Here is a 72,089-nt window from a genome sequence, read left to right as displayed (position 1 = left end):
GATCTATGGTAAAAGAACAAGAAATGATCTAGGCAACTGAATCTGAATCAATATATCAATCTTTCCAAATCAAGTCATCACACTAGCAGTTGCATGAAAGAGAAAAATCGTGTTTTTGGTGGCAGTAGTAGTGCCTTGACCTCAAATCATAGTCCCAGAAAGGGAGAAAGGACATCAGGGCCTACTGTTGGCCTTTTTGAATCTTATTCTATCACTGCATTAACCTACTTTGAGAAATTGAAACAAAAACAACTATGCAAACCATCAAAAGCAACATAATCTAAACAAAGTAAAATGAATCTATGTAACATAAATTAACTCATGAACTAAAGCAAAAACATATAAGTACAAAGAAAGAGGTGTTGGGTAGCTTGGGTTGGGCCCTAACCCAAGAGCTTCAGCCCTCTGAAAGAGATCAGTGCTGGCTCAAAAACTGTTTCATCTCCATTATAAAAAATAATAGTCACATTACATAAACTGTTCTAAAAAAGGAACTCGAAAATAAGTTGAACAAGTGCTGCAAAAAAGTGTCAAAATTCTACTAATGACTCACTAAAATATTGAGGCTCTAAGCCCCCTTATTTATACAAATGGAGTCCTCCAACAGTCCTCCTAAAATCAAGGATCTTGGCTTCCCAGAACTGGAGATAAACAACAGTCCTTCTTTACTTGCTCGACTGCCCCTTGGAATGTCGACCTTTGTGCTTCGAGTTGCTGATCAAGGATTTGAGGAAATAGGTCATAAATGAAGGAGAAACCCCCCCTACAAATCCTCTTCCCTATTTCCCTCGAGTATTTGCTGCAATTTGCTCATAAATCCCTTGACTTTGTCCAAAATTGGTCAAAAAATCTGCATAAAGCACACATTAGACTACATGGCAAAATGACTAACCCAATTCACTCTATTAGCATAAATATATTCAAAAAAATGCAATAAACTAATGAGAATGGTGGATTAAATTGAATTAAGAGGCAAAATGAGCCCATATAATTTCCCATTTCTGGGGCTCATCACCTTCCACTTCTACTCTGCCTAGTTCTAGTCCTCTTCATATTGAGAGACCTAGTGATGACTCTGTTATCTGACCACCTCCTAAGTGTGTCATTCAGAAATCATCTTGCAATCTGAATGTCTGAGCTACCCAACATTACAATATTGTTGAATATTCAGCTCAAGTTCCTTGGACGATGTCTGCCTTGGAAGTTCTCCAGAGTTGTCCATCACAACGAAAAACATTACTATTTGCTATAGGAGGAATTGGCCCTACTGATTCGAGTCTGATTACCTTTGACCTAGAAAATCATGTTCCACTTATTCCACATCAACTTTCCTTTTTAATCCAAGTCATTGTAAAAGGGAATACGCTTCATTAGAATGTGGTTGATGAGGGTGCTTCCACATGCATTATGTCTGTGTCATACTGGAAATCTATTGGCTCTCCACCTCTCAACCAGTATCCTAATACCTTAGAAGAATTTGATGGCAGAGGATCTCATCCTTATGGTATTCTCACGAACTTTCCCATAAAGTTGGAAGGAAAAACCGTTAACGTAGAAGTAGAAGTTGTTGATGCCAATTTGAATTATAACCTTCTACTTGGTCAAAGTTGGACTCATGTAATGTTTTGCGTGGTTTCTTCTTTGTTTCGTGTGCTCTGTTTTCCTCATGAAGGGAAAATAGTCATTGTTGAGCAGTAAGCCTTTTTCTATTTTAGCTCTTTGAATGGCAATGTGCCATATGTGGGAAATACTGACATCCCTTATGAGAGTGTTGGGGTGGGTCTTTTTCAATATTCTTCTCTTATGGGAACTCTTTCCCTCCCACCTCCAAATGTCACTTTCGTCAACATGATCTCCACTTCTCACGATCCTTGGATCATTCCACATCTCGATCAAGTTGATTCTTTTGGCGATGTCATGCCGCTCAGAACAATAGAACAAGATTATCAAGTTGTTGTTTTGGCTTCAGCGACCGCTTCTGAAAGTCATGCTACTCTTAGTATTCATCTAGACACGTATTATACAATCCCCTTGGCTTGGTTCCTGAGATTCTCTAGATCCCTTGAATGAGACATTTCCTACTGACAAGAGTATCATTGAGGTTATGTCTCTTGAAGAAACTCCATGAAATTATGCCCATCATTGTTCCTTGTTTCTCCCGAGTCTCGAAGATACTTCATCGTGTTTAGATACCTTTGTTTCCCATACACTGACCCATCCACTTCAAACACCTATTTTGGTACGTGAATTTTTTCTGAGGGAAACATGGGGAAAATTACTACTACGATGCCCATCAACATTTTTGTTAAACTAGGAATTGTCAAAAACATCCATGTCCGGGTCACTTGTTCTGCAGATGAGATCAAGATTTGCACTGCCCTCTTTAAGGAATTTTATGATGTCTTTGCCTGGTCATATGAAGAGATGTCTAGCATAGATCCAGGTATAGTTGTGCATGAAATTCCTACTTATCCAAATGTGAAGCCTATTTGTCAGTGCCTTCACCTAGTGCACCCTGGAAAGGAAGCTACTATAAAGGGAGAGGTTGAAAAAATTCTAAAGGCTGGTTTCATTTACCCTATTCCATTGACAGATTGGGTTTCGAACATTATCCCTGTGACTAAAAAACAAGGGACTATTCATGTTTGTGTTGATTACCATGATATCAATTGGGCATGTTCGAAAGATAATTATCCAACTCCTTTTATAGACCAAATCATTGACGAATTTTTCAGGAGTGATATTTTTTCTTTTATGGATGGTTTTTTAGTTACAACCAGATTAACGTTCTTCCCGCCGATCAACATACAACTACTTTTATCTATCCATGGGGAACCTTTTCCTACAACAAACTCCCTTTTATCTGAAAAATGTTGGCGCTACCTTCCAATGAGTGATTTCTTATGCTTTTCATGAGATTAAACACATTAATCAACCATATCTTGACGACTTACCAACCCATTCTTCTAAGCATCATGACCATCCTGACCACGTTCGAGTGATTTTTCTTCATTGTAGACACTACAATATTCCTTTAAATCCACATAAGTGTGTATGCTGCATCGAATCTAGTCATCTCCTAGGATTTGTGGTATCTAAAGAAGGCATCTGGATTGACCCCCTCAAAGTTGAGGCAATTGTGAATTTACCCCCCCCCCCATCACCTCTACACCAATTGCAGAGCTTGCAAGGGAAAGCTAATTTCCTTCGTCGTTTTGTACCTAATTATGTTGAGCTAGCCAAGGGATTTACTCGTTTGCTGAAAAGGGGATCTCATTTATTTGGGATGAAATCTCTCAAAAACCATTCGATTCTATAAAAAACACCCTCATTAGTGCTCCTTTACTACATCCCCCCCAATTACCACCATGATTACTTCTTGTACTTGGCTGCAGCTGTTAGTATTATTTCCATGGTACTAGTGCAAGACAATGATGATGGAAATGAACATGTGATTTACTACTTAAGCTGAAATCTTATTGATACTAAGACTCGATATGCCCATGTCAAGAAACTAGATTTAGCAGTTGTTCACGTTGTTCAACACTTTCAAAACTATATTCTCTCGCGGAAAACCACTGTGATTTCTGACTACAAGCCCATGAGCTACATTCTGACTCGTTAGTTGTTGGGGGGAAAGTATTCTAAGTGGATTGTTATCCTTCAAGAGTTTGATTTGGAGTTTACTACAGCCAAGTCAAAGAAATCATTGGTTTTCTCCAAGTTAATTGTGACCTTCCCTCTGCAACGACATCTATGGATTTTTATGAGATCATTCCTTACGAAACTCTTTTTCTCATCAGCACTTTGACCCATGGTACGAGGATATTATTTTCTATCTCCAAACCTAAACTTTTCGATCAGAGTTGTCCAATTCTGAACGTCGTTTCATTCGACATCAGTCCCAACCCTATCGAATCATTGGCAATACCTTGTACCGTGTTGGTGTCGATGCTATCATCCATAGATGTTTGACACTTGAAGAAACTGAGAGAGTCATAAATGGCTTCCACTTTGGGGCTTGTGGTGGTCACATGTGAAGGTATGGTACTGCTCAAAAAATCCTTCATGCTGGTTATTTCTGGCATTTGACCTTTAAAGATTGCATTTTAGTAGTCCAAAAATGTCATGGCTTCTAGATTTACAATCGTAAACAGCGTGCCCCACCTACACCTCTACACCTAGGTGTTACCATCAGCACCTTTGCTAAATGGGGTATTGATTTAATGACATGTAACCCTTGCTTAGCCGGAGGAAATGGTTATATCATCGTCGCCCTTGATTATTTCACTAATTTTATGGCATTAGTACAAAATGGCTAATTAGTTACTAAAAAAATGACTAAAATTTGCATACAAACGACTATTTTTCAATCGGTGACCAATAGTAGCTAATTTACAGTACCTTATAAAGCGAGCAAGTTTTAGTCATTTTTAGATTAGTCATTAATTGGTTGTCTCAATTTTATCGTATAGTAGTATGTTTAGTCATTAATTTGGTCATAAATTTAGTCATTGATTTAGTTATTAATTGTGGCAATTAATGACCAAATATACAAAAAAATAGATTGTTATATGATCACCCAAGAAAACCAATTAATAACTAAAGAAATATGACCAAAATGTTGGTCGTGGTATAAAATACTATAAATTAGCTACTAATAGTCATATATATGCAAATGTTAGTCATGGTTTGAAACTAATTAATGACCAAAGAAATATGAATAAATTTTGGTCGTGTTATAAGAAACTGTAAATTAGCTATTAATAGTAGTATATATACAAAATTTAGTCGTCATTTGTAATAAAAAAATTATCATTTGCAATAGCCATTTATCTTTTTGTGGTAGTTCCATATTCATCATATAAATGACTAATTTAGTAGCTTATATTCATTTCATTTACTTTCATTAATAATCTTTATAAACGACTAATTTAGTCGTATATTCATTTTATTTATGTTCATCATTAATCAATATAAACTACTAATTTAGTAGTTTTAGATTGATTTTATGTGTTCATTATTAATCAATATAAATTAATTAATATGACTTTGCGACTAAATAAAAAAATTGTCATACAATGTGCATGTTCATCTAATATGAAAACACAAAGTTACATATGTTAATCACAATACTTAACAATATCAAGTGCAACTATAAATAATTTCAACCAAATAAATTATATTATATGAAATGTCAAATATTACAATATGAGTTTCCAACTTAATATTGGTTGGACTACAATTTACCCATGAAAATTTGTTTCATCACTTCAAAACATTATTATTGTGTTGCCAAGGCATTACAAGTGAATTCACCAACTCTAAAGATTCGACCATCAGTCTCTATATGTGTCTTATGTGAGATATTGGCTCTAAAGGTATCACTACACCAATTCTATTCTCTCTCTCTTTTTGCATTTCTCGCTCCAATGTTATTATTCTCTTCTTTCTTCAATTCCTGCTTCTTACCATCAATATTGAGTTTCCTTTTCTGAAAATAAAAGAAGATACAATGCATAGTGTAAGACATGAAAGACGATGAATACCAGAATATAAATTAAAGTAGATTATAAAGTATTTATACAACATATACCTCAACATCAACAATGTTAAAGCCATTTTTCCCCATAAAAGCAAGAAACTCGAACACATTTTCTTCAATTGGGTGACAGTGGCCACTATGTGGCTAGATGACCTGTATAAACAAAACAAATAAAACGTCACTATAGAAAAGAACACCTTAGTAAATTAGTATTTTACCTTAAGGGAAAGCTTAGGCACAATCATGTCAACTAAGTTACATGCTAAAAAACTCAAACTGTAGATAACTTGTGAAAAATAATAATATGAGGTGTGATATCTAATATTTGTCATTTTATTTCCAACAAAATTTCATTCTCTAACATCTGAACTTGTTAAAGTATATAAACAACATGTGCTCAAATAACAACATGAAAATGAACTTTTTTAATAGTCATGAAAATCTTTTAACACAAAACAACTAAAAGGATTTCAATCAATATCGTGTAATACTAATTTCATCTTTAAGCTTTGGTTGTTGTTTAAATGGACATAATACCAAGTATTTCCAATTTCATAGTTAAAAGACAAAACAAAATCAAAAGAAACATTCAAAATAAAATCAAACAATAAAGAGAGGATCTCATGGAATGACCATTACAATTATAATTTTTCTTTTACATGTCCACCAAAGTCTTGCCTGGCATTCCTAAAACATTTTCTTGCCCAAAACAATCATGAGGTGAAAGGATCACAACATTAAAAACCATAGGAATCCCTACTAGAAACATTTCCAAAGTTGATTGTGCAAGTGCTTGATGGATATCCAACAACAAATGAATCATATCCAAGACATGCTCTACATTGTCTTCCCATTATTTTTCCAATCACATTCCCTGTAACTTTCCCACACCAGAGTCAATTAACAATCAAACGAAGGCATTGACATTTGTTTTTATCTTTTATATATATAAAATTTGAATCTGATTTGTTTCGGGAACATATTAATTCATATTTAAAGTCTTCTTGTCATGAGAAGGTATCAATCAAGTAGGACATTAGAAAAATCGACCTCAATGAGGTCCTCAAACAATTTCTACAATATCAATATTTTTCTTGTTGTGATATCTTCAGTAGAAAAAAGAACACATATGAAAAAGAAAAAGCCATATATTACTTATGTTCAAACTCTATATATGGTGTATTCTTAGGAATCTTTTTAAGATGTTCCTCTGTCTTTACCAAAGTAGACTGTAACTTGGTTAAACTCTGTATCCTTTCATTCAGCATCAATTTCTACAAGATAAATGTCACACATTATTCTTTCCCATTTTTCAACATGCTACATATGATAAATTGAAAGTCACATAAAACCAAGGGCAAACCCTTTTCTAACCAAAACAAACAAACAAACAACGCCTCTAATAAAACTTCACACCTCATAAATTACTCAGCCACATGCTTAGGCTAAAGGTGAGATTCTTTAAATCATCTTTAGGTCATATTTAATGGGATATTCATATGTTACCATGATGTCAATTTGGTGTTAAAAGCAATATATAAATCCAAGTTATTATCAATTAAATTCAAGTATAATTCAGAAAAATAATGTTCCCTTAACGATTTCAATGGAATTCTTGAGCAAAAAGAGTGGAGGTGGGAAAAGATCTCTGGAATCCCTGGAGTATCTAGTGATCTAGTCATTGGGACATGCTTCTTTTGCTAAGGGGTGACAGTTGTATATTTGAGCAGTCTATCAGTGGTTGGGAAGAGATTCTAAAACCTGATCCCAATGCCCATTTTAAGTCACATTTTGTTGAATGTTTTATTAACTATCCAGGTAAGGTACAAACTGCAATGTTGTATCTTTTTAGGCATTTTGTTAATTAAAGAAACGAACTCATGAATTTCAAACTATAATAAGGTTAGGTATTGTTAGGTTAAACAATATACAGACCTCCTTGACATTGATATGGAACAAGAGGTATAAATTTGCACCACCAGGTATTAACTATTAATAAAGTGAATTGATGCCTCAAAAAGGCTTCATGTATAGTCTTTACATGATCTCCCTACCTTAAAGCTAATAATATGGTACTCATTGCCTATGAAACCTTAATGGTTCACACACCATATATTTTAATAACTATTATATGTTTTTATTATGTTGTTGTGATGTAACTTATTTCTGTGAGAGAATTGTCGTTGTGCTGGAGCATTGTCAGTCTAGCATAGTTTGTGAGCCTCTTAATTGATTGTTGGATCATCTGTTGTATTGTTGTTCTTGCACCAGAGTCGATGTATGTCCTCACTACTGCATAAACACTTGCTGGTAGTAAAAAGAGTTATGTTGGAACACAGGGTAATGGTGGTATACCAATCTCTGTGTTAAAATGGTTTCCATAGACACCTGTTGTAGTCCATTAATGTGTTACCCAACACATAATGTATTATTGCAACACGTGGAACTATTGACACACAACATAGAATAATGTATAGGACCATTATGCTAACGCATAGGCATAAAATAGTACTACAACAAATGTCTCATGCCAAAGTTGAATGCATCATCGTATTCAACAATATGTAACCACCATGGTAGTACTTACAACCATAAGAAATGTTGTACATCCCTCTATTGGCATGTAAAATTAAAGGTAGTTTGTTTCCTTTTCTTGAGTATGTGACATACATCCCTCACATATCCCCTGCCTTCATAATACTTTGCAAGATAGACGGATGTATCACATGTTAAACAGGGGAATAGAACATGGTTACAAAAAGGATAATTATGTTAACATTCCTAAATGTGCCTCAAGAAGCCTATGCATCTGCCTTCAAAGTAAAACGTTACACTAAACAAAGGTAGTTGGGAGATTGATCAAAAAAACACATGCTAGAGTAGATTTGATCAAATAGAAGCCAATTGGCTTATACATGTCATAATGAGGGCACACATAACATAGACTTGTTATCTCAGTCATAACAAGGTGAAAACCTATGGATGAAACTCTCTACAATCCCATTGCAAGAGGAATTTGATGGCAAAGATTACAGGGTTAGGTAAGACATTAATGACTAACCTTTGTGAGGTGTGAAAGTTTGACGAAAACCTTAAATGAGCAACAATAGATCATGTCAATCTAAGAACCGGCCTTATGTGGAGTTTAGGTAAGTGAGGATTATGTTAGAATCTCAAATTGCAATCAATTGGAAACATGGGATAAAGCCCAAGAAGAAACTGGATGACACTTGTCACAATGATATTTTCCATGCTTGGATTTCTTTCACCATCCAATCATGGTGGACTTATGACAATTATGGTTCTCTTGTGGGTGTTCATGGGTTTGTTTATTGGTTACTCTTTTTCTTGTGTGTATAAGATGTTCAAGGGCACAAAATGGAAAAAAAACACGCTTAAGACTGCATTCATCTTCCCTGGCATTGTTTTTTGGAATTTTCTTTGTCCTCAATGCATTGATCTAGGGTGAAGAGCCCTCTGGTGTCGTACTAATTGGGACAATGGCTACTTTGGTATTTTTATGGTTTGCGATATCCGTGTCTTTGGTATTTGTTGGTAGTTACTTTGGCTACAAGAAACCTGTAATTGAAGATCCTATTAAGACAAATAAAATTCCCAAGTACATTCCAAAGTAGGCATGGTACTTGAAGCCAATTTTCTTAGTACTCATTAGAGGCATATTACCCTTTGGTGTAGTTTTCATTGAATTATTATTCATCTTAACATCTATTTGGTTGGATCAATTTTATTACATTTTTGGGTTTCTGTTCATTGTATTTTTTATCCTTATTGTTACTTGTGCAGAGATCACTATTGTCCTCTGCTGCTTTCAGTTGTGTAGTGAGGACTACCACTAGTGGTGGAGAGATTATCTAACTTCAGGCTCATCTACACTTTTCCTATTCGTGTATGATACATTCTACTTCTTCACCAAGATGGAGATTACAAACCTTGTCTCTGGTATTATGTACTTCGGCCACATTACAATTATCTCATATGCTTTCTTTGTATTGACAAGTACAATTGGTTTCTATGCATGCTTCTGGTTTGTACAGACCATTTATGCTTCAATGAATATTGACTCAAGTTACATGTTATAGCCAAATTTTCCACAAGGCTCAAATTTGCATTTGAGCAGAATCAAGTGGTAGAATGCTAGATGTTTGTCCTTTGCACTAGTGTTTAGGAAAATAGGATAGGAATTTTGTTGTGCTAACAAGAGGAGATATCTGAGTGGATATCATGAATATCACATATTAGTTTGGTATCATGAGTTCATCATGTCATATACACATATCGAGGTTCAAAGTGTACTGTGTTGGCTAAGATGTTCAAAGTAGCAATAACTCTTGTAATCTCAGTTTGAATGTTTGCCTCTATTGCATTTGTAGCAATATTGGTTGCATTAGTAGCAACAAGCCCCACAAAGGGATAGAGTGGATGAAGTCTTAAGCCCTCTTGATCCAAACTATGTGAGCAAGTATATTCCCATTATTGCAAGCATTAGTGAACATCAACTGTCTACTTGGCCTTCATATTTTATGAATATAAATGTACCTTCATATCTAGAGCCAACAGGCATCATTGAATGTTTCTTGTAGTTGTCAGATGCAAGCTCTTTTTTGTTTCTTCACATTGTGACATCGATATAATTTTATGGTATAATGGTGTGCCTTATGCTAGTGCTAGATCCAACAACTTGTATTTAATTTGGCATTGCTATTTATGAAGCTTTTACAGCACTAACACTATCAATCAAATTCCAGCTCCCTCTCACTTGAAGACAACTTGTTCCTTCATCTGAATCATGTTCTCATTGGAAATCATTTAAGAGAATGTACTTAGAATCACTGTGCAAAATATGGAGTCCACTAATTCTCCAAAATTGTAGGAAGATTGAGTTTCATTGAGTGATGGGAAAGGAAGAGTGAATGTTGTGCAACTTTTATCTAGTAAGCGTAAACATGAAATCCCATGCTCTTTTATTTCGTCTATTTGAAGAAAGGGGAAACTTCTTAGGATTTAGCGGTGTAAGTCCTTAGGGAATAGGCATGTTTCTACACTAGATACAAAAGGAGGTTTACAATAATGGTTGGTAGAATGTCAACCAACCTCCAGTAAAGGACTTCACTCAGAATTTGAAATATGGTTGTTGGGTTTGCATCCATTTTCAAATGTTGCTACTAAATTTACATTGCTAGTAAACTAGAAACCTATGAGGGCCGTATTAACAACAATAAATAGAATAAAAAAAGGAAAAAAATTGTTTTCCATTGTTTCAAGCTTCAGTGTTGGTATATCCTACGTAGAAACAAAAACAAAGGTCAAGGGCGGCAGCTCCAAATTAAAATGACGAGATGAGTAGCAAAGGTGCATCCATATGGACAAACATGCTATGAAAAAGCATTTGTCATTTGCTTCATAAAGCATTCCATCAATCAATTTCTGAATGGATGTTGATACATTCATTGAGTGGATAGTATTTTCAGAATGACAAATGGCATTCAAAATAAATACTTAGAAATACAATAATAGCATCTTCACTTTATGACTATAGATAAGACAACTGACAAATTGTTATAAATGTAAGAATTCATGGAAAATTAATGCCAACAAAGCACACTATTTTCGAAGAAAATTGAGACCCTTCACACTTAAGGTGACTAACCTCCTCAAGACACCTCATCTACCTTTCTCTTCTTGGAAAGCAGTTACACTAAAGAAGGCTGGAACTTAGAATGCAAGAGGGGATAAAGGAAATAATTGAAGACTTTGCAAAGAGTTGGAATTTTGAAACATGTAGCTTGAATTTCTCTAATGACCAAGGGGCCACTGTATTAACAAAATATCCGAGAGTGCACTAGAATATTTACCTCCCTTTTTACAGAATTTGTATCCTAGTTTTTGTATGTTTTCTTATTTAATCAAGAACTTTTTCCCAATTGGAAAATAATTAAACTTCATAGACACAATATAGAGTTCAAGGGAACAGAATGGAAAACAAACACGCTGAAGACTGTGTTCATCTTCACTGGCATTGTTTTTTGGCATTTTCCTTGTCCTCAATGCACTGATCTAGGGTGAAGAGCCCTCTAGTGCTGTACCAATTGGGAAAATGGCTACTTTGGTATTTTTATGGTTTGTGATATCTATGTATTTTGTCTTTGTGGGTAGTTACTTTGGCTATAATAAACCTGTAATTGAAGATATTTTTAAGACAAATAAAATTCCTAGGTAGATTCCAGAGCAGGCATGGTACATGCAACCATTTTTCTTAGTACTCATTGGAGGCATATTACCCTTTGGTGTAGTTTTCATTGAATTATTATTCATCTTAACATCTATTTGGCTCCATCAATTTTATTACATTTTTGGGTTTTTGTCCATTGTCTTTGTTATCATTATTGTTTCTTGTGCAGAGACCACTATTGTCCTCTGTACTTTCAGTTGTGTAGAGAGGACTACCACTAGTGGTGGAGAACTTATATAACTTCAAGCTCATCTACACTTTACCTATTCATATAGGCTACATTCTACTTGTTCACCAAGATGGAGATTACGAACCTTGTCTTTCGTATTCTGTACTTGGGCTACATGACAATTATCTCATATGCTTTCTTTTTATTGATAAGTACAGTTGGTTTTTACGCATGTTTCTAGTTTTTACAGACCATTTATGCTTCAGTGAAGATTGAATGAAGTTACATGTTGTAGCAAAATTTTCCCCAAGGCTCAAATTTGCATTTGAGCAAAATCAGATGGTAGAATGCTAGATGTGTTTTCTTTGCTCTAGTGTTTAGGAAAATAGAATAGGAATTTTGTTGTGCTAGAAAGAGGAGATATTTGGGTGGATATCATAAATATCACCTATTAGTTGGGTATCATGAGTTCATCATGTCAGATATGCCTATCGAGGTATTTGCAAACCTATAAAGACGAACAACCAATGAAATTTGAAAAACTATGAGATTTATCAATTGAAGGCATGGAGTTATTTTGATGGAGTTTGTCAAGGTATTCCTAGAAAATATGGAGGAGGATGCAATATAATTATTGGAGACAACCATGTTGTTTCTTTAAAGGCAGTAGGTGGGGTTGATACTAATAATAGAATAGAGATATTTGCACTTTTTTGATGATAAAAATTGTTGTTGAAAGAAGTATAAACTTTTCTTGGATAAAGGATAATTCCAAGTTCATTATGGAATGGGAAAATGGTAATTACAGGGTTACTTCTAGGGCTATGAGTAGATGTATTCAAGAGCTCAAAGTGAAGGGCATACTATTTAATCTTTCTAGAGAGCCTCAGACTACCAAGAAGATGAAAAGCTCCAATGTGGAAGACCAAATTCATCCCTCTCAGATGGTTCTCTCATTTCTTCCCTCCCTTTACCTTGAAAATCACCTCAGGCTTCATACTCTACTCATGCAAGTCCATTTCCTATAGCTAGCTAGGCATTAAAATGCTCCAATAAGTACTTTCATGGCCTACTCTTTTTACAACGCATCACTGGGCATTTGTTTGTATCATAAGACACAAGAAATGAAAGTAATAAAAGATTTCTAAAACACTGTAGTGCAAAGAGTTTTGGAATTACAAAATCCCTCCGTCATGAAAACTGCAAATATAGATAACACCTAACTAGCTACCTTACAACTTCAAGATAAAAAGAATGGATTTGATTCAATATAGTAGTTCTAATCTTCAGTATTAGGCCTCCCAAATACTAGGGGAATAAATAACTTGGCATCCTAGGAAAATGAAATGGATCACTGAATTTCACTGACATGATATATAATGGTTGGCAAATGCATCCTATCAACATATACCTTCACAACCACACACTCAATCTAATTCCAGATTGATTGGATAGAATAGGAATACAGGCCTTGAAATTTTAAGGTTTGATTTATCATTCAGGAGCAACTTTTGAAGACCTCCAATTCTTTTTCTAACAAATAAGAAGTTTATCATCCCCATTCTTAACATCCTCAGTGTCCCTCTAGTGGCAATTCCATCTCATGCCTGTGGCTAGATTCTTGACACTATTGACAAAATGGGGTCATTCACACATTATGACATAGCCAGTAGGTCTTAATATACGGTCCATTTCCAGCAACACATATTTCATCTCATATATGTTTCACAAAATACACATAATCAATAATCAATCAAATGTACTTTTTCCTCATTCAAGGTTATGAGGCTTAAAAAGCCAACATTTAGCACCACTTGATAGAAAGCTATGTATCTACCTATGACTTTCTGCACTAAAAATACCATCAACATGTAGGAGATCATATGTTCTTGGATAGGTTGAAAATGCCTCACACCTGAACAACACAAGCCTCAAGTATTAACAAAGATAATGGTATTGAGCACACTAGATTTCCTAATCAAACCATCGTGAAAGCAACTTACCAGTCATTATATGTACGAATTAGTCCTCAGTCATAAACAACATACAAGGAATTTATACCATAAGAAGAAACCACATTCATGACCCACATAATATCATGTATCAATGTTGCAGCAAAACCCCCATAAAGAGTGTTCATATCCATAACATTTCTTATTTTATCTATTCCAAGATTAGGTACCAATGTCTTATAATGGTTAACGTGCGCCACCCATTGATTTGTATCATTTCTGAAAGCACCATCACTGCCCCCAGAAAATGTGTGGACCAACTTTGGGCTACCTTCAAATGTTGTGGCCGCTTTGGAGTCTATCCTACTCCTAACTGCTTGAAGTTGGGATTTGGTTTTACTACACAAGACCGCATGGGAACATACCAAGCAGCATCTGGTTCAATGTTGTCATCACATTCAGGGGGGTAAACTATTTTTTCATGGGTAGTGTAGCAACCACTGTCCAAAGATTTCTGCCATACAACAATGTCATCCTTTTCATTGTATAGTTTATAGCACATCTTGTTCAAAAGACCTTGAAGGGCATCATAGTTAGCCTTCTGCTCCTCTATAGTTGTGTTCCATCAATGCCATCTATTTTCATAGTTTACTGGTGCTCCAGATAGGACCCAGAAGCCTCCTGGTCACAGTACTCGATCTATTTCCATAAGGTAGGCTCTACCTGCATCAACAGAACTTCACTCAACAAATAGCTACCAAGCTCCCATAAAAATTAAAGAATTGAAGAGAAATCAAGGATAATTTTGATAAAATGAAACTAATTCAAACACCTTAGTTGGATCATGTTCCCTATGTCTTCCAGGGAAATTAATTTTTTCATAAAATCACTCTCTTACTAAATCAGTGAACAAAACCCACTAAACTGAATAGGAATATCAATCTAAAATGCTTCGTAGCCATAAAATTTGATTGAATTGAAATAAATACTAAAAACAAAATAAATAAATGAAATTAAAATAATTGTAAGTACTTTAATTAAATAATTAGTATGGGTTTAATGGTTAAGAACATGTGTTTTCTCATAAAAAATCACTACTTCAAATCCAAAGAAATAGAGTATGTACACCTTCCTAGAAGCTAATAATCAAACCAAAATTGAATATGAAAATTTCTATTTAATAAATAAGGAAAATGGAATGAAATATTTTTCATTTGGGAAAGTATTGAAAAATAAGAATAAGAAACTGATTGGGAGCTGGGTGGAAGTCCCCTACACTTAGTTGCAGTAGCACTTATACTCTCGCCGCTGGTTATTCATATTGATTATGCAATAAGAATGAAACTATATTTATTTTTACCAAGTAATGATTTGCAAATTGTTGTGCTCACTTTATCCATGTTAATTTGAGTACTTCTAAGCCATTACACAATCTAGAACACAATGAAAATTTAGAAGGTATCATCAAACATACCAAATTTTGTCCATGGAATGAGACATTAAGAGTAGTGAGCCATGTCAAATGCATTGGATGGATAAGGAAGTCGTTGTGTAGAGATGATACACAACATTGCAGGAATACCTTGTTTAAGTGCAAACTGCACTTGCGCTTCATGATTGTCTCTGGGCACCAATGACATTGTAATAATTCCATGATCCAGCAAATCACCACCCCAACTAGAAACCTAAACAAAAAGTATACTATTATATAAACAAGGGCATGTATACTTATATAATAGATCTCACAAGTCATATTCAAATAACATAACTATGAGCATTTACATTAAGTAAATTATTTTGATCTTTATCATGTAAGATACAAAAATATACATATCATAACAAGAAATAGCAATTATAGATAGATTAATGAATATTGGATGTAAGGCTATCTGAGAATCAACTTCTAGAAAAGACCTGTAATTCTGCAACTATTCTTTGTTAAGTAACATGTCAACATGTTCACTAAGGCTGTAATTCTGTAGCTATTCTTTGTTAAGTACCATATCAACATGTTCACTAAGGCCTAATTTTATAAATTCACCTTGTCACAGCTAATAGGAGGGAAGAGAAATGTCTCTCTAACAAAATGTTTACTATTAAACTTAGCTCAAGAGCAGGTTTAGATGTTATATAAAGTAAAATGATGCATAGAAAAATAACTTTAGATCAATTCCTATTAATCCTCTTGCTTCTGACATGAAAATTTATGTTATCTTTCTTTTGATAATCTGGATGTCTCAGACTCTCAGGTATAGTGAACATCATAAGGTGGATCAACCATGTGTGTTGATGGTGCATCCATCAGTTTAACTTGACTCTAGATTCCTTGTTGCTGTTTATGGAGTATACTTCCTTCATAACCTGACTACGTCGTGTGATCGACAATATAAACTCAGAAAGGTATCAAAGAATGGATTCGTTTTGGTAAAACTATTGACACTAGTCAGAATGTTACCCACCCCAAATCTAGTATCAAGTGCAGTTCAGACTGTTCCATCTTTCATTCCTAGGACCAACTCTTCCATATGATCCACATATTCACCAACTCCATTGGGAAACATTGTACCTCCACTCGAGAAGAGGAATTTCTCCCCTTCCTTCCTCAACCAATGTTGATTTGATTTTTCATTATTGATCCATTCATAGGGGACATTCTTGTGCCAATAACAACATTTAAGAATTAGTAAGTCCGGAAACAATGCCAACTTATTATCATAGATCCTCTACAACATTTGGGTGAAAGAATATCAAAAGGTTTACATTTGGAGTTCGAGTGGGGCAACCTATAACAAAAGTCTTATAGGCTTGGATCTAAGGAGTGGGGGCTCAAAGAGATATGAATGACAACCATTGCAAAAAATCAGATTTCTCAATAATCATCACCATCATCTTGCAGGCCAACATAATACCATATTCTAGCAGGTCCAGGACGTAATATGGTACTCTTGACTTTATCAAGACAAAAGGTGAGATATGAAATAAAGACACTAAGCTTTTGCTTCTCCAGTATCCTTGAATGAATGAGGCACATTCCTTTCACTCATAGAAATGGGGTTTCTTTAAGATCATTTTTCCATGAATACTCGAGAGTTCATAGTTAAAAAAATCTTAAATAAAGGTACTAGATAAGATGAGAAACAATCAACTACATAAAGAGTTAGGAAATTGGACATGCTTGAACCAAGGAATGTTGCAATGGCCACATAAAAAGGTACACAATTGACAATAACATATAGGAAATTTCTATCATTTGAATTATCCTTTGTCAAGATAGGGGCTAGCATAACAAAGATCCACCATGGTAGCAATACACAGTAATAGGCCAAAATATATGCCTTTTGAATCTGCATTTTTTTCCCAGCGAATTAGACAGGCACTTTGTGGGTGGCATGGTCAACATTGACCACAGGCCCCTATCCTTCCAAATAACAAATAATCAAGCATCAAAATTCACAAGTTTTCCCTTACAAAAATTAGATAAGGAGGAGTAGTCACACCTTCATTCCATAATTGATTCTCCACGAGATACTACAGAGAAATAGTATGAAATTGCAATGCATAGGTGGGGAACCCTTTACAGTTCATCATTCACAACATTCTACATGTTTTTTTAATCCTTTGTATCTCTTTTGCTTGAATTAATTGTTTGTTACCCTACTTTTGATATCATCATTTTTCTTTTATTTCTTGTATGTTTACTATACAATCCACCATGTAAATTGTTCCCCGTGGAATGAAAAACTAATGCAAACTCACTCCTGTAAAAAGTAATTGAGGCATTGGAATATTATTCTTCATATCACCAGCAAAGTCTAGGAAAAGCTTACTTTTTCCATTAACACATACACACTTTGTACCAAAGCAGGGGAACTGGACCCAAAATAAACCAATGAAATTGGCATCGGGCTTATTTCCTAATCTCTTTAATGATCCAACTATCCCCAGTGATTAAATTTCAGTGATATAAATATGCCATAACACTTAAACAATCTTCATTTCATATCAACCTAAAGGGAAGGTAGACTTAAAAACCCTAGATTTGGATTTAAAAAAAGATATTCATGTGCTGAGTGGAGACCTATATTTAACCATATAGTGCCACAAGACCTTATTCTTGTACAATGAATCAATGCAAGTAGATGGAAATATTTCCTTGACAGTGGATATATACATTGGGATTAAATAAGTGATGGGATGTGGCACGCTGCTGGACTACAACAGGTGATAATATACTTATTTTGACTCATGAAATTGCATGTTATTGTTACCATATGCTCAAATGGAAATACTACTAGGGAATGTGTATGTAGTAGCAAGGTGTACCTGAGAAAAACACTCAATTTTCATGACTGGTGCATAGAACCATGCAAACAAACAATGTTGTGTGACTATGAGAATCACCACAATGTCATACTAGATACCATGCCAATTAAAGTTTCGTAAGCAACAAAACTTGTAGATATAATTTACTAATTAGGTTAATGCAGCCAGATCATATGAGATCTTTTGAGGATGCCTATATCAAGGTGATTTGTATAATATTTGACTGAAGCATGTATGTTGTTCAAGCCTAAACATACAATAGTGAAATCTTGTTACCATGATCAGTTAGGTATGTGAGGACTAATACATTGTTGATGAAATTCTCAGTAACCTAGACTGGACATTGGGAGCCTACGAGCAACATAATACTTGTATGCTATTTTGCATGGGATGCCAATCCCAGCTTTCAATGCTTCCATTAGCGTTCAAGAACGAATTAATCCATTGCTTAGGATATGGAATGTGAGAGCAGTCTCCTAGTGCCACAGTTGAAGAGATATTCAACTTTGTTACGTATTCTGTGGTAGGAAGGAATTTTATTAATGAGGAACTCACCACTGTTAAAATTGGAAAATAGGGACAAATTCCACTTTGGGTAGCTTATTTGAAGAAGGTAATTGTGGCATTGAATTCCTCTTTTCGAGAGGACCAAATTGACCTAAAGATCACCAATTTTGGACAAGGAGAAATATGTTTTTGGATTCAAGCCCACACATGTGCAATTTAACAAGGTTGGCTTGGGTTTAATTAATCAAGTTGAACCCCTCTCCATCTCCTATAAAAGGAAGTAGCCTCCAACCTCATTTTATACATACACATATCTTGTTTTCTCCTCTTTGAAATAGTCATAGAATTTTATGAAACCAGCTCACAAAAAGATAGTAAAGATAGATCAACGCCTTAGAAATAAGCCTCTTCGAGGGGGCAACCTCCTTTACATTACACAAATGAATAATTCTTAGATGATACAAATGAAAAGATCTCCTTTCTATATATAGGAGTCTAAGGGGTCATAATATAATCAGAGCCGACATAACAATAATAATGTAGGGCCACAATAATAACAATAGTGGGCTTCTATGGGGCACAATAGTAACAATATGGGCACTACATGGGTACATCAATATAATAAGGGGGTTGTACTAATAACAATAAGGGGTTACACTAGTAGTATAGGTGCCTAACATGCCCCTCTCCTTCAAAAAGTGTTGTCCTCAACACTTGAATAGTTCTTGATGCTTCTGTACAAAATTCTTGTCCTCCCATGTGGAATATTCGGTGGGTGAGTTCTTCCACTTGAAGAGATACTCTGAAATTGATCGATTTCGTAGCTGTCAAGTTCTTGTTTCTGTGACTGCTTTAGGTTCCAATTTGATTTTTCCTTCCTCTTCAAGTTCTGGGAATATTGTTTGAATTGGAATATTCTGCAACTTTTGAATGAGTGGCCATACTTCTTCGTACTTCTTCCACTCATCCCTTGCTTCATTTATCCAATCTGGTTGGATAATAGAAATAGCACAAAACAACGCTTCCACATCCTCATCCTTTCTTGAGAGTGCATATGCAACAAAATTTTTCTTCCCTTTTCTATAGATGATGTCAAAGTCATAACCCAACATATTTGTGACCCATTAGTTTTGTTCTTCTAAAGATAATAGTTGTTCTAAAAAGTATTTAAGACTATCATGATCCATTTTTACCTTGAAGTGTCTTTCCATTCAGTAAGGTCGCCATTGCCTAAGTGCATATAGTATTGCCAACATTTCCTTCTCATAAATAGCTTGCTTGAGATGTAGCAGTAAAAATACCCAATCACCTACATCAAAACATTTTTCACTACGATGTTGATCTACCTGTTGTTTCATTCGATTTTGCACCAAAGTGGCATTATCCTTTAAAAGTTGGAGAACTTGTTGTTGATGCTCGATGTGATCTTTCACTACTTGAACCTTTTTCTTCTTGATATGTCCTTCTATATTTAGAGTTTTAGGAATGGTAATTTCTTCCAGTCCTTTACAAGATATGTTCAGATTCATTTCTTGATGCTCGATGTGATCTTTCACTTCTTGAACATTTTTCTTCTTGATATGCCCTTATGTATTGATAGTTTGAGGAGTGGTAATTCCGACCAATGAATTACAAGATATGGTTGGATTCATTTTTTCTTTTTCGATGTGATCTTCCAATTCTTGCACCTTTTTCTTCTTGATATGTCCTTCTATCTTGAGAGTTTGAGGAGTGGTAATTCTTGACAATGCTTTGCAAGATATGGTCTGATTCATTTCCTCTTTCTCTGGGGTTGGGTCCTGGCATATATCCTCTTCTTTTGATGTTTCTTGATCCTTTTCTTCCTCCTCTTCATACTCTATGTAAAATAATTTCTTCTCAGCACATTTATGACCTTTAGTGCATTGTAACAAAGCCCTTTTTCTCTTTTTTCTTCCAATTGTTGTGGTGTAACCCTTGTAGGTTGTGGAAGGATAAGAGAAACAACACTTCCATCTTTATAGTTGTGAGGGGTAGACTTCCTTGTTGCCATAATTTTACTTTCCACTATGTAACAAAGCCCTTTTACTCTTTCCAATTGTTGTGGTGTTGCTCTAAAGAAGGTGTTGCTCTTTGTATCCTCATAATGTGCTATCATTTCCTCCATGAAAATTGACCACGTAACAAGTTGTTTACGAGAACAAAGCCCTTTATACCATAAAAATTGATCTGGTTCTAAATATGAAGATGCAATACATACCTTTTGTAACAGTGGTACACCATGTAGATCAAAATATTGCTCCATCTGAAGTATCCAATTTACCATATCCTTGCCATCAAACTTCCTCATCTTGCTTTTTCTTGATTTTAGGAGCTTGATCTTGAAATGACTATAACTCTGTACTTTTAGATCTTTAAGTTCTTAAATTGCGACCTGCAGTAGCCCTATACGTCCTCTTTCCAATGCCACCAGTCTGATCCAAATTGGATTCTCCTAGGAAGAATTATGCCAAATCTCCCACAGTGACCTAATTATAGACTAGTTCAGTAGAGCGAACTTGTACAACGTACCACGTGTCACTGTTTCGACCTCTGGCTCTAAAAAATCTATACAAGAAACTAAAGTTTTTCCTCTTTCTGTACCTTCTTATGAAATTTCAATCTGATGCTCAGAGAGAAATTTATGACGATTTTCCCCAGGTCACCTGTTTGGAATGTAATTCAGGAGTCTGCAAAAAGACCAACTTCCTCAGATCATATCTCCACAAATATAGTGCGCAAAGGTTTGAAATTCGGACCTGAGGTTTAGTGCGATTTTGTCTCAAATGGGGTTTTTTTCACTTTTGAAACGTCACAGAAAAAAATTTATAGCGAAAATGCCACGATGACCTATTTGGAGTAGTGAAACCCTAGAATCCAAAGCTCTGATACCAAATGTTATGAAACCAAACTAGGGTTCATTTTTCTACAGAACTTCAAGTTCAAGAGGGACTATTTGGTTGATGCCATGACCATCATTGACCATTAGATAGGGCACAATTTGTCTGTTGTTGACAGAGTGCCAAAATTGCAGTTTTGATTGGGCCATCTATTTGTCTAAGGGAAGTGGTATTGGATCTTCAAATTGGCATGTCATTTTGACTTTGAATTATTGTACTCTCTCTCTCTACTAAACATTTGACATTAATAATAAGAAGAATTGATCAAGGGTTTTCCCCATCTTGGGGTTTTTCCCTGGCTTGAGCCATATACTTGTGTTCTCTTGTCTTGGCTTGTCTTCTACATTTATCATTTATGTTCTTTCTTTAGTTACTGTCAATGTGATAATGATTCATGTGATTGCTAATGGAAACAAAATGGATTGATAAATGGGCTAATATGGAACATTGAAGTAACTGTCCTAAGAAAAGAACATGTTAAGCTAAAATTAACATGGTTTCAGAGCTCAGGTGAAGACAAGCCCAAGAAAGAGACAAAGCAATCACTAAAGATAAAGGCTTCATCACATCAAAAGACAGAGACATACCTAGGACCAAGCTCCTTATGGAATTAAGTCAAATTTTGGGCATGATCTCAAGCCATAGTCACTATGACTAGGAAAAAAACCTAATCAAGAAGAGCGAAGACTTTTGAGGGGCATATAAACCCTAATCTAGAAGACCGAGGGGCTAATCTAATAGCCCACACACAAAGTCGAGTTATTTGTCAAAGAAATCACAGTCATGGGCACATCATATGAGGTCTGAAATCAATTTAGGAGGACTGAATTCTCTGAGTTTCTTCATAGGTCTAAAATTCAGAATAATTGTGAATATATTATCTAAATTGTTGTTTGGAAAACATTTTGAATTTGTCCTCTCACTTGAGAAAGGAAGAAACCACGTCCGAGTTTATTGAAGGCCTTTCAAGCTGAGCTGAAAGAGTGATTTATTTCTGTGATATAGCTCTGCATCCAGGGGAGTCTTGTCAATCTCAATATAGATCAAATCTCTCCCTTGAACAAGAAGTAATCTCTTGGTATTTGTTGGCTTATTTTGAAGTAGTTTGAAGGTAATCCAAGCTCTGTTTAGGCAATTTTCCATGGAAGTTTATAACCTGATCTCGAACCTCTTTCTTGAGGTCTTTCACTCATTCTCAAGGCTAGTTTTGTGACTGTTCAAAGGGTTTCTGAGGCCTGGTATAAGGGTTTTCTATGACATACCTCTTAGCATTATTTGACAAGTCATTTTGAAGCAAGCAATCAACCTCTTTAAGGTAGCATCATTGCTTTTGTTCAAGACAGATATGGAAGAGTTATATCAGCAATTTGTACAAGATACAGGCTAAAAATTCATTGACCTAGTACATCAAGGAATATTTCTGCCTCATTCTAAGGTATGTGTTGATTCTAAAAAATTCAGATACCCTAACCTCTGTATTTAGGACAGAATCAAGGCAACCCTCTCAAGGACAACTTACCATGAATAATTTGATCTGAAACTAATGGTTGTGTGATCTGAGATTTAAATCATTGTTTCACTCTAGCATCTTTATTGAAGTCTACAGTTGAAGGTCGATTTATGAGGTTGTAGATCTGTGTAGCAATTTTTGACTTTAATACAATCATATATGTTCTTCAATAAATTCTTAAAGTCTTAATCTGAATAAGAGTTACATTGAATTTAATTAAGACAAGTGTGACTTGCCTATATTTGAACTCTAAGAGGGTTTAGTCACAACAAAATCTGAAGCAAAACATTAACATTGAACTAAAGCAATAAGGTTTTAATATGGGTAGTTCTTCTTCGTCTTGTTGGGAGTCATTTTCCAAATCACACGAGAATTGATCTGTGGGATACTATAGTCTCCTCTCTGAAGGAAAATTAACAAAATATAATTAGTTCAATGACAATTGTGAGCAAAAAGTTCAGTAGCAGACATAAGGCATTCATACTTGGCACGTCTGAAGGCAGTTTCAGTGACAACACATTAGGACTAGTGGGCAATGTGAAGCTTGAATCCTCATCACAAGGAAGAAAGCTATCAAAAGAAACTTCAAGCACTCCTATTGATAGATAAATGACACATCACTCAAGGTATCACTGATTATAGGCATTAAAGTTGGTCTAGAGCATGAAGATCTATTTATTGAAAAACCTTCTTAAGGTATGTGGCATAAATGAACTAAATACTCAAGCTGAGAAAATTTGTATAATATTAAGGCTAATATTTTGTTGATTAAAGCATATCCTCACAAATAGTATGAAAATACCTTGAGGGATCTTCAAAATAATTGTGGATAATCTCAAGCTTGTATAGTTGTGCCAAAGAGGTGTACAGTGAAGTGTGGATCACCAAACTTGAGGGCACTGTTAATGATATAATTGGAAGGCATCTTAAAATACACAAGTGGCACATTTTGCAACAATAGACATCTTCAAGGATTATAGTAGCACATCGACAGACCTGAGGACTTGAAGAGCAGCTGGTTAACTTTGCATCATTTTTGATTATGAGCTTATGATGCCACTAATATTCTATATGGCTGATATCACTTCTCTTGCTCACCATACATTATATAGCAGATAACCTAAATTGGATTGAGAAATAAAGTGAATTTATATTGCAATACGTGATGAACATCGTATCTGGGCCACAACAAGTGTTCACAATTTTTCATCTTCAACAATCAATGGCAAGTATCAGAACCTTGAGGGAAGAAGTCAGTTTTTCATCAACAAGCTTAAAGTGCATTATCTATTTGCCACATTCTTCTGTAACAACACTGAATCTTTGAAGAAATCTAGTACATCAACAATTATATATATTCTAAGCATATTGATGACCTTATGAAACTATCCTATGATAACATGTTCTGAAGTTTAAAAATTTGTGGCTAAGAAGTAATTTGGCATAACTTGATTCGATCTATGATATTCATTGCTTGGGTTCTCTTTGAACTATATAAAGTATGGCAGAAGATGTTTGGAACAATGCTAATAAGGGCTAGACACCCTGGCATAATCAGAATTGAAGCAAATAGTTCAAAAGGAACAGAGCAGATCATTCCAAGGAAAAATTCAGAACAAGTCTATTGGTGTCTTCATATAGTCAGAAGTACTTGTGATATACGTAATATTGAGGTACTATTGATGTAGCATGAAAATGTCTCATCTTAAAGATGAGGAGCAGATTGATGAAGGTTAGATAACTAACTCATGTAAGACTTCAGAGGGAGCTATAGAATCCCTAGCCAAATTTCTTGATGAATCCTTTCGCCCAATGATTATTTCAAGAAGGATGAGCATGTCAAAGAACATTAGGAAAGAAATGTTGGAAATAATACTGAGAGGGGGGGTGAATCAGTATTATCAGATTAATCAAACTTTTTAAATGCTCAGAAACATATACGCTACTTCAGTTAAGTGAACCAGCGTGTACACGCTACTGTGACGAAGTAAAACAGCGTATAAGAAGAAAACTCACAATTTAGTTAACTTATTCTTCAATTAAGTGCATCAGGACATTATTCACCACATTAACAGTAAACATGTGCAGTATAACAGAACAGATAAAAAGCCACACACACATGAACACCAAGATATAAGGTGGAAACCCAATGTGGGTGAAAACCACCTGCTGCAAGTTGTCTCTATCTTTCTTTAATATGAAACTTCAGTTTACAATCTTTTGTACTGGTGCAGCCTTATACCAGTACGCAGGCTACAACCTGCAGAAGGCTACAACCTTCTCTCGTTCTCCAAACTTCCTTGGAAGGGAGCTCCAACCCCCTTTGCTCTTGTACTAGCCAAGATACTAGTACGTAGGTGCTGACCTACAATCTTCCTTCTTTCAGGTATCACTTTTCATACATTTTCAGACTTGGATATTCCTGAAGCACAACATTACAATCTGAAGACCACAATTCATTCAATTTCCACAACAGATCATTGAAGCATAAAACAACCAAACTTTGAATCACTGAACCACTGAACCCTGTCAATCACCAGTTACCAGAACACAGAGCAGACTACAGAACTCTGCAATAACAGTCAGACCCCACTGTAAACCCAAAATCAAGCTTCAAAAGATATACGCTACTTTAATGAGCAAAACCCGCGTATACACGCGCTTTTACCGAAGCCAACCTGCGTACAGATCTAAAAATAAACTTTCTCAATTTGCAGCTGTACCAGACATTAGTTAGACCCAGAACGTAACCTTGCGACAATATGCAGATCTAGACATACGCATAATCAACCATATCATGATAGTGCATTTCAAACCATTAGATCCCGATCTATCCTTAGATCTAGTCTTCCATCAACCGATGTGATCTCTCCTTGGCTTAGATCAAGCAACCCAGAACCTGCATATCAGATCTCTTTCTCTCTTAGATATTCAAGCCTTGTCGAAAAGATAATTTTGCCTAATGATCTTCTTCTCCTTATATAGTCTTAGGCCTAGCTCAATACCAAGAGCCAAAACCATAGTAACACAATACCATCAACTTCAAAACTAGGGATCGACACGCCCGTCGAGACACAATGGTCCGAAATCATAGGCACAACTTCCAAGGACTAACCACCATGGACCAAAGGAACCTTTCCACATACACGCGCTTTTTATGAATCGAACTAGCGTGTACACGCGACTTGGGCTTAACGAAACGGCGTGTATGAGCTTCCTTGGCATGCTGTACTGAGATCTGTCTTCTGATTAAGTTGCCATCACCTGTACCAACCTCTGAGCACCTGTACCATCCTCTGAGTGAGTTGCCATCAAGGACAACACTTGAATCATAATGCCAACAAGAAATGATAGGTGATAATTCTCTAATGATGATTTCATATGTTAGCACCTAAATCTGCCCTAGGCTGAAGGAAGGCAAAATTCAAAGTAACCACAAACCACGCTCAGTCTGGTAGCTAGCCCTACCAAAACAGGAGAGGGCTCTCTCCAAGTCACGCTCAGTGAATGGATAATCAAAACGGTCTGAGATGACTTACAGTGAAATATTTATCTTAGGCTAGTAAGTGAATATGGATACAAGAAACAATTTTTATGAATGACCGAGCTTCTGGGATGGTATGGGACCAACGGTCAGCAAAGAACAGAGAATTTAATACAAAGGCACAGATTACTTCGTGAGGCAAGGCAGGCGGAAAGTGTAGCAATTTAGTTTGGAATAACACGGAACGGAGAGATTTCTGAGGAGTGTGAAAAGGGCATAGGAACATGAATCCTTTTCAATAGAAGAAGAACACTGAACATGAAATTTTCCCACAGGCAGAGCAATAAAATTGAATTCTACCTAATCTCACTCAGAAAATTTCACTGGAAATGAACATGAATTGAATTATGAAACATAATGAAATACATATGAAAACATAAGAGACACATTTGCTACACTCACAACCACATGAATCTCATGAAACAGAGCCGATGCCTTTCATTAATTCTCTGTCAAAAATATATAGTGAAGAAGCAGAGTTTCTTTCCCACAGTCTCCCAGAAGTTACAAGCCAACCAACCCTTTGCAAATGGTTTACATACAATATATAGAATGTGCCATGAAGAGATAGAAGGCCCAAGGTTTGGGGAGTTACTCGAATCATTACAAAATGGAGATGAAGAGCCAACCATCAGCTACAGTTGTAGCGTTACAAACATGACAAATGGCTTGGGTGACCGTTTGCCTTCCTTCACCACTTGGATAGAAGCCAATCAGGAGAGAAAATACTTTAAATTCCGCCTTAGGTGCCAAAAAACCGAAGTGTAGATGAGCGGGCCCACTTGGAGAAGTCACGAATCGAAATTTCGCGAAACGGAAGCAAATTTGGCAATTTTTCCTCTGTGCACTGCGCCATTTTCTCTGTGCTCCGTGCTACTTTGGGGCCTATTTTGGGGCACTTGCAGGTTCCCAAAATGTCCCCAAGTGGGCTTGTTGGAAATCCTATCCTGTCTACTTTCTAACCCAACTGGAATTTCTGAATTTGGTGCTCATTTGCCCCTCCAAATATTCATTCTCCCAAGACTGCTTCCTGTGTGCCAAAAAAGGGGCAGAGAGGCCATTTTTTGGGTGTTTTTGACCTCTTGGAGAATCAGATCTTGCCCAAATTTCTTGTTCGCGCACTAGTAGTCTGAATCCAAAAATGCAAACCATTCCTCATTTGGAGCTCTAGATTTTTAGCGTCGTGCGAAAACACCTGTGTTTTGCCCAAAAATTTGTCATGTGACCAAAATTTCCCCAAATTTCTTGAAATTTGGGCTGGGGGTCCTCTATGAAGTGCTATGCTGTGCCAAGGGAGCTTCAACCAAGATTCGAAGCCGATCTTTCTCTTTTGCCTCTTTTGCCTCTTTTGTTGCTTTGCTCAATTTTGCCTTCAAGCTCTTTATCCGGGCCTTTGCACTCATACCTCACAACTGAAGTACTTCATGATCAATTTCATGAGTGGAGCATACTCATCTTTCAAATATCTGAATGGAAAGACTCTTGTGAGCTGAATCAAGAATCTGGCTTTAATGTAAGGCTCATAGTGTTGCCTATCCACCTTCTTCTTCTTATGCCACTGTTCTCCAACATTTGGTATGCCTATTGCGACTGAGATAGTTTTGGGTGTTAATGTGAAGGGGATCCCGACCAAGATAGACTAACCTCCATGTAGGTGAAGCACAAAAAGACGGGCCAACTCATGATGAACTCTAACATTAGCCACCCTTTGACAAAATTCAAAACATGCTAGGTGCTGGAAACATGACATAGCAAGAGGGCATGCCTGCAATTCAGTGAGGGTGTTTGGCTCATCCCTAACATGTTTGCCACTCTTGTGATGTCTCCTGGGAGCCTGTTCTCCTGAAGCTGTATCACTATGGGTCTCCACCTCATACTCTGATGAAACCTCGGATGCCATGACTGCTGTTTTATAAACTGAATTTAGGCTGCCCCTTTGATGATGATGAAAGCTATGTTGTTTTGATAATCTGCCACCAAGGGGACAATGAAACAAGGGAGTATTAGGGGGGGGGGAATATAATGGGAATAGGGGTTATAGAGAATTTTGTTTAGGGATATGTAGGGGGCTTTGGGGTATTTTGATAGGGTAGGGTTTGGTTTCTTGGCAAGGTAGGGTTTTAGGGTTTGTATTGAGTGATAGGAGGAGGGGTAAGGGAATAAGGAGTTTGGTAGTGTCTAGGGTAGTGATAGTAGGAAGAATACAATAGGGGAATAAGGAATAGGGGTAGGGTAGGAAAAATAACCTTGGCAGCAACAACACTGTGGCACAAACCCTAGAAGAATATTTTTTCTTTGATGTCTTCTTGTGTTTGCTTTATGAAAATTTTTTGCATTTAATTACAAGCATAAAAACCCTTATATCACCCATAAAAATTTGATGCACAAGTTATGTTTCGAGCCTACCTTGCAAATAGATGAGCTCCACAAAAGATTTGAGGTGATTTGGTAAAGTTCTGGGCATTTTGTCCCTGTGCGTCGCGCGCAAAGCCCAGTGCGCCGCGCTCTGTGATTTAACACTGCGGGCGGGCTCTGTGTGCGCCGCGCTCCTGCCTGTGTGCGCTGTGCCCCATGAAACTCCCTCCAATTGCTCTAGATCGCTCAATTGCTCACCTCACTACCTTGCAACGTTCTCCCAATGCCTTAATTGCACAATGAGTTTTTTTTGTGATGGACACTTATGTATAAGACTTGGAGGACATGATTTAAATTTACTTTTTCAAAAAACCCACTTTTCTAATGTCCTGTTTAACACCTTTTCACTGACTTTAATATAACCATGATTTTCACTTTTTCTCTGAATTTTGGGCTCAAACGATGAAATTTTCGACACTTTTTGCAGGGATTTCATGACAGAGCATTTGGCCGCAGAAACCATGATTGCACCTGAAGAAATCCATTGTCGACCCTTTTTTGAAAATTTTGTCACCAATAGCACTATTTGACTTTTATTCAAAACAGAGTTTTGAAGAACCGTCGAATTTTATCAACATGATGATGAAACTCTGCGGATCATTACTTTGCAAGAGCATCACTCTAGCCTATATGGCTTTACTGGACATATTTAAAGATCAAATTGATCAATCCCTAGACCTAATGACCAAAAATGACTTTTGTCCATTAAAGGACCAGACCTTGACTGTCATGGACTTTAGTGATTATTTACAAAAGACCCAAGCCAGCAGGAACCAGACATGATGGGAAATGACTAGCATGACCTTCTCCGTCAGATTATGGCATGCCCCTAGCGGAATGCAGCTGAGTGAATGGAGCGGGACACCTAAAAATGAAATGCATAAAGAGTTTTGATCTCTGACGGAGGACTGACCAGACCAACTCTAACATTGGCTCCAATGGGGGATGGTAGCTCCTTGGAGGTGCCAAGAACAGCATATCTCTGGAGGAGCTAGACAGTGCCTTCGTCCATTGGGCTATGGAGTCATTATTTCGACAAACAACACAAGAATTCGACTCATTTATTGACTGAAACTTGACTGAAACTGACTCAATGAAAACTAACATGACTGAAAAAACCGACTCAATGCAAAAGGAAATGACTCATGACTGAATTAACTAAAACAAGAACTGACAAAACTTATTCAATGGCAGCAATCCATCAAGATTCGAGGGTTTCAAATCATGATGACAGCCACCTGCGTACTAATGCAATATGTACAATCATGTGTAATGTGTCTTCCAATGTAGCCAATCAAGTAGATGCCTCCTTGATTGATTCTCCTAATCAGACTTGTGGTCAACAACAGATACTGGTAACTGGGCCTCCAAAAAACATAATTGACCATGATCTCCTTTGTCACTGAATACTGCAATAATGACCTTCACTATTGTCTGCAACAAATCTGTCATTGGATCATGAAGAACATAAGGTCTTTCCCTTTGCTGAAGGAACAAGGTGTCTTTTTCTTGTGATGCTGATCTTTCTTCATAAATAAGAGTATGCTCCTGGTCTTCAAAAAATTCTGAACAAATAGGTGAGCAGATTTCCTCTTCAAAGAACATTTCAAAACATGAAACATAGGAAGAAGAATCTGAAATGGAATCCTAAATGGTCTGGTCTGCTGAAGTCTAAATACATTGTAGATAATCTTCATATGATGTGACAGGCAGATTGTCTTTGCATCCATCAATCATGAGAAAAGAAACTTCAAATGATTCTTGAAACCCAACACAATCATTTATATCACCTACCATAAATTCATCCAAAGGAGATTTTTCACTTGTTTGAGCAAAGATCTCATCTTGCTGTTCATGAGCTGACTGGATTACATCTTCATGAAGACTGTGTTCTGATGACATGAGAACATTTGGATCCAAAACTCTGTCTTCTTCATCCCAGATGATTTCAGCAGCAGAGTTCTCTTTCATGGGACTTAGTACAAGGTTTTCTTGGTCATCACAATCTGAATCTACATCTGAAATGGCTGTCTTAACATTATCACATTCTGAATTTGAAACTTGATTTCTCTGCATGCTGTCTTCTTCTATGGACAGATCTGAAACGACAATTTTTCTTTCATCACTTTCAACCATATGGAACTCTTCAACCTGCTGATCTATTTCGTGTAATTCATGTTGACTGTCAAGATGCAAAACTCCTTCATTTTCCACCGTACAAAGATCTTGATTCTGCTGCAAAGTTTCCTGAGCATCTTGATGGGAATCCTCTAGTTTCTCTTCATGTTGCTGAAATGGATTCTCATACAACGCTTCCATGATTTCATCATCCATAAAATTATCATCCTCATAGTATTTTTCAAGGCTTTCAATAAAAGTAGAAGCATGTTTGCAACAGTCATGAACTAGATTTAATGATGGATAAGAGTCTTTATATCTTTCAATGAACAGGGCATGAAAATCCTTTAGACAGTAAATACAAGCAGGCGGCAAACTTTCATACCAAGATTGGGCTTCACCTTCTAGAGTGGCCATGAATATCTTCATTAAGCAATCTTCAGGAAAATCAACCTTCAACTTGCGAATATGCATGTGAAATCGAACTAGATGTAAAGCAGCGTCCTTCTTACCATCATCTTTAAACGTAGGCAAATTCCTTGACCAATCTACTTTCGGAATCTTATTTGGAAAGCCTGGAATGTGATCTCGGCTCATGGGAGCGTATCTTCTTGCAACCTGATCCATCTTGAAAATCTCAAAGCTATTGACCTCTCTGCAGTGGAGTCACCATGAAGCACCGATTGTTGGATTCTTCAGTGAAAGGAGTCACCAGGTGAATGATTTCAGCCATCTTCTTATGTCTGATCGTTGTTCACCATCAACAATCAGCTCTGAACTTGAGATATGTACTGGGGCAAAACAATCTTCAAGCAAACCATTTTCTTCCCCAGTGGAGTCGCCACTATGTTAGCACCTAAATTTGCCCTAGGCTGAAGGAAGGCAAAATTCAGGGTAACCACAAACCATGCTCAGTCTGGTAGCTAGCCCTACCAGAACAGGAGAGGGCTCTCTCCGAGTCACGCTCAGTGAATGGATAATTGAAATGGTCTGAGATGACTTACAGTGAAATATTTATCTTAGGCTAGTAAGTGAATATGGATACGAGAAACAATTTTTATGAATGATCGAGCTTCTGGGATGGTATGGGACCAACGGTCAGCAAAGAACAGAGAATTTAATACAAAGGCACAGATTACTTCGTGAGGCAAGGCAGGCAGAAAGTGTAGCAATTTAGTTTGGAATAACGCGAAATGGAGAGATTGCTGAGGAGTGTGAAAAGGGCATAGGAACATGAATCCTTTTCAACAGAAGAAGAACACTGAACATGAAATTTTCCCACAGGCAGAGCAATAAAATTGAATTCTACCTAATCTCACTCAGAAAATTTCACTGGAAATGAACATGAATTGAATTATGAAACATAACGAAATACATATGAAAACATAAGAGACACATTTGCTACACTCACAACCACATTAATCTCATGAAACAGAGCCGCTGCCTTTCATTAATTCTCTGTCAAAAATATACAATGAAGAAGCAGAGTTTCTTTCCCACAGTCTCCCAGAAGTTACAAGCCAACCAACCCTTTGCAAATGGTTTACATACAATATATAGAATGTGCCATGAAGAGATAGAAGGCCCAAGGGTTGGGGAGTTACTCGAATCATTACAAAATGGAGATGAAGAGACAACCATCAGCTACAGGTGCAGCGTTACAAACATGACAAATGGCTTGTGTGACCGTTTTCCTTCCTTCGCCACTTGGATAGAAGCCAATCAGGAGATAAAATACTTTAAATGCTGCCTTAGGTGTGAAAAAACCGAAGTGTAGATGATCGGGCCCACTTGGAGAAGTCGGGAATCGAAATTTCACGAAACGGAAGCAAATTTGGCAATTTTTCCTCTATGTGTCGTGCCATTTTCTCTGTGTGCCGCACTACTTTGGGGCCTGTTTTGGGGCACTTGCAGGTGTTCAAAATGTGCCCAAGTGGGCTTGTTGGAAATCTTGTCCTGTCTACTTTCTAACCCAACTGGAATTTCTGAATTTGGTGCTCATTTGCCCCTCCAAATCTTCATTCTCCCAAGACTGCTTCCTGTGTGCCAAAAAAGGGGCAGAGATGCCATTTTTTGGGTGTTTTTGACCTCCTGGAGACTCAGATCTTGCCAAAATTTCTTGTACGGGCACCAGTAGTCGTGATTTTCCATGCTGAATCCAAAAATGTAAACCATTCCTCATTTAGAGCTCTAGATTTTTAGCGCCGCGCCACTGGGAGAAAAAACCTGTGTTTTGCCCAAAAATTTGTCATGTGACCAAAATTTCCCCAAATTTCTTGAAATTTGGGCTGGGGGTCCTCTATGAAGTTCTATGCTGTGGCAAGGGAGCTTCAGCCAAGATTCGAAGCCGATCTTTCTCTTTTGCCTCTTTTGCCTCTTTTGTTGCTTTGCTCAATTTTGCCTTCAAGCTCTTTATCCGAGTCTTTGCACTCATACCTCACAACTGAAGTACTTCATGATCAATTTCATGAGTGGAGCATACTCATCTTTCAAATATCTGAATGGAAAGACTCTTGTGAGCTGACTCAAGAGTCTGGCCTTAATGTAAGGCTCATAGTGTTGCCTATCCACCTTCTTCTTCTCATGCCACTGTTCTCCAACATTTGGTATGCCTGTTGCCACTGAGATAGTTTTGGGTGTTAATGTGAAGGGGACCCCGGCCAAGATAGACTGACCTCCATGTAGGTGAAGCACAAAAAGACGGGCCAACTCATGATGAACTCTAACATTAGCCACCCTTTGACAAAATTCAAAACATGCTAGGTGTTGGAAACATGACATAGCAAGAGGGCATGCCTGCAATTCAGTGAGGGTGTTTGGCTCATCCCTAACATGTTTGCCACTCTTGTGATGTCTCCTAGGATCCTGTTCTCCTGAAGCTGTATCACTAAGGGTCTCCACCTCATACTCTGATGAAACCTCGGATGCCATGACTGTTGTTTTATAAACTGAATTTAGGTTGCGCCTTTGATGATGATGAAAGCTATGTTGTTTTGATAATCTGCCACCAAGGGGACAATGAAACAAGGGAGTATTAGGGGGGGGATAATATAATGGGAATAGGGGTTATAGGAGAATTTCGTTTAGGGATATGTAGGGGTCTTTGGGGTATTTTGATAGGGTAGGGTTTGGTTTTTTGGCAAGGTAGGGTTTTAGGGTTTGTATTGAGTGATAGGAGGAGGGGTAAGGGAATAAGGAGTTTGGTAGTGTCTAGGGTAGTGATAGTAGGAAGAATACAATAGGGGAATAAGGAACAGGGGTAGGGTAGGAAAAATAACCTTGGCAGCAACAACACTGTGGCACAAACCCTAGCAGAATAGTTTTTCTTTGATGTCTTCTTGTGTTTGCTTTATGAAATTTTTTTGCATTTAATTACAGGCATAAAAACCATTATATCACCCATAAAAATTTGATGCACAAGTTATGTTTCGAGCCTACCTTGCAAATAGATGAGCTCCACAAAAGATTTGAGGTGATTTGGTAAAGTTCTGGGCGTTTTGTCCCTGTGCGTCACGCGCAAATCCCAGTGCGTCGCGCTGGTTATGGTTTAACACTGCGAGCGGGCTCTGTGTGCGCCGCGCCCGGTGTGTGCGTCGCGCTCCTGCCTGTGTGTGCCGTGCACCCTGAAACTCCCTCCAATTGCTCCAAATTGCTCAATTGCTCACCTCACGACCTTGCAACATTCTCCTAATGCCTTGATTGCACAATGAGTTTGTTTTGTGATGGACGCTTATGTATAAGACTTGGAGGACATGATTTAAATTTACTTTTTCAAAAAACCCACTTTTTTAATGTCCTGTTTAACACCTTTTCACTAACTTTAATATAACCCTGATTTTCACTTTTTCTCTAAATTTTGGGCTCAAACGAAAAATTTTGACACTTTTTGCAGGGATTGCATGATAGAGCATTTGGCCGCGGAAACCATGACTGCACATGAAGAAATCCATTGTCGACCCTTTTTTGAAAATTTTGTCACCAATAGCATTGTTTGACTTTTATTCAAAACAGAGTTTTGAAGAATCGTCGAATTTTATCAATATGATGATGAAACTCTGCGGATCATTACTTTGCAAGAGCATCACTCTGGCCTGCATGGCTTTACTGGACATATTTGAAGATCAAATTGATCAATCCCTAGACCTAATGACCAAAAATGACTTTTGTCCATTAAAGGACCAGACCTTGACTGTCATGGACTCTAGTGATTATTTACAAAAGACCCAAGCCAGCAGGAACCAGACATGATGGGAAATGACTAGCATGACCTTCTTCGTCAGATTATGGCATGCCCCTAGCTGAATGCAGTTGAGTGAATGGAGCAGGACACCTAAAAATGAAATGCATAAAGAGTTTTGATCTCTGACGGAGGACTGACCAGGCCAACTCTAACATCATAAATCTTTGTTACTTGAGAAGCCACATGACTATGATTATATGAATTTGGTACATGGTCCAAAGGATTAATATCAAGTTACAGATAGCTCGATGGTTATGTTTTGGTCAAAGTTACTTTCCCGATATTCAGAGGGAGCTATGATGTTTGGATGCAACTATTGATGATTTCTTCCCAACAAATGATGATCCTCTCATTTACCAATGTAAGAGGGAGTTGAATTTTAAAATCAAGATTAGAGACCTAACTTTGTGTCTAAGCTTAAAGGTCTAATAAGATGGAGATGTTGCTAATATGGTTATAGACAACTTGTGAGGACACTGGTGTATGCGATGGCCCATAATACTAAGACACTGAGACAATTTATGGTTAAGACTCATATATTGGATAGTTTCTCATTAATATTAATTATGATTTGAAATACACTGTTGAGAATTGTTGGACTATAAGTGTGGTAAATGGAAAGAGCACATCTAAGTGCCATATCTCTTGGGGACCACCTTTATTTCGTGACTAAATCAAAGACTAAATTTTGTTACTCTAGGAGCACCATTGAGGCTGAATGTATAAAGTAGTAAGCATGGCTTATTATGAAGCCATTTGGTTGAGGAAGCTCTTCAGTGAGCCATTTGAGCACATACTGGAAACCATTGTTGCAGAGTGGGATTTTCCTTTCAGTGAATCTCGTGTTCCATGACCTTTCCTAGCATATTGGTATTAGGTACCACCTTATTTTGGATATGGTACAATGGGGAGAAATCAAGCTCCAACATTGCAAGATGGATGTGCAGGTTATGAGCATCCCCTCAAAGCCTCTTGGTAAGGTCAAGTTTACCTTCCTTCAAAGAGAGGTTGGGAGTCGTGGAAAGACCCTACTATGAGGGCCTTGGTTGAACATTGAGCTCTGGGAGCTCCTAGGGGTCTGGGTTACTTCTTAGAGCTATGTACAACTTTAGGGTGAGTGGTTCACCTTCCCCTATTTGCTCATTATGTACAGGGTGATTGGTTCACCTTCCCTAGTGAGAATATAGGCACTGACACATGTATAGGGTGAGTGGTTCACATTCCCCTACGACTGATGAGATATTCATAGGATGAGTGGTTCACCTTCTCTTATGGAATATAGGCACGGTGACTAGCACACCTTCTCATGTAGATGCCCCAACATACATCCTACCCATGTAGTCCAGGACTCATGGGAAGTACCTCTCACCTGGCCAATGAGTTGGGAAAAGTGGACAGGGACCATAGCGTTGTAGTTGGACGTATTGTGTACTATCGTAATCCTTATGACTAGGATGAATTGTGTTCAAAAACTTGATCTAGGAACAAGACCGATTAGGGTTCTACCCCTGGTTATGTGGATTGAATTTTGTCAATGGAAAGTGGCAAGGTCTTGTGACTCACTCTCGATCAATTCTTCTTCATTATCTATATCAATGTTCAACAGAGTTGAGAAAGTCTACAGAGATAGTTCATGATGATAGGATGGCATGATGATGGATGGATTGGAAGGTGGAATTCTCACTAATTGAGACGGTGTTAAAATTGGAAACTAGGGCCAAATTTCACTTTGGGAATATTATTTGAATAAGATAATCATGTCATTGAATTCCTATTTTCAAGAGGACCAAAATTGACCTAAAGATCCCCAAATTTGGATAAGGAGATATATGTTTTTGGATTCAAGCTGACATATGTGTAATTTAACAAGGTTAGTTTGGGGTTAATTAACCAAGTTGAACCCCTCTCCATCTCCTATAAATGGAAGTGACCTCCAACCTCATTTGATACATAGACATCTCTTATTTTCTCCTCTCTGAAATAGTCAAAGAAAGAAGATGTCTCCACCGAATGAGGAAGGGCAAGGTTGTTTTGGGTTGTTTGATGGGCCGAGTTCCTTAGGCAGGAGGTTGAGGCTGTTAGGAGAAAGTCTAGGTTAATTTGATGCATGTTCTTGGCAGTGTTTATCCTATTTTGTAGGCGAGATCCTACAAGAAGGTAGTTATAGACTTCAGGGTAGTTCAGAATGTGTGTTGGGACTATTTTGTGTGGGATCTCTCTTCTTCAGGTAGGCTGTAGCACTAGGAGGCTTCATCAGGAAGGCCACAAGCCTAATAGTGCTTGGACAAGGGGCCGAAAAGGTAAGTAACAACCCAGGCAAGCTGCAAACCTTGTCTTATGGAAGAAGAAGGGTCTTGAGGCATGTTTGAGGGCTAGAATTAGTATAGACTCTAGAAGGATGATTCAAATTGCTTGAAGGAATTCTGGAGTTGAGAAAAGGAGTTATTACAGTGATCTAATAAGCCCTAACCAAGATTCAGTTTACTAAAGAATTATGAGCTTAAGAGGGACTGTTTTATTGATTACATGACCATCATTGACCATTAGATAGGGCACAATTTGTCTTTTGTTGACAAAGTGCTGAAATTGCAGTTTTGATTGGGCCATCTACTTGTCTAAGGGAAGCGATACTAGATCTTCAAATTGCCATGTCATTTTGAATTTGAATTATTGTACTCTCTCTCTATTGAATATTTGACATTAATAATAAGAACAATTGATCAATGGTTCCCCCACCTTGGGGGCTTTCCCTGGCTTGAGCCATATACTTGTGTTCTCTTATCTTGGCTTGTCTTCTGCATTGATCATTTATGTCCTTTCTTCAGTTACTACTGATGTGATAATGATTCATGTGATTTCTAATGGAAATAAAATGGATTGATAAATGGGATAGTATGGAACGTTGAAGTACTTATCCTAAGCAAAGAACATGTCAAGCTAAAATTAACACCACCTACAGGATTGAAGTGTACCAATTCCAAGGTTGAAGTTGTAGATCAAACTAATGAGAGTATTTGACTCGCTTATCTGACAGGAACCCAATGTCCCTTGACAAGTCAGTCACTCAACCTTAAGGAGTGATAGATATTTTTCATCCTTCATCGACAATGAATGCAGTTTTTCCAGCGACATTGTTGTAGTAATATTTTAATCAGTTTTTCCAGCGGCATTGTTGTAGTAATATTTTAATAAGTTTTTACAACTCCTCGATGAGAAATAGGGCATCTTTTGCATATTACCCTTTTGTTTTTTTTTTTTAATTATCAGTGGTGGGAAAAGGTGAATATATACGTCGGTTAGAGGTGTGGTTTTCTACTCATACCCTTTAGGAACAGTGTATGTAGACATAACATAACCTACATACAACCTATTATAAATTTATACACATGAATAATTTTGACCTCATGTATAATAGAAAAACCCATCACTTGTACCACCCTATAGCCTCCTATCAAGATATGCACTAAATAATAAGGATGAAAATGGAAACAATTAAATTCCCAACAACGCAGTATAATGTAAATGTGATTATTCTTATAATGATGTTTTCAGGAGATATAACTTAAAATAAAAAATGGTGGAAATAATTATCTCTAAACCAGGTACACAAACTAAGTTAGGGACTAGACTTCTCCACACATACGCAGACTGCCCTACATCGGAATTCTGTTTCTCTTACAACCCAATAACCCCTAAGCTAGATTCCAGGGCTTGGGGGAGAAATTTCTCAAGGATTAAATTGAAAATAGGTGGTTGGTGTAGGGACTCCGAGGGATTGATTCCCTCCACCCTTCAGTGAATTTACAGGCCTTGAGTTATGCAGAAGGAAATGAAACATTCTCCTTGTTCCTTCCTTTCCTGGAATTTTTTTCAATAGAGGAAACCAAACCCCTCTCCACACTCCTCTTTTGTGCTATTCTCTTCTCCTTTTCAACACCCCTGCTCCTTCTATGTAAGAAAAAAATATTTTCCCCTTTCTCTTGGTTTCTAGCCTAACACAAAACAAGCAAGCCAATCTAATCCTTCCTAGTTGTCCATCTTATTTGATATTTTTGTGTGTGTTAGCCTTGTCATTGCTGACTTACTTATCTGTTCTTGCCAAGTCTTGCAAGCCAATCCCTATGATGCCACCTGCCCCTTGTTTTCCATTTTCCCCCACACAAAGTATTCCTCATCCCTAGAACCCATGTCCCCAACTCAGCATATTTACAATGTTTAATTTAAGAGGGAAATGTAACCGAGAAATTACACTATCTAACTCTAAATTCCCTTGTTGTGCCTAACCACAGTAGCTGCAATAGAAGCAATGTCTTCAACATTCAATTTCACCTTTTCTATACAATTTGTTGTTTCCACTGAAAACATAATTCTTTGTCCAGTTTCTCCTCTACTTATTACCTGGTAATGAGAAACAAAAGGTTTACTCAGGATGCATGTACCTTATGCAATGAGAGCATTTGAAGTAGTTGAGAAAATCATTAATGACCCAAGGAAAGATATTGATGTGGGTTTAGTTGGGTGTTTAGGAACACTAGATGTCACTTGCAAGCCACCAGTTTGAACAATTTCTTCTAAAACACTTTTAATTTTCCTCTTTCTAGGTTTATGCTCCTTATTGGATTGTCTACCAACTACCACACTTGGTAGCCCCAACCATACTTAGGAAATGAGGAACCACAGATGTCATTGGCATATATGGCACATAAGGTGATACGTAATACCTTCGGTTATTAAGTGCATCCTGAGTCCCTTTCTGGAACTGCAAAACTACAAATCTATAAGCCAGAATCTGGTGGCGGTCCTTGAGGAGGGACCACCCATGGCCTAGGGAAAGGTATGTGAGGCATCTAAGGGGTAGCACCTCTAGAGTAGGTAGTGTCCAATTTGTGCATATTGATAAAGATGCCTTACTATGGTCATTTGATGGGTTTCAAGATGTAGACTCCTCTAAATGGTGGACCCATGCATCCCTTAATTCACTGAAGTACTCCACACTGGTGGTGACAATGTGGGTGGGGGAAGTGGACTCATAATTGATCGAGGGGTATTCTTGCTCCCACCCATCCCTAATTTAGAAGTCCTGGTCACTCTAGTAAAAAATAAATGGCTCCTTCACATTACCAAGTCTTCTGATCTCATTCCTAAAACAAGATTCCTTGCATCAGGGGCATCAACTAATGCAGGAGTTGTAATCTCTGTGTCTTCAACAATTTTGCTGGATACTATTGATGTTGTGCTTGAGAAAGGGGTGTGAATAGGTGTGTCTGAGGTACTAGAGAACCCATTCCCATGAATATGATATGCAACAATATACCAAGCATTCTCCCACATACTCCTTCTTTCATCCGATACAAAGGAACCATTTTGAGATGTTGACACACAATATTAGCACACAAACAAACTATTCATCTTAAATATATTGGAGAGACAAGAAATAAATAAAAAATAAATATTATGTCAGCAATGATCATCCCACCTAGATAACAAATTCAACATAGAACATGGTCACAGACCTCCCGCTATATTAGAAATTGTTTTTATCATTAATGCCTCATATGGTAATTACCCTTGACTTCCAAAACACATCATGCATTGCTAGTTATAATGCAGATCCCAATTAAGAACAATTGTGGGTTTTGAGGTAGAATAAACACAACAGGGATAACTCACATAAGTGACTAGTACACAAGAATCTATGCATGCAATTGTACTTGTTGTGAATCTGTGAAAAGTTGTTGAAACAACATTGATGTTGGTACTACTGTTGCATTAAAATATGTTAATGATGATAGTTGCATGGTACATGATGATGTAAATTGTGGGCCAATATCAAGAAGATCTGTACTAGAAGGCTTTTGTTCCTATCTAGCCTCAATTTTCGAGGAATGGCTCCCTAGCCTAACTGATGCACTGCAGATCATGGCCATAGTACATAAACTTACCACCTCACTATCACCACATTTTTGTCATGATTTGTAAATTTGTTGTCTGAATTTGTAACAGTATTTGCATGACTTATTTTCTCTCCACTGGGTATATTTTTAGCTTTGGCTTCAACAAAGACATAACTGCCCTTTAGGAGTATTGAAATTGCATCAGGCACTGCAAAATTAACATTATCATTTGCGTGTTTTTTACATGCTTCAGCTTCATCTTTCCCAGTTAGACATGTTGTAGAAGCCTTGTTCTATGCAGCAAAATCCAATAACAATAAGATATTTTCAATAAGCATCCAATTTGTAAGTCTGCAAAGATAAAGAAAGGACCCACTCCAACCCAGTCCAAACAATGAAGTCAAAATGAATAAGACCCGAGAAATTAAATAATAAAAAACTTTTAGAAAAAAGAAAGGAATCCAGCTTCGATCACCACAACATATTCAATAATTCCAAATGACATTGTAATGAACATAAGATTCATTTGTAAAACTTGTTCTACATGAAGAATTCCATTCTTTTAACATAATAAAAATAAACTTCATATCATAAATGGAAGTAAACCTGAATCACTTTTCTTGGATGGCTAGTTTGAAAGAGTTTCTAGCATCCAAATTTTTTATCTATCTCACCAGACTGGGTGAAATCAATTGAGCCGTAAATACCCTCTCTAGTGGTGAAATTATTTATCCAATCTCAAATGTGAAAGTATTTCTAATTTGAGACATAGACTTGGCTTCTAAATCTCCAGATTCAGTCTCAACCTTCTCCAGTTTATCATCCCCCTCATTGGAAACAGAAGGAAATTTTATAGACTAAACAAGATCACTATTTTCAACAGAAGGCCCATCAACATTTGGAAGGAGCATACAACTCTGCAAATTATTATCATCTTTATCCATTGCAAGAGATTTATTATCAGGTTCTAATGAGATCCCAACTTATAAACTAACCTCCATTTCCTCGAGCTTGTCTTTGTATTTTCCAAGCTCTTCTATCACTTTCTCAAGCACTTCCATAGTCACATTTTGAACCTCTTGCCCAAGTTTTTCTACTTCCAAAATAACATTCTCTACCAGAATATCCAATTATGAAACTTCCACCATAGTTTGGTTAGTGTTATGGCCTGCCGAGCAAAAGCAAGGGTTATATTTAGATGTAATTCCTTGATATAATTTACTTATTCTTTCAGTCACATACTTTAGGATTGAAACTCCATTTGCTTGTAGACCAAAGTAACAAATTACTAGTCTTATAAGATTTGAAAATTTGCCAATCTAGTTGTAATAATATAAAACTATGGACCAATTGTCAGATTTGTTGGCTCACCTTCATAATTTAAAACTAACTTCTAAACTAGTGCCTGGGTGTACACTGACATTTTTTAGCTAAAAAACCAAGAATTGATCTCTTTAAGATACATTCTGAAATGCATTCAGTTTCAAAATCAATTATAAAACACCTACTACTATATAGAAGCTCGAAAAAATAAGTAACAAAAAAAATAGTACACAAGAAAAAGAAAAAAAATCAAACAGTGTTAGTTGGGAGAAACAAACCTCTGGTGCATCATCCTTGTACAAAACTCCACAGTGCGTGAGAGCACACGCATTCTGGGGATTGAGCACAATAGTTTTTGCAAAGCATTCAAATTCCCTTGGAATGAGACTTTGTATTTGGAGACAAATTCATTTTTCAATGCTAGCCTCGATATTGGTAGGCTCTATTTCCAAACTAGTTTCATAGAAACCAAGTGCATCTCCAAAAGTATTCCTCAATTGCAATATACTAGCATAAAACAATGCACCCTTCCCTTGAAACCTTATAAGTGATGAGGATGAAGGGGAGGAGGCAGGAAGAGGAGCAGAAGTAGAAATATGCTTGATACTAGAAGTATTGGTCATTGAATCATTGAATGATGACCCATCGACGACTCACTGATCCATCGACATTCGAAGGAAATGACCTATACAAGTGCTCATTATCACCTACAACATCCACCGCTCCCTTCCAACATTCACAATATAAGGCTGAGTAGATTGAGTGACTTGAAGGTTTGTCTATCCATGCCATAACTAGACCCATTCCACTCTTCAACACCACCAATTTTCCATACTGCTCCATTTCACAACCCTACTCTAGCGACAATCAAGACGATCACATAGCAACTCCATTGAAATCCATTACCAAGAATAGATTGAATCCATCATATTCTATGCAAGTGAAATCCAATCATTGATATAATAACAGTTGGGTATTTAAACGTACATCATATATGGGCACTTTCCTTCCAAACATCTCCCAAATTAACTTGAACATTAAATAAAATCCTCTTGTAACCTCACGCAGAATTCATCAAAAAAACAAGAAGTGACCCTACATGCAAATTTCCATCACATTCAAAATAAAGACACTAGATCAAAATCTAGCAAATGTAGTAATCATTTGGGCTGATAAGCTTTGCCTTAGGGTCAGGTAGGACAAAATATGGATGGATACTTGTTCTGCAATGCAAAAATGACAGTCGAAATAGAATTTGAAACTCTAAAATGTTGAATCTCCCACCAAGAAAATGTGGTTGTGTTCGTAGGAGGGAATCACCTTAGTATTTTGAATCTAGGAAGTAAATCTTCATTGTAGCATTGGGATCTTCATCATCTTGATCTCGGAAAACTTGAGTTCCTGGGCACGATATCTACGATTGGAAACCCCATGGTTCAAGGATCAATTATGATATGTTGATGATATTTAACTGAAGTTTGATTTCATTCTCATCAAAGCCAAAGGCTAAATGACCAACGTTGCTATTCAAAAATTGGGGTAGAGGGAGCATATAGGAGCTTCAAAGTCACTTTTTAGAATGATTAATTATAAAAAAATGCAATGAAAAAATTGATTTTTTATTGAAATGTAATTTGAATTTAATTATATTTCCACCAAATACTTAGCTCTTACTCCTTAGAAATCAAAACTTTATGGAGGTTTGACATTGGCGAGATGATGTTGTGAGGCTCCCTATTGAAATCTATAAGTGGATCGATCTTTCTTATTTTGTGACTTTTTGTGGTTGATGTTGCAATCATCACCATTGTGGTTTACCATTAGATGGATTTTGCTTGGTTTTGTAATTATTATTATTTTTATTTCTCAACTTTTCTTCCACTAGTTAGTATTGTAGATGATTTGGAACAGTTATGATGCTTAGTGCTATGTGTGAGGGTCAAAGTGGATTTGATGATTTTCTAATATATTTCATTTTTCATTCATATTACCGCATTATATTTTGTTTGGTGGATTTGAGCATAATTTGCATGGGTTTCTTAATATTTAAAACTAAGGATTGAGGATTCCATGTGTGTTTATTAGTGTTTTTGTAACATATATTTTACTATATCTATATATATATATAATGCTAACTTTACCATAAATCTAAACTCATTATGTTATATTACTCAACTATGGTTCCATGACACCATACTCAAGTATTATAACATAACGAGTTTAGAATTATGGTAAGGTTAGCATAAATATATATATATATATATATATATATATATATATATATATATATATATATATATATATATATATATATATATATATATATATATATATTATGGTCAAATATTTATTATAGTTTATTCTTCATTACATGGGCTTTTGTTGGATGTTGGCCTTGTTGTATTTGTCCGTCAATGTTTCTAAATGATGTGTAGAAGTGTGATGTCGTTGTTTAAGTTGATGGTTCACAAGGATGTCATGTGCATGCACACTTGACAAATGCTTCAAATTTAATTCCCTGTGAATGTTATCAAATGATATAACCCCGAATATTATAATAAGCTCCATAACTCTAATAATTTGTTGATCCAAGAAATAAATCTTTAAGGAAGTATAACCTTTTAGCAAATCGATAACAACCTTTGAATCCCCTATCACTTATAATTTTAGATTGTTGAAGTGGAACAATTAAAATGACTAACATAAACGACCAATTTTTATTATTGTAGTACTTGTTAGGTAGTTGTATTTTTGTTCCTAGACTAAATTAGTCATTCACGTTAGTCATTTTTAGTTTTATTACATATTAGCTAGTCATATATTTTAGTCTGGGACTAAATTAGTCATTTATGTTGGTCGTTTTTAGTTGGGTCACTTAATAGTGTTCATTTTTGGTAGTATTTCACTTGGAAAGGTTGCGGTGACTAACTTTTTTAGTCATCTAGTCACTAATTTCATCATTTTCTACTAATTTCAACCATGTCATAGCTCGATTTGGTGTCCCTCGAGCCATCGTTACTGATCATGGATCTCATTTATGAATTTACATGATGGCAGAGCTCAGTTCTCGGTTGGGTTTGCGTCACCAAAACTCAGCTCCTTATTATCCACAAGCTAATGGCTAGGTTGAGGCAGTAAAAAAAGTCTTGGTTACCATGCTGTAATGCACTATTGGGATGCATAAATCAAACTAGATGCTATTTTTCAACTCTTTGGGCTTACTGAACCGCAAGTAACACCACAACTAAATTCACACCCTTTCAGCCAGTATATGGTCTAGAAGCAGCTCTTCCAATTGAATGTGAAATTCCTTCATTGAAACTGGTTGTCGAATTAATCCCTGATACCTCACTTGAGGAGGAATGTTTACTTTACCTTGAAAGGCTCGATGAAACTCATAATATTGTAGTGTTAGTAATTTAAGCCTAGAATAAATGAGTTAAGGCCTAATATGATAGAACTGTTTCTCCCCGCATTTTTGTTGAGGGTGACTTGGTCTTGCCATATGATCAAGCTAATGATAAATTGGGAGTTGGGAAATCCGAACCAATGTGGCATGGGCCTTACATTGTTAAAAGAGTTTTACAAAAAGGTGCCTATAAGCTAGTAGATTATGAAGGAAATTCTTTGGCTCACTAGTACAAAATGACTGATTAATTACCAAAAAAACAACTAAAATTTGCATATAAACGACCATTTTTCAGTCAGTGACCTATAGTAGATAATTTACAGTATCTTATAATGCGACCAACGTTTAGTCATTTCTAGCTTATTCGTTAATTGGTTTCCTCAATTTCAACATCTAGTAGTATATTTAGTCCTAAATTTGGTCATAAATTTTTCATTGGTTTAGTCATTAATTGTCGCAATTAATGACAAAATATACAACAAAATATTTTACTATATGAATCATTGAGAAAACCAATTAATGACTAAAGAAATATGACCAAAATGTTGGTAGTGTTATAAGATACTGTAAATTAGCTACTAATAGTCATATATATTCAAATTTTAGTCATCATTTGAAAACAATTAATGACCAAAAAAATATGACTAAATTTTAGTCGTGTTATAAGATACTGTAAATTAGCTACTAATAATCGTATATATACAAAATTTAATCATGTTAATAAAAAATTTATCATTTGCAGTAGTCATTTATCTTTTTTTGGTATTTTCATATTCATTATATAAATGACGTATTTAGTAGATTCTATTCATTTCATTTAATTTCATTCATAATCATTAAAAATGGCTAATTTAGTCATATATTCATTTTATTCGTGTTCATCATTAATTAATATAAACTACTAATTTAGTAGTTTTAGATTGATTTTATGTGTTCATTATTAATCAACATAAATTAATTAGTATGATTTTACGACTAAATTTTAAAAATATTTCATATAATGTGCATGCTTATCTAATATGATAACGCAAAGGTCCATATGTTAATTACAAGACTAAATAATATCAAGTGAAAATAAAAATAATTTCAACTATACAAATTTTATTATATAAAATATCAAGTATTACAATATGAGTTTCCAACTTAATATCAGTTGGACTATAATTTACACATGAAATATTGTTTCATCATTTCAAAACATTATCACTGTGTTTCCAAAGCATTGCAAGTGAATTCACCAACTCTGAAGACTTGACCATCAATATCTATGAGTGTGTCATATCCAAGATATTGGCTCTAAGGGTATCACTAGACAAATTATCTTCTCTCTCTCATTTTTCATGTGTCGCTCCAGTGTTATTGTTCTCCTCTTTCTTCAATTGATACTTCTTACCATCAATATTAAGCTCCTCTCCTGAAAATGAAAGAAGATACAATGCAAAGTATAAGACATGAAAGACGATGAATAACTGAATATAAAATAAGTATACTATAAAATATTTATATGACATATACCTCGCCATTCAATAGCGGCCACTATGCGTTCAGATGACCTATATAAACAAAGAAAATAAAATGTCACTATAGAAAATAACACCTTAGGATCTTAGTATTCAACCTTTAAAGAAAACTTAGGCACAATCATACCAACTAAGTTACATATTAAAAATATCAGGCAATAGATAACTTGTGAAAACAAATTGAAAAAAAAAAGATCAGTGTAGAAAATATCCTTATTGCTTGTTCTAAAAGAGTCATGTTCCTTAAATTTTGATATTCTTTCACCCACAGTAAAGGTTCCTCGCTATTATGACCTATGTTTTTAGGATCATGAGATTAATCCAACATCATATTGGATTGTGGGGACAAAATTATTCAACTTTCCAAGATGAGTACCTCACTTGGTTGAATGAAGGTGTTAGCTGTGAGTAGTGTCAAAACCTTATGGAAGTAGAACACTAAGGCCTAAGAAAATATATCACGAATTGTCCACTGAAAGAAAAAAATTCAATCCCACAACGACGTCCCGAAGTACATTCCACTGAATGGATATCGCACTCTGAGAGATGATGGTCTAATACAATGAGAAGTGTACATATATTGTCACAATGCCCCTCACAATCAGACCCTATACTTGTGTCCTATAATATTAATCATATTATACTATTTAATTATAAATTATGACTATCATATAATTATTAGTTTGAATAATTACTCTGAAATTGTGTTTTTACTATTTTTGTATACATGAAAATATTCAGAAAAAAGGTACTTTTTGTGACTAGATAATTTCGAGTAAATCTAAATACACAAGAAATTATGGTGCCTCAGTGTTTCCATAGTGGTTATCTGCTCATTGTACCAATTTCTCCCATGTCCTCTACTACTTTTTGGTGAATTCCTCTTTGATGATGTCCAATGCCAATGCAAGGGACATTTATCCTTGATGTTTTTCTGAGCCAAAGGGAAGCTCCACAAGTAACAAGAAAAAAGTAGCCTCAAATATATTATTTCCGGGGGGGGATGCAGTAATTATATGACAAGCCAAGAAACATTGCACGTTAATCATCTTCCCTTTAATGTTGATTAATAATTTCTTTGCATGATCATGTAATACTAAAGTGTCAAGTAGGGACATTTAAAGGTATTTATCCATCGATATCACCTTTAAGAGTGCTTAATAGTTAATACTTCCTATTACACACACAGTAGATCACTAACTTAAAGGATAGAAATATAAACACAACAAAAATGAAATTAAAGAAATGTTAGGAAGTCAAATGCGACTAATCTTGAGTCAAGAAAATACCAAGCCTTTCACATTAGCAAGGCATTCTTAGGCACTAAAACAAAAAATCCTTCCATTGCATCATTTTCACCTTTTCTTTAATTTCTTTGATTGAGAACATAACTTTCAGAAAAAAGAAAAAAAGAAAAAAAAATCATAGAAAAAGGTCTCAAAATCCTAAAAAATGCTCGAGTAATTGTCATATCAATTAAACAGAAAGGTAATCATTCGATATGCTTTTAACTTGTAGAATATATTGAAGAATATGAAGCTTTCTCATCCCTTGCTCCTAATCAAATTGTAATCCGTGGGTTCCAATCAAGTAATCAATTTCCCTCCAAGATAGTTAAGAGATTACTTTGGAGAAGGACTTCTAGAAGCATTGGGATAGTAGAAATGGAATTAACTAGGAGTAAAATGAAGCACTTTAGTGGGTGTTGCAAAATATTTGAACGCAACTGAAAATGATTTTATACTCCCTCCATACATTTTAAAACATAAACCATTCAGATGCGTCTCATTTTTTTTCCACCTTTTCATAATATATAATTCTTTGAGCAAGAATATAGCATTCATAAATATTGTCATGAAAGAGGACACTTTGTAATCCTAATAAGTTGGGCTCTAACAAATAAAAAATTTCATGTAGTGAATAAATATTACATGGTATATTTCAGTGATTAAAATGACAACTTTATTCTTAATCTCATTACAACAAAAATAAATTCAACCCTAACTAGTTGGGATCTAACAAATCAAGAATTTCATGTAGTAAAGTAAACTTACATGGTAGATCCCAATTATTTGCAATGACAAATTTATTCTTGATCTTATTACAACATAGATAAATTCAAGAGTACATACATATTTCCTTATCTAAGACAAACTTTGAACACATTCCAAGATTTCATAGAAATATAATGATATGATTTACCTATAGGACATGAGAAAGCTATCTACATCTAGCACCCATCACTGGACAATAGTGTTATTGAGACACCATCTCATGGCATTAGAATCATGTAGATAGATAGTGTTATAGAGATACCTTGCAACACCTATTCAACACTACCTTTAAGCTTCAAATTCATCAATTGATTTACTTTAGTAGCAAATTCTAGTGGGATTTCATTAAATACAACCCGACAAAAGCCATTTATGATAGTTTTCATTGCCTTGTCTAGATATACCCCCCTCTGGAAATAGAATAACTGATATTCCCTAATTTTTGAGGTACTTGCTTCATGTTCAACATGGGCTATTGGGTTCTTCACGTGGAAAATGTTGCAAATATTAGATGTATAATGGAAACAAGCATGCAATTAAAGGTTGCTCCTAAAGTCCCTTGGGTGAATTATAAAACACCATCTACTTAAAAAATGATATATGGTAGTTAAAAAAACCTACCCAAGATCCCACTTAAGAATTCAAAATGTTGCAAATATGAGATGTCTTAAACAATATCAACTATTTAATTACATAATCACACTAAAATAGTCAAATATTTAAAATGTTGAAAAGTGTGAAAAAATGGAGTTAGAATATTATAGTTATGTCACGGTAGATATAGCTGTGTAAAATGTAACTTCTATCTAAAACATGTAAATGTAACTTCTATAGCTACATGAAATGTAACTTCTATATAAAAAAATGGAGCTGGAATATTATAGTTACATTAAGGTAGATATAACTACGTGAAATGTAACTTCTATATAACATTCTATATATTATTTTATCTTCGGTTAATAAATTAATACTCCACCAAAAATATCATTGAATTGGTTCTTCACGAACCAAGGGGAAATTTTAAACCAGTGTGAAAATGCTTACTAATTCCCCTACCATATTTCTGATATTTTATTTGTCTGCGGATTCAAGCTAGTGTAATGTAACTTCTACATATTTGACAATTTAAATGTAAAAAATTACCAACATATGCACAATAAGATACAATATGCATGAGTTATAAGTAATATGATGTTTAAATGTTATACCAAGACACTTTTTCTGATCTCATTAACTCTTATCTTATAGTTGGTGATGGATATAGCCATTAAAATTATGAGCCATCCTTGTCATATCTTATATTTAATGATGGATGTAGCTTTTAAAAATATCAACCTTGTTTGTTATTTTATGTATGGTCAATTTAAATGGAGGTGCGTACAACTGGAAATAAAATGATGTGGGGGTGTTGTTTTTAGTGATTTTCAAACTTGTTTTAATTACCTAAATTTGGCCTATTTAAAATAAACAGGGGTGGTGTTTCTAGTTATTTTCAAACTTGTTTTAATTACCTAAATTTAGCCTATTTAAATAAACAGGGGTGGTGTTTCTAGTTATTTTCAAACTTGTTTTAATTACCTAAATTTAGCCTATTTAAAGTAAATTGTTGCACTGACCACTTATCTTTAAGTCATTAAATTTTCTTGAGGGCATATTCATGACATCGACCATCTCCGAAACTTATGAAATATTAGTAGTATCTTGCACTAAATAGATCATGTTGGCGTAGAATCTTTATTGTGTTTTTTACTCCGTGTCATTGATATTTTATGATTCTTGGTTTTGATTTCCATGTTAGCACTGGATTCATCATGCATGCTAGGATTTTCATTTGTGCACACATCATATTTCTCACTTATAATTGTATCAAAAACAGAGAGTATGCACAATCACATGTAGTGACATGTGGGTGTCTATTTTACTCAATGATATGATTGATTTTTTAACCCATTCCAATCCTACCACAATGAAATTAAGAGAGACATGGACACAAGAGGGACTATGAATAATATTGGAATTATGATACAAGTGTTGTCCTTGATGGAAACTCACTCACAGGTCAGTTCAGTTTTGATGAAAGACAACCCACAGGGTAACATATGTAACAGGGCATTGGTACAAAAGAATAGGAATATGGAAATAAATTTTACTAATCAGAATAAAGAAGTTGAAGGTACAGGATGGTGAAGAGTAGTTTAAGATGTATATGCAGGTCCACTTAGTCAAAACAGCGTATACACGTAGGTCCACAAAATAAAAATCACATATACATATACATGCACTCCTGCAAGAGGAAAAGCGTGTGCAGGTTGGAAAATCAAGGAATTTCAAGAGTAGAGAATACCAGGGGTCAATACCATGGTATTATCCCACAATATTGAGTGGAGTAACGACTATTTGATGCCGCCCAAGAATACCACGGGTCCTAAGTGGTTTTGGTCGGAGGTATTGAGAAAGTCCTAAAAATATATGAGGAGAAGATCATAAGGCCAAGGTGTGCAACTAAAAAGGGTTTCAAACGAATACTTCTATCTGAAGTATATTTTATGTTGCAGGGGCTATGTTGGTGATTTGATCTAAAATATTTTGTGCACCTTGAATTCAATGTTGGATCAAGATAATGAGACCTGAAATGACTTATCATTGAATGATCTGGCATTGGTTGGCTAGATCTAATTGTGTACACCTATTTTATTCTTTGAATGTCATGATCTCGGTTTGTTTGAATTCCGGAATAGTAGTCAAGTTGATTTTTTCACTATTGTTGTGCATATAAAATTAATATATTTATTTATACAAATATAAATATTATTTAATTATAAATTATATATAAATTTATAATGATAATGATTAATGTCTATAATTATATTCAGTTTGATAAATTAAAAAAAAAAAGGAATTGGTTGTTTTTCTTTAAAATTGTATTTTATATTCAGAAAGTTTTTTTTTTTAATCCTAAATCACTATAGTTTTGATAAGTTAAGAGGCTAGAAAGGTTGATATTATAAAGTATATTTTTAAATTGTGATTTAATGTGAATGCAAAATAGTTTAAGACATAATGATTTTCAATTCCAATCCCATTACTGTCACAAAATGACAAATTCTTTTAGACTGTGACATTTTAGAAATTGTCCAATTCCGTGTTTTACCATGGAGCTCATGAGAGTGAGTTCATATTTTAACAATATTGATTTTCTTATTTACTCTTGTCAAAACATATACATATGTTTGATATTCTAATTTGGGGTTCTGATCTTTTAATTTAGGGTTGATCACCTCCTTATAGTATTTTAATTTCCTTTTACTTTCTAAGTCTTTATCACAACACAATTTCTCCTTAAGTTAAGATCTAGTCATGTTTTTGATGTTATCATTTTGTGCAAAGTGATATTAGAGGAAATTTCATCCTGACAGTGCCCATGAAATTTGTATGTAATTTCCATGTCATAATTTGTAAAAAAATCAAAATACTTTAAATTTAAAAAGAAGTACATGTAAATATTTTGGAGGGAAAAGAGGAAAAACTATTTTTTTTTAATTGTACTTTTGGTTTATCTTCTTTTCGGTTTACTCAAATTTCAAGTGTAGACACTTGTTGGATGCAGAATTAAATTCCAAATCCAACAGGAACCCATTATGCATACTTTTGAGAAGACCCACATTGATAAAAAATTAAGATACATTAAAAAAGCATGTTGAACACACTTTTTTAATGTATATTCATTTTCTTTATCAATGTGGGTCTTCTAAAACATATGCATAATGGGTACTCATTGGATGTGGAATTTATGTTGGCATTATGATTCTGGTTTGGCTCTATGGCACAGGTGTTGTACATGATGGCAACTCACTCAAGTGCCAGATCTCTGTTCAGGCTCTCAAAATCATAGAAGATGAGATACCCGCAGGTAATCCTAAGAGAAGCTGCGGACCCGCAGGTACGCCGACCAAGAAGTGCGGACATACCCGCAGGTGCTCCGTTCAGAAGGTGCAGACCCCAGTTCACTCATTCCAATGCAAAGAAGCGCGCTCACGTGGGGTTTCTTATGTTTGGCCCTTGGTATTTAGCTCGTCGTTCATGATCCTATGGTTTCGGCCTGTGGTATAGGATCTAAATTATTGAACCCCGGTTTGGATCCCTTGTATTGCTTCTTGATGGTTTTGTCCCATGGTGTGAATAAGGGCTTGACTATAAAAAGGAGAGGAAATCTCTTGGCTAGACACTTGTGAAATTTGAATATATTAAGATCTGAAATTTTGGGTAATTAGTTTAAAAAGCTAAATATAAATCAAGGTGAAATTTGTAAAGTGCAAGGCGGATCTGTTGATAAGTCGTGATCTCTTGGGCGCATGATCAGATCTATGGATCTGACAGTTTGTGGTACATTGGAGGACTGTTAATTTGGCTCTATTTGGAGGTCCGCAGGCGATCCACAGCTCAGGTGCGGAGGTACGCAGCACAGTAGAATGTGGAGGTGCGAAGGTACGCAGCTCAGTAGAAGGTGTAGGTGCGGAGGTTGCAGCGCGACAGAAGGTGCAGCTACGGGGGTTCGCAGAGAAACAGACGGATCAGGTGCGGAGGTGCGCTGTCGGGCAGACAATGTAGGTGCGGATCTTGGTAGAGGTACGCAGTTCAGCAGAAAGGATAGGTGCGGAGGTACGCAGAGCACAAGAAGGATCAGGTGCGGATCTGCGCAGTCCAGACACAGAAGAACTGCGGATATTCCCAGGTTTCTATTGGTGAAGTTGCGGACCCCTTTTGAAATAATTATTGGCTGCCTTTTATCTATTGCTGCAGAGTTCTGGGTTTAGATTACTGGTATTGCTTTTCTGTTTACAGCATTCTCAGAAGCTGTGTGATTTATTGGTTGATTGTATAAGGAGATTGGTTGATTAACATGTACTTGATGATTATTTGATGTTCTTGGATCCAATATGAAAATTAATGAAACATGGTCCTTAAAGAAGTAGAAGAGCTAAGAGGGTTGTAGCTCCCTTCCAGGAGAGACTGGAAAACAAGAGAGGGTTGTAGCTCTCTGCAGGTTGCAGCCTGCGTACTGGAAAAGGACTGCACCAGTACAAAATCATTGTAAAAGAAGTTTCTAATTGAAAGAAGATAGAGACATATTGCAGCAAGTGGTTTTCACCCACATTGGGTTTCCACCTTATATCTGGTGTTCTTTGGTGTGATTATCTGTTTTTCCTGTTCTTGCTCATTATTATATGGTACTAACATACAAACTAACGATCAATATCTGAAGAATAAATTAAAGTATAAATATGGAAGATATATTGAAAAGAATTTGATAATACTGATTCACCCCACCCCCCCCTCAGTATTATTTCCAACAATTGGTATCAGAGCAGGTCCTTCTGAAGAAGCTTGATCACTTGAAGGAAGATCTATCACCATGAGCAACTACGAGAGGGAAGCATCAATCAGGCCACCGATTTTTGATGGGACAAACTTCATATATTGGAAGGTAAGAGTTACTGCCTATCTTCAATCTCTGGGTACAGAAGTCTGGGATATCATCGATACAGGGTATACTTTTCCATCAGCAACTCCTACAGATCCAGCTGAGAAGAAGAAATATGAAACAAATGCAAAGGCGGTCAATACTCTATTAGGATGTCTATCTCAATCAAAATTTGTCAAATTTATGCAGTATAAATCCGCAAAAGAAATATGGGACAAGATTGTTCTGAGCTATGAAGGAGATGATCAGGTAAAACGAGCAAAACTTCAAACCCTCATAATTCAGTATGAAAATCTCAGAATGTACAATGATGAAAGTGTGGCTAACTATTTCCTTCGTGTAGATGAGATTGTCAACTGTATGAAAAATTTGGGTGAAGAGATAAAAGAGGCTGTTGTGGTTGAAAAGGTTCTAAGATCTTTCTCCCCTATGTTTGAATCTAAAGTTTCTGCAATAGAAGAAAAGGAGAATCTACGAAACCTTACCATGTCACAGCTGCACGAAATTCTGACTGCTTATGAAATGAGGAAAGGAGGACCATCAGACAGGAGAGAATCTGCCTTCAAGGCTTCCAGAAAAGGAGATTACTATGAGTCAAGACATGTGTCAGAAGAAGAAGAAGAATCAAATTTTGTCAAAAACCTTCAATGGGGTGCTGGACGATTCCGAGGTAAGTTACCTTTCAAATGCTTTGCTTGTGGAAGAGTCGATCACTATGCTGCCAAATGTCCTCATAAGGATAAGAGTGACAAGGGGAAGGAACCCGTTAGATGGAACACGAAACAGAATGCAAATAAGAAAAGCTATTACACTCATGAAGATAGTGATGCACTTTCAAATCGTGACGAAGATGAACGAGGTAATAATTATAAACTTTTAATGGCTTTTGAAGATGATGATTACATGGATGCTATAGATGAAGAAGGTCTTTATGAAGAGATTTCTAATCTCAAAATTTGCTTAGAAGAGAAAAATGTGATTACTGATTCTCTGCAATGTCAACTGGCTGAAAGGGAAAAACATCTTGAAAAATTGGAATGTGAAATTGTTGGTCTTAGAAAAGAGATTGAGAAAACAAAATCTCTTAATCTTAAATTTGTTAAAGGATCTGAAACTCTGGATGAGATTATCGATGTGCAGCGTTCTCCACTGATCAAGACAGGTCTGGGATATAATGGAGAAGCATCTCAAGCATCCACCTCCAAAAGTTATCTTGATGCAACAAGGAGGAGCGAGCAAAGGCCTAATAGAAATCATCAGGTAAATCAGGGACAGTTTACCTCAAGAACGAACAAAGACTATCAAGAAAACCAGGGGCAAGCTACCTTAAGGACAAACAGAAGCTACAACTAGCCACAGGTAAAATCTTCCCAATTTGCCTCAAGAATGGATGTCAGTAGAAACTACAATCGGTTGGATGATAGATTTGATAATCGCAGGAGTTTCTTCAATGGCCAATGTTTCTCTTGCCATAACTTTGGTCACAAAGCAGCTCAATGTGTTGCCTATAAGACAATCATGACTAGAGAAGCTCAAAAACAAAGAAGTATGTGTGGAATCACGAAGAGGACCTATAACAACTTTTCCGCCCTTGAAAATGAAATTGAATGTTCTATTTGTAATAACTTCGGTCATGAAGAGTCTGAATGCAGGAGCAGGTTTCGAAAGACAACTCAGAAGGAACAAACCTCAAATGCCAGGACATGGAGAATGAAGGGACTGCAACCAGAAAGATGTGGGATATCTTTATATGCAAAAGGATAGGTAAATCAATGGTACATCGACAGCGGATGTTCGAAGCATATGACAGGTGATAAAGAAAAACTTGAATCATATAGTGCTCTAGAAAAGGGAAAGAAAGTTTCTTTTGGAAATGATACCCCTGCAATCATAAAAGGAAAAGGCATTGCTCAGTTGAAAGAAAAGGTCAAAGATGGAAATGTTTTGTATGTTGATGGCTTGAAGCATAATCTATTGAGTGTCAGTCAGATGTGCGATCAAGGAACCAAGGTAATATTTCGATCAAATGTATGTAGTGTTCGTGATCTTGATACAGGAAAAACAGTGATCAAAGGCAGAAGAACTCCAAATAATTTATACATATTTGAAGAAGGACAACAACAATGCTATCTGAGCAAGGATGATGAACACTGGTTATGGCACCAGAGGTTGGGGCATCTAAGCTTTTCACAAATAAGGAAAGCATGCAAATACCAGGCAGTTCGTGGTCTTCCAGATATCAAAATTCCAGACAACACCATATGCAAATCATGTCAGTTTGGCAAGAAAACCAGAACTAACTTCCCTGAGAAGGAAGGATAAGTCAGCAGGCCTCTTGAACTAGTTCATACAGATGTATGTGGTCCATTTAGGACAAGGTCACCTCGAGGAGAAGAATACTTTATATCTCCAGAATCATCCAGAATCTCAAATCTTGGGGCAAAAGGAGGCAGGCGTACAAACAAGAAGAACAATTGCAGAAGCTTCAAGCTATTTGACATTACTCTCCTCCACTGAACCACAAAATGTAAGAGAGGCATGCAAAGATGAATGTTGGGTCAAGGCAATGGATGAAGAACTTGAGCATATTCGAAAAGAACAACACTTGGGAGTTGGTTCCTAGACCAAAAGATAAGAATGTCATAGGGACAAAATGGATCTTCAAAAATAAGTTGAATGAAAATGGGGAAGTAATTAGAAACAAGGCCAGACTTGTTTGTAAAGGGTATGCCCAACAAGAAGGAATAGATTTTGAAGAAACTTTTGCTCCTGTTGCAAGACTTGATGCCATACGAATGTTTCTTTCTCTCTCAAGCTTTCAGAAGTTCAAAGTATTTCAAATGGACGTGAAATCAACCTTTCTGAATGGAGACTTAGAAGAAGAAGTATACATTGAGCAGCCAGATGGTTTCATTCTTGGGAATGATCCAAATCTTGTATGCAGACTGAAAAAGGCTCTCTATGGTCTTAAACAAGCTCTAAGGGCTTGGTACTACCATTTGGACAAATATCTTCAACAACAAGGTTTTTCAAAAGGATCAGCAGACAGCAATCTTTATATAAAAATTGAAAATGACAAATTGCTAATACTTGTGGTGTATGTAGATGATATTATCTTTGGCAGCAATGAAGAAGATATGAGTCAAAGTTTTGCCTTGGTGATGCAGAAAGAATTCGAAATGTCTTTGCTTGGAGAGCTAACACATTTTCTTGGATTGCAAATCCAACAAAATGAAGACGGTATCTTTTTGTCTCAAACCAAGTATCTCAAGCATATCTTGAAGAAATATGGCATGGAAGATGCAAAACTAGTATGTACCCCCATGGTTACAGGATGCAGCCTCAGTGCAAACGATGAATCAGCATCAGTGCATCAGCCAACTTATAGATCTATGATTTGAAGTCTACTTTATTTGACAGGTACTCGACCAGACATGATGCATGCAGTGGGAATAGTTGGAATATTTCAGGCAAACCCAAAGGAAACTCATCTTCAGGCAGTGAAGAGAATTTTCAAATACCTTCAAGGATCTCAAAACTATGGCTTATAGTATCCTAGAAATACAGATCTCACTCTCCATGCTTATACAGATGCAGATTGGGCTAGAAGCGTGGATGACAGAAAGAGCACAAGTGGTGGTGCATTCTTTATGGGTTCTAGATTAGTATCTTGGTTCAACAAGAAGCAGAGTTCGATTGCTTTATCTACAGCTGAAGCGGAATATTTGGCTACTGCATCTTGCTGCACTCAACTTCTTTGGATGATGCAGACCTTGCAGGATTTTCAAATCACTTGTACTCCACCTATCTCCATCTTATATGATAATACAAGTGCAATTAGCATTTCTAAGAACCCAGTGATGCATTCAAAAACCAAGCACATACCGATCAAGTATCACTTTCTCCGGGAATAGGAGTTGGAACAAAAGGTCAAATTGGAGTATGTTCCTTCTAAGGAACAAGTTGCTGATATTCTCACCAAACCACTACCCAAGGAAACGTTTGAATACCTCAGGAAAAAGCTGGGGGTAGTTGATGCATCATCTTGTTGTTGAATCTCATCTGTTTCAGAGATTGTTGGTTGTACGCGAGTTTCATATGGGGTATACGTGTACATTTGTTGGTTTATGGATTGGTCGAAGATCGAATGGCACAGGTTCAGGGGGAGAATATATAATGAATTGTTGGCATTATGGTAGTACAGAAGGAGAACATGGATGTTGATCTGAATATTGCTGCAATATGTCTCTATCTCTTTCACGGTCATTTATGGTGTATGGTGGATTATGGTTCTTCTTGAAGAAATTTTTCTTTTGCAGATCTGGTCTATAGTCACGGGGAGCATGATCAACAGAGCAAAGACTTAAGCATGTTCTCAGGGGGAGCATAACCCTTTGCCCTTGATGTCAAAGGGGGAGAATGACGTTGAGGATCTTGAGGTTGCCATCAAGTCCAAAGGGGGAGATTGTTGGCATTATGATTCTGGTTTGGCTCTATGGCACAGGTGTTGTACTTGATGGAAACTCACTCAAGTGCCAGATCTCTGTTTAGGCTCTCAAAATCATAGAAGATGAGATACCCGCAGGTAATCCTAAGAGAAGCTGCGGACTCGCGGGTACGCCGACCAAGAAGTGTGGACATACCCGCAGGTGCTCCGTTCAGAAGGTGCGGACCCCAGTTCACTCACTCCAATGCAAAGAAGCGCGCTCACGTGGGGTTTCTTATGTTTGGCCCTTGGTATTTAGCCCGTCGTTCATGATCCTATGGTTTTGGCCCGTGGTATAGGATCTAAATTATTGAACCCCGGTTTGGATCACTTGTACTGGTTTTCGATGGTTTTGTCCCATGGTGTGAATAAGGGCTTGACTATAAAAAGGAAAGGAGATCTCTTGGCTAGACACTTGTGAAATTCGAATATCTTAAGATCTGAAATTTTGGGTAATCAGTTTAAAAAGCTAAATCTAAATCAAGGTGAAATCTGTAAAGTGCAAGGCAGATCTGTTGATAAGTCATGATCTCTTGGGCGCATGATCAGATCTGTGGATCTGACAATCTGTGGTACATTGGAGGAATGTTAATTTGGCTCTATTTGGAGGTCCGCAGGCGATCCACAGTTCAGGTGCGGAGGTACGCCGCAGCAGAAGGTGGAGGTGCAGAGGTACGCAGCTCAGTAGAAGGTGCAGGTGCGGAGGTCACAGCGCGACAAAAGGTGCAGCTGCGGGGGTTCACAGAGAAACAGACGGATCAGGTGCGGAGGTGCACTGTCGGACAGACAGTGCAGGTGCGGATCTTGGCAGAGGTGCGCAGTTCAACAGAAGGGATAGGTGCGAAGGTACGCAGTGCACAAGAAGGATCAGGTGCGGATCTGCGCAGTCCAAACACAGAAGAACTGCGGATATTCGCAGGTTTCTATTGGTGAAGTTGCGGACCCCTTTTGAAATAATTATTGGCTGCCTTTTATCTATTGCTACAGAGTTCTGGGTTTAGATTACTGGTATTGCTTTTCTATTTATAGCATTCTGAGAAGCTGTGTGATTCATTGGTTGATTGTATAAGGAGATTGGTTGATTCACATGTACTTGATGATTATTTGATGTTCTTGGATCCAGTATGAAAATTAAAGAAATGTGGTCCTTAAAGAAGTAGAAGAGCTAAGGGCATCGTAGCTCCCTTCCAGGAGAGACTGGAAAACGAGAGAGGGTTGTAGCTCTCTACAGGTTGCAGCCTTTGTACTGGTAAAGGACTGCACCAATACAAAATCATTGTAAAAGAAGTTTCTAATTGAAAGAAGATAGAGACATATTGTAGCAGGTGGTTTTCACCCACATTGGGTTTCCACCTTATATCTGGTGTTCTTTGGTGTGATTATCTTTTTTTCCTGTTCTTGCTCATTATTATATGGTACTGACATACAAACTAATGATCAATATGTGAATAATAAATTAAAGTATAAATCTGGAAGATATATTGAAAAGAATTTGATAATACTGATTCACCCCCCCCCCTCTCAGTATTATTTCAAACAATTGGTATCAGAGCAGGTCCTTCTGAATAATCTTGATCGCTTGAAGGAAGATCTATCAGCATGAGTAACTACGAGAGGGAAGCATCAATCAGGCCACCGATTTTTGATGGGACAAACTTTGTATATTGGAAGGTAAGAGTTACTGCCTATCTTCAATCTCTGGGTACAGAAGTCTGGGATATCATAGATACAGGGTATACTTTTCCAACAGCAACTCCTACAGATCTGGCTGAGAAGAAGAAATATGAAACAAATGCAAAGGCAGTCAATACTCTATTAGGATGTCTATCTCAATCAGAGTTTGTCAAAGTTATGTTGTATAAATCCGTAAAAAAAATATGGGACAAGATTGTTCTGAGCTATGAAGGAGATGATCAGGTAAAACGAGCAAAACTTCAAACCCTCAGAATTCAGTATGAAAATCTCGGAATGTACAATGATGAAAGTGTGGCTAACTATTTCCTTCTTGTAGATGAGATTTTCAATTGTATGAAAATTTTGGGTGAAGAAATAAAAGAGGCTGTTGTGGTTGAAAAGGTTCTAAGATCTTTGTCCCCTAGGTTTGAATCTAAAGTTTCTAAAATAGTAGAAAAGGAGAATCTACGAAACCTTACCATGTCACAGCTGCACGAAATTCTGATTGCTTATGAAATGAGGAAAGGAGGACCATCAGACAGGAGAGAAGCTGCCTTCAAGGCTTCCGGAAAAGGAGATTACTATGAGTCAGGACATGTGTCAAAAGAAGAAGAAGAATCAAATTTTGTCAAAAACCTTCAATGGGGTGCTGGACGATTCCGAGGTAAGTTACCTTTCAAATGATTTACTTGTGGAAGAGTCGGTCACTATGCTGCCAAATGTCCTCATAAGGATAAGAGTGACAAGGGGAAAGAACCCGTTAGATGGAACACGAAACAGAATGCAAATAAGAAAAGCTATTACACTCATGAAGATAGTGATGGACTTTCAAATAGTGACGAAGATGAACGAGGTAATAATTATAAACTTTTAATGGCTTTTGAAGATGATGATTACATGGATGCTATAGATGAAGAAGGTCTTTATGAAGAGATTTCTAATCTCAAAATTTGCTTAGAAGAGAAAAATGTGATTATTGATTCTCTGCAATGTCAACTGGCTGAAAGGGAAAAACATATTGAAAAATTGGAATGTGAAATTGTTGGTCTTAGAAAAGAGATTGAGAAAACAAAAGCTCTTAATATTAAATTTGTTAAAGGATCTGAAACTCTGGATGAGATTATCAATGTGCAGCGTTCTCCACTAATCAAGACAGGTCTGGGATATAATGGAGAAGCATCTCAAGCATCCACCTGTAAAAGTTATCTTGATGCAGCAAGGAGGAGCGAGAAAAGGCCTAATAGAAATCATCAGGTAAATCAAGGACAGTTTAACTCAAGAACGAACAAAGACTATCAAGAAAATCAGGGGCAAGCTACCTTAAGGACAAACAGAAGCTACAACCTGCCACAGGTAAAATCTTCCCAATTTGCCTCAAGAATGGATGTCAGTAGAAACTACAATTGGTTGGATGATAGATTTGATAATCGCAGGAGTTTCTTCAATGGCCAATGTTTCTCTTGCCATAACTTTGGTCACAAAGCAGCTCAATGTGTTGCCTATAAGACAATCATGACTAGAGAAGCTCAAAAACAAAGAAGTATGTCTGGAATCACGAAGAGGACCTATAACAACCTTTCCGCCCTTGAAAATGAAATTGAATGTTCTATTTCTAATAACTTCGGTCATGAAGAGTCTGAATGCAGGAGGAGGTTTTGGAAGACAACTCAGAAGGAACAAACCTCAAATGCCAGAACATGGAGAATGAAGGGACTGCAACCAGAAAGATGTGGGATAGCTTTATATGAAGAAGGACAGGAAAATCAATGGTACATCGACAGCGGATGTTCGAAGCATATGACAGGTGATAAAGAAAAACTTGAATCATATAGTGCTCTAGAAAAGGGAAAGAAAGTTTCTTTTGGAAATGATACCCCTGCAGTCATAAAAGGAAAAGGCACTGCTTAGTTGAAAGAAAAGGTCAAAGCTGGAAATGTTTTGTATGTTGATGGCTTGAAGCATAATCTACTAAGTGTCAGTCAGATGTGCGATCAAGGAACCGAGGTAATATTTCGATCAAATGGATGTAGTGTTCATGATCTTGATACAGGAAAAACAGTGATCAAAGGCAGAAGAACTCCAAATAATTTATACATATTTGAAGAAGGACAACAACAATGCTATTTGAGCAAGGATGATGAACACTGGTTATGGCATCAGAGGTTGGGGCATCTAAGCTTTTCACAAATAAGGAAAGCATGCAAATACCAGGCAGTTCGTGGTCTTCCAGACATCAAAATTCCAGACAACACCATATGCAAATCATGTCAGTTTGGCAAGAAAACCAGAACTAACTTCCCTAAGAAGGAAGGATCAGCCAGCAAGCCTCTTGAACTAGTTCATACAGATGTATGTGGTCCATTTACAACAAGGTCACCTCGAGGAGAAGAATACTTTATATTATTCATTGACGACTTCTCCAGGATGGTTTCGTTAGGACTTATGAAACACAAAGACGAAGCATTCGAAAAATTCAAATCTTTCAAAGCCTTGGCTGAAAAAGAATCAGATCACAAAATTAAGTGCCTCAGGCCTGACAGAGGTGGGGAGTTTACCTCAAATGAATTTTTTGATTTCTGTGAAGAACATGGAATAAGAAGGAAATTCTCTACAGCTAGGACTCCTCAGCAAAATGGGGTGGTGGAAAGGATGAACAGAATGGTTCAACAAATGGCTCGTGCTATGCTTGATGAGTCTGGAACTCCCGCAACCTTCTGGGGTGAAGCTGCATTTGTTGCGGTGGTTATTCTCAACAAAACAAATGTCCGAGTGAACAACACTCAAACTCCCCATGAGCTCTGGTATTGTGAGACTCCTTCGGTAAAGCATTTCAAAATTTTTGGAAGCAAATGCTATATTAAGAATAATGATGAACAGCTTGGCAAACTTGAACCTAGAGCAGATGAAGCATTTTCCTTGGTTATTCTCCCCACAGCAAAGCATATAAGTGTTACAATAAAAGACTTGGAAGAATTGTTGACAGCATTGATGTGGTGGTTGATGAAAAAGGAAACATTCCTAGGTAAGTAAATTATGAAAATATCGAAGAGGATGAAGACTACCCTCCAAATCAGACTGAAGATGAAGAAGAACCTCAAGAGGCACGAGAGGAATAGACAAGGATAGAAGAGAAGACTCCATCCAGGTATGTTCAAAAGAATCATCCAGAATCTCAAATCTTGGGGCAAAAGGAGGCAGGCGTACAAACAAGAAAAACAATTGCAGAAGCTTCAAGCTATTTGGCATTACTCTCCTCCACTGAACCACAAAATGTAAGAGAGGCATGCAAAGATGAATGTTGGGTCAAGGCAATGGATGAAGAACTTGAGCAGATCGAAAAGAACAACACTTGGGAGTTGGTTCCTAGACCAAAAGATAAGAATGTCATAGGGGCAAAATGGATCTTCAGAAATAAGTTGAATGAAAATGGGGAAGTAATTAGAAACAAGGCCAGACTTGTTTGTAAAGGGTATGCCCAACAAGAAGGAATAGATTTTGAAGAAACTTTTGCTCCTGTTGCAAGACTTGACGCCATCCAAATGTTTCTTGCTCTCTCGAGCTTTCAGAAGTTAAAAGTATTTCAAATGGACGTGAAATCATCCTTTCTGAATGGAGACTTAGAAGAAGAAGTATACATTGAGCAGCCAGATGGTTTCATTCTTGGGAATGATCCAAATCTTGTATGTAGAGTGAAAAAGGCTCTCTATGGTCTTAAACAAGCTCCAAGGGCTTGGTACTAGCGTTTGGACAAATATCTTCAACAACAAGGTTTTTCAAAAGGATCAGCAGATAGCAATCTTTATATAAAAATTGAAAATGACAAATTGCTAATACTTGTGGTGTATGTAGATGATATTATCTTTGGCAGCAATGAAGAAGCTATGAGTCAAAGTTTTTCCTTGGTGATGCAGAAAGAATTCGAAATGTCCTTGCTTGGAGAGCTGACATATTTTCTTGGATTGCAAATCCAACAAAATGAAGACGGTATCTTTTTGTCTCAAACCAAGTATCTCAAGCAGATCTTGAAGAAATATGGCATGGAAGATGCAAAACCAGTATGTACCCCCATGGTTATAGGATGCAACCTCAGTGCAAATGATGAATCAGCAGCAGTGCATCAGCCAACCTATAGATCTATGATTGGAAGTCTACTTTATTTGACAGGTACCTGACCAGACATCATGCATGCAATGGGAATAGTTGGAAAATTTCAGGCAAACCCAAAGGAAACTCATCTTCAGGCAGTGAAGAGAATTTTCAAATACCTTCAAGGAACTCAAAACTATGGCTTATGGTATTCTCTTATGGTATCCTAGAAATACAGATCTCACTCTCCATGCTTATACAGATGCAGATTGGGCTAGAAGCGTGGATGATAGAAAGAGCACAAGTGGTGGTGCATTCTTTATGGGTTCTAGATTAGTATCTTGGTTCAGCAAGAAAGAGAGTTCGATTGCTTTATCTACAGCTGAAGCGGAATATGTGGCTGCTGCATCTTGCTGCACTCAACTTCTTTGGATGATGCAGAACTTGCAGTATTTTCAAATCACTTGTACTCCACCTATCTCCATCTTATGTGATAATACAAGTGCAATCAGCATTTCTAGGAACCCAGTCATGCATTCAAAAACCAAGCACATACCAATCAAGTATCACTTTCTCCGGGAACAGGTGTTGGAACAAAAGGTCAAATTGGAGTATGTTCCTTCTAAGGAACAAGTTGCTGATATTCTCACCAAACCACTACCCAGGGAAACGTTTGAATACCTCAGGCAAAAGCTGGGGGTAGTTGATGCATCATCTTGTTGTTGAATCTCATCTGTTTCAGAGATTGTTGGTTGTACGCAAGTTTCATATGGGGTATACGCATACATTTGCTGGTTTATGGATTGGTCGAAGATCGAATGGCACAGGTTCAGGGGGAGCATATATAATGCATTGTTGGCATTATGGTAGTATAGAAGGAGAACATGGATGCTGATCTGAATATTGCTGCAATATGTCTCTATCTCTTTCACGGTCATTTATGGTGTATGGTGGATTATGGTTCTTCTTGAAGAAATTTTTCTTTTGCAGATCTGGTCTATAGTCAGGGGGAGCATGATCAGCAGAGAAAAGACTTAAGCATGTTCTCAGGGGGAGCATAACCCTTTGCCCTTGATGTCAAAGGGGGAGAATGACGTTGAGGATCTTGAGGTTGCAATCAAGTCCAAAGGGGGAGATTGTTGGCATTATGATTCTGGTTTGGCTCTATGGCACAGGTGTTGTACTTGATGGCAACTCACTCAAGTGGCATATCTCTATTCAGGCTCTCAAAATCATAGAAGATGAGATACCCGCAGGTACACTGACCAAGAAGTGCGGACATACCCGCAGGTGCTCCGTTCAGAAGGTGCGGACCCCTGTTCACTCATTCCAATGCAAAGAAGCACGCTCACGTGGGGTTTCTTATGTTTGGCCCTTGGTATTTAGCCCGTCATTCATGATCCTATGGTTTTGGCCCGTGGTATAGGATCTAAATTATTGAACCTCGGTTTGGATCCCTTGTATTGGTTTTCGATGGTTTTGTCCCATGGTGTGAATAAGGGCTTGACTATAAAAAGAAAAGGAGATCTCTTGGCTAGACACTTGTGAAATTTGAATATCTTAAGATTTGAAATTTTGGGTAATCGGTTTAAAACGCTAAATCTAAATCAAGGTGAAATCTGTAAAGTGCAAGGCGGATCTATTGATAAGTCGTGATCTCTTGGGCACATGATCAGATCTGTGGATCTGACAACCTGTGGTACATTGGAGGACTGTTAATTTGGCTCTATTTGGAGGTCCGCAGGCGATCCACAGCTCAGGTGCGGAGGTACGCAGCGCAGCAGAAGGTGGAGGTGCGGAGGTACGCAACTTAGTAGAAGGTGCAGGTGCGGAGGCCGCAGCGCGACAGAAGGTGCAGCTGTGGGGGTTCGCAGAGAAACAGACGGATCAGGTGCGGAGGTGCGCTGTCGGACAAACAGTGCAGGTGCAGATCTTGGCAGAGGTACGCAGTTCAATAGAAGGGATAGGTGCGGAGGTACGCAGAGCACAAGAAGGATCAGGTGCGGATCTGCGCAGTCCAGACACAGAAGAACTGCGGATATTCGCAGGTTTCTATTGGTGAAGTTGCGGACCCATTTTGAAATAATTATTGGCTGCCTTTTATATATTGCTGCAGAGTTCTAGGTTTAGATTACTGGTATTTCTTTTCTGTTTACAGCATTCTGAGAAGCTCTATGATTCATTGGTTGATTGTGTAAGGAAATTTGTTGATTCACATGTACTTGATGATTATTTGATGTTCTTGGATCCAGTCTGAAAATTAATGAAACGTGGTCTTTAAAGAAGTAGAAGAGCTAAGGGGGTTGTAGCTCCCTTCCAGGAGAGACTGGAAAACGAGAGAGGGTTGTAGCTCTCTTCAGGTTGTAGCCTGCATACTGGTAAAGGACTGCACCAGTACAAAATCATTGTAAAAGAAGTTTCTAATTGAAAGAAGATAGAGACATATTGTAGCAGGTGGTTTTCACCCACATTGGGTTTCCACCTTATATCTGTTGTTCTTTGGTGTGATTATCTGTTTTTCCTGTTCTTGCTAATTATTATATGGTACTGACATACAAACTAATGATCAATATGTGAAGAATAAATTAAAGTATAAATCTGGAAGATATATTGAAAAGAATTTGATAATACTGATTCACCCCCCGCCTCTCAGTATTATTTCCAACAATTTAATTCCACATCCAACGAGTGTCTACACTTGAAATTTGAGTAAACCTATAAGGAAATAAACCAACAATACAATTACAAAAAATCGTTTTCTTCTATTCCCTCTAAAATTTATAACTCTTATTCTATTACTTTAACTATTATTTTATTCGAATTCAAGCTTCTGTTATCCATATCATAATGTATAAAGAGTTTTTCGGAATAAGTCATATTGAAGATTTGGGTCGACGCGTTTCGAACCAACAAGTGTGGTTCATCATCAAGACACAATGAAGAAACAGATTCAAGAAGAGGGTTAAATAGGAAGACAAGTCAACCTAACAATTAGAAGAAAATGACTATGTTTGACTCTGGGAAGGAGAGGGGACAGGTTTAATAATAATTAAATTAATAAATATATAAATATTTAATTTTAATATTAAACTAGTTAACGGCTATAACTTATTAGGATTAATAATATTCAATTCTTTATTACTTTATCAATATAACATCAAAATAACCAAAGATTAAAACTTATAATAAAGATTAAATATATAATATATAAAAAAAAAAACAATAAAACACATATCAATATTAATAAATAATATTAATATTAAATTATTAAAAAAATTATATTACTATAAGAATTCCTAGTATTTATATATTAAGTTAATCAACTTAACGACTATTTGATTAGGGTAAAATTCATTCTTTTTATGTTATTTTATATGTATAATCAAGATTAATGAATCTATAATATTTACAAAAATATTTATAATGCAAGTTAATTATATCATAATGGTAATAGATACATACATACATACATACATACATACATACATACATATATATATATATATATATATAGACATATATATATATATATATATATATATATATATATATATATATATATATATTAAAACAAAAAAAATAAAAAGAAGGATGGATAGAATTACGAGGAGAGGGCAGGAATCCAATAGCTACTAATTTTCTAGCCATCGTCCTTATTAATATTACTGGAAGACTTCTCAATTTCAATGGCTTCCCTAAACTTACGATGATGAAAATGAGGAATCTTAGCAATAACCCTAGCCTCCTCAATGCATACATGATGCTTGGTCTTCTCAACATGTTTAGCTAAAGCCGAGGATTTGGTCCTCCTGTGTTTAATATCAGCAGCGTGTTCCTTAATCCTTTGGTTTATAAAACGACCGGTTTCACCTATGTATGAGGTAACACAAGGACAAGGGATGATATAAACACCTTTCATATCCATAGGGTTCACTTAGTCTTTAACAAACTTAAGAGAACTCCTAATCATGCTGAGGGGTCTAAAGGTCAAGGGAATATTATAATTCTTCAGGATTCTTCAGGGGTCTAAAGGTCGGAGGGTTTCTTCTTGACCTTGGGACCTTTGCTTGCTTTGAGGAAGGCTTTGACACCCTGCTACCTACTATAGCCATTCTAGACAAAAACATTAAGGAGAAGGGACTTTTCTTTACCAAAATGTTCTTCATCAGAAATTCTCAAAGCACAAGTGGCTAATGTGCTGAGAACACCTATCTTCTGAGTAGGAAAATGATGGGAACTAGCATGAAGATACTGCTCAGTGTGAGTCTTCTTGCGATAGGCCTCATGGGAGAAAGAACCATCATCTTTCCTAGAAATGAGGATATCGAGAAAAGGCAAGCAACCATTAACCTCATGCTCCATCATAAACTGGATGGAATTAGATTGATTATTGAGATGCTGGAAAAAGAGATCTAATTTCTCAGGACCATGCTTCCAAATGGTGCAAGTGTCATTTGATGACACCTGTGGAAAATATTTGTTGATGACACCTGCACCATTGGCAGCACAAACTTGAGAAATTAGATCTCTTTTTCCAACATCTCAATAATCAGTCTAACTCCATCTAGTTTGATGGAGTGTGAGGCTAATGGTTGCCTGCATTCTCTCGATGTCCTCATTTCTAAGAAAGATGATGGTTCTTTCTCCCATGAGGTTTATCAAAAGAAGACTCACACTGAGCAGTATCTTCATGCCAATTCCCATCATTTTCCTTCTTAGAATATAGGTGTTCTCAGCACGTTAGTCACTAGTGCTTTGAGAATTTCTGATGAAGACCATTTTGGTAAAGAAAAGTCCCATCTCCTTAATGTTTTGTCCAGAATGGCTATAGTAGGCAGCAGGGTGTCAAAGCCTTCCTCAAAGCAAGCAAAGGTCCCAAGGTCAAGAAGGAACCCTCTGACCATAGTTCAGGAGTCCACCTCCCCTTCATCCATGGGACAACTGACAAGATTGCGAGAGTCTTGAAGAAGCATAATATTCCCTCGACCTTTAGACCCCTCAACACCATTAGGAGTTCTCTTAAGTTTTTTAAAGACCAAGTGAACCCTATGGATATGAAAGGTGTTTATATCATCCCTTGTTCCTGTGGTACCTCATATATAGGTGAAACCGGTCGTTCTATAAACCAAAGGATTAAGAAACATGTTGCTAATATTAAACACGAGAGGACCAAATCCTTAGCTTTAGTCGAACATGATGAGAAGACAAGCATCATATATGCTTTGAGGAGGCTAGGGTTATCACTAAGATTCCTCATTTTCATCATCGTGAGTTTAGGGAAGCCATTGAAATTGAGAAGTTTTCTAGTAATATTAACAGGGATGACAGATGGAAAATTAGTAGCTGTTGGATCCCACCCTCTCTTTGTAATTCTCTCCATCCTTCTTCTTTTTTTTAATTATTATTATTATTATTATTATTATTATTATTTTCTATATATATATTTATATGTAAACAATATGTATTACCATTATGATATAATTAACTTGCATTATAAATATTTTTGTAAATATTATAGATTCATTAATCTTGATTATACATATAAAATAAACTAAAAAGAATGAATTTTACCCTAATCAAATAGTCGTTAAGTTGATTAACTTAATATATAAATACTAGTAATTCTTATATTAATATAATTTTTTTAATAATTTAATATTAATATTATTTATTAATATTGATATGTGTTTTATTGTTTTTTATATATACTATATATTTAATCTTTATTATAAAGTTTTAATCTTTTGTTATATATATATATATATATTATATAATTAATCCTTACTATAGTTTTAATCCTTAGTTATTTTGATGTAAATATTGATAAAGTAATAAAGAATTGAATCTTATTAATCCTAATAAGATATACCTGTTAACCAGTTTAATATTAAAATTAAATATTTATATATTTATTAATTTAACTATTATTAAACATGTCCCCTATCCCTCCTAGAGTCAAACATAGTTGTTTTCTTCTAACTATCAGGTTGACCTGTCTTCCTATTTAACCCTCTTCCTGGATCTGTTTCTTCATCGTGTCCTGAAGATGAACCACACTTGTTGGTTCGAAATGTGTCGACCGAAATCTTCAATGTGACTTATCCCAAAAAACTCTTTATACATTATTATTTTTCTTAGGAGGACACTTTTAGGCTGAAATTTTCTCTAATGCCTATTCCATTATTCCACAAATATTTAGCCAAGATATGGCATATTTATGCCAACCCTACTTAAGTCATAGGTGGTTCTAGCTAGAGTTCAAAGAAATCATAGGAAGCCTCTTGTGTTTTATGTTGTTTATCTTGTTTGTGTGCATTGGGTACCTAGTCATAGCCATGCTCTCAATAGGGGAAAGACCCATTGTTACGAGGAGGATAGGATAGGGTGTGTTTCCTTTGATTTTGAGATTATAAATTATGAAATCCTTTTACATTTTCTCTGTCTTTCTCCATGATTATTTAGAAACACTGCAACCCCAAACTTCACAACCATATAAGATAACATGAGTGACGAGTGTTTCAAAGGGGAGTTTCTCCTTATCCCATAGCCAAAATTACATTGATTCACAATAATTTTTAATTCCATAATAAGCTTTCTACCCTCTATTTATCATTAACTCAATGCGATAATTCTAGTTAACCTTGTGTTGAAGATCAATTATGAGATATTT

General features: G+C 36.5%; 1 pseudogene; it reads right to left on the bottom strand.

Moving 5' to 3' along the window:
* Nucleotides 1-13,458: 13,458 nt before the first annotated feature.
* LOC149222896 (putative methyltransferase PMT21) lies at nt 13,459-42,446 on the bottom strand (annotated as a pseudogene).
* Between the last annotated feature and the right edge of the window lie 29,643 nt (nt 42,447-72,089).

This window comes from Pinus tabuliformis, chromosome Q (genome assembly GCF_031772625.1).
Source record: "Pinus tabuliformis cultivar Carrire ecotype Pingquan chromosome Q, CPIR1, whole genome shotgun sequence".
Classification (NCBI taxonomy): domain Eukaryota; kingdom Viridiplantae; phylum Streptophyta; class Pinopsida; order Pinales; family Pinaceae; genus Pinus; species Pinus tabuliformis.
This window is presented reverse-complemented; position numbering and strand designations above follow the sequence as displayed.